Source organism: Lytechinus variegatus, chromosome 2 (genome assembly GCF_018143015.1).
Source record: "Lytechinus variegatus isolate NC3 chromosome 2, Lvar_3.0, whole genome shotgun sequence".
Classification (NCBI taxonomy): domain Eukaryota; kingdom Metazoa; phylum Echinodermata; class Echinoidea; order Temnopleuroida; family Toxopneustidae; genus Lytechinus; species Lytechinus variegatus.
In genome coordinates this window covers 77144337-77199014 of record NC_054741.1, presented here as the reverse complement: position 1 = coordinate 77199014, position 54678 = coordinate 77144337, and the positions used below count along the sequence as shown (strand labels likewise).

At 35.6% G+C, this 54678-nt stretch overlaps 3 protein-coding genes and 1 long non-coding RNA gene across 4 annotated transcripts in view; 3 read left to right on the top strand and 1 right to left on the bottom strand.

Annotated features, from left to right (window-relative positions):
- Positions 1–4037: 4037 nt before the first annotated feature.
- LOC121409113 lies at positions 4038–9714 on the top strand. Its single transcript, XM_041600938.1, has 4 exons — positions 4038–4685; positions 7115–7302; positions 8644–8724; positions 9183–9714. The coding sequence occupies exons 1-4, from the start codon at positions 4381–4383 to the stop codon at positions 9401–9403; spliced, it is 795 nt and encodes a 264-aa protein (XP_041456872.1). The 5' UTR covers positions 4038–4380; the 3' UTR covers positions 9404–9714.
- A 6944-nt stretch (positions 9715–16658) lies between these two features.
- LOC121409112 (inactive peptidyl-prolyl cis-trans isomerase FKBP6-like) lies at positions 16659–33090 on the top strand. The gene is made up of 13 exons (XM_041600936.1): positions 16659–16825; positions 20097–20199; positions 20751–20848; positions 21594–21717; positions 22392–22481; positions 23358–23489; positions 24826–24956; positions 26581–26640; positions 27696–27893; positions 29382–29559; positions 30495–30573; positions 31133–31259; positions 32088–33090. The coding sequence occupies exons 1-13, from the start codon at positions 16760–16762 to the stop codon at positions 32142–32144; spliced, it is 1443 nt and encodes a 480-aa protein (XP_041456870.1). The 5' UTR covers positions 16659–16759; the 3' UTR covers positions 32145–33090.
- An 8330-nt stretch (positions 33091–41420) lies between these two features.
- LOC121409110 (perlucin-like protein) overlaps positions 41421–54678 on the top strand; it is a 29111-nt gene continuing 15853 nt past the window's right edge. Inside the window, exon 1 of the mRNA XM_041600935.1 lies at positions 41421–41760. Within this exon, the coding sequence (XP_041456869.1) occupies positions 41664–41760 (97 nt within the window). The 5' untranslated portion in view covers positions 41421–41663. The remainder of the gene's footprint in view (positions 41761–54678) is intronic.
- On the bottom strand, positions 43537–44358 carry LOC121409111. Its single transcript, XR_005969119.1, has 2 exons — positions 44295–44358; positions 43537–43853 (listed from the first exon to the last, which is right to left on the bottom strand). It is a non-coding gene; the product is annotated as an uncharacterized LOC121409111 (long non-coding RNA).

Sequence of the window (54678 nt, the reverse complement as noted above, 5' to 3'; positions counted from 1 at the left end):
GCCAATGGTATACATGACAACGTTCTTACAGAAAAAAATGTCTGTCTGGCACGGTGCCAAACAAGATTTTTCTTCTACATGTATTGTCATATTGAAATGTTGAAAACACGAGACAATACAATGAAAATATTTTTTCGGACCTACGAGTACTGACGGCATGTCAGGGGAGGCACAAATTTCAATAAGGGTTGGTACGGGATTATCATCGGATATAAGACTTTTTTTTTCAAATCGAGTAATTAGAGTAGTATGAAATGGAATAACCCCCACACATCTCTCTTTTTGTCATCTTCCCTACTCTCCCCCTTTTCATAGAAAAAATCTTTGGAAATAATAGGCGCGCCCCGATGGTGAATTATGTTCATTGCAATATGTGTTCGTTTTCAGGACAGCCTAGCTACTCATTTTTTCTTGCCAAATGATTGGCACATAACAAATGCCTTTATGCCATTTGCAAAATAATTATTCTATTATTCTCACCCGCCCACTCCAACCAGGAGGGATCGCTTTTTAACAGCAATAAAACTAGGCATAAGATATAGGCCTATATGAAATAAAATGACATCGGCGTTTCTGGTACTAAAAGGCAAGCCCCCTCCACATGGAAAAAATGTGATTATTATCATTTTTCATAATGTATTGTTGGTTGATTTTTCGTCTTCAGTCATATTCAACAATAACCAAGTGCACAGAGCAGAGAGTCAGTGCCAAGGGATGATTCATATATGCAATAGTTTGTTGAACTCAACGATGAACTTTGAAAATTCCAAGTCACGGTTAACATTGTTAGCATTAAATGGTATCCATGACAACGCTCCTACTGAAAAGAACAACAACGTGCATATTACTATAGTTCGAAACGGAAGACTGTCTGGCGCGGTGCCAATCTGCTTTTTATTCTCTTTATATTGGAATGTTGAAAAAAATCATTTTGTATATATTAAGCGAACCAACGTGTTTTATAAAAGGGGATGCCCTACATTCCATTCAGGCTGTGTGTGTGTGTGTGTGTGGGTGAGGGAGGGGTGGGGTCTAATGTGATGTTTAAGTTTTTGTTCTAATTCATTAATTAGATTAAAATGATAACCCATATACACGGGTTTTTTTTTTCATTTTCGGTATCCATTTTGCCTTTCTCTCCCTTTTCATAAAAAAATTACTTAGAAATAATTGGCTCTCCTTGAAGGTAAATAAGTTGGTCGGTGCATACATGCCCTAACTTTATGTTCGATGTAATATTCGTTTTCATGAAGACTGCCTTACTCAAACTTGTATGTGAAATGATTGGCACAAGACAAATGCATTTATGCCATTTGGAGAATAGCAGCAATAAATTAGGCATATACTATCAGTATGTTTCTTGGACTACTAAATGCAACAAGCCCCCTCCACATTTTAGGAAAATTTGTGATTATTATTTTTTTTATTTTTCGTCTTTTAATCATATTCAAGTTCGGGTTCATTTACTTCTTTTCACTGATAACCAATAACCATACATTCATGCATGTACCAATGAGGTTTTAAGAAGAATTAGCAGGAAATGTTCACTTGGATTTAATGGGAAAAGGTGGTCTTTATAAAAGCAATTCTTATTGGTCACATTTTCTATATAACAAAAAAAAATGCAAACAGTATTAAAGGACAAGTCCATCCCAACAAAAAGTTGATTTGAATAGAACAGTTCGTAGTTACTTCATGGGCAATTTTGGTCAAATGACCTTTCATTTCTTTCATCATGATAGGCAGATTTCAAAGCAAGATATTACGTAAGCTTTCCTTACATAGCAGGATGAAGAAATTGAATAGACCAGGTGACTGAATAGCACACAAATGAATACTTAATGAAGGTGTTTGTTGCATTCCTACTTTGAATGCATATCTTAGCATGTTGCACAATGTACTTGACAAACTGTTAAATACCAGTCGTTCGTGGAAGCATTGTTTTTTTTTTGTGGATGTAAATGAAAACGACGATTCAAAAGAATATATGAATAATCAAGACATCAAAGTTGATGCTTATCTTATTAGATTTTTAAGCCACCATGTCACTTTAGTACAAATGACCTTCTGATCATGCGTAGAATCTTTTGATCATGCGCAGAAAGGAACTACGAACTGGCTTATAAAAAGAGAAAAATCCAACCACCATAACACTGAAAATTTCATCAAAATCGGGTATAAAATTAGAAAGTTATGATATTTTAAAATTTTGCTTTATTTCATTAAACAGTTACATGCACATCTTGGCTAGTATGCAAATGAGGAGACTATGACGTCATGCACTCACTTTTTTCTTTTGTGTTTTATTATATGAAATATTCGAATTTTCTCATTGTCAAGCGATACAACAAATAATTCCTCCCTGAACGTGGTTGGTTTACACTATATGGTTCAGTCAAGTTGGTCCTTAATGTCAAATCTATAAAAAAATGAAATATTGTTTAGTTCAAACAATAAACCCAAAAGAAATAGTGAGTAATGGACATCATCGAATGACTCGCCTTGTTGTGCATATCACTGTTTTGTGAAAAATAGGCGAAACTTTAAAATGTTATATTTTTCTTATTTTACATCCGATTTTGATGAAATTTTCAGCACTACGCTAGTTTGATTTTTCTCTATTTATTCAAGTCAGCATTTTCCTGGGATGAACTTGAACTTTAAATATAAAAGATGTATCAAAATCTGCATAAAAATGCAGATAAGAAGAGCTAGATAAAAGACAAATACTGTACATATTAAAAACACACACACACACAAGATTTAAGACAGAGGAAGGCGAGTACACACACATGTCCATAGAAGGGAGGGGGTGGGGATGTACTAAGTCCAATTGCCTCCAGTACTAGAAGAGTGAAATAAAATTGTCAAGAGAGTTCCAATATTTTGGTACAATATATGCAATTGAGTTAATTCTTAGCTGAGTTTTAATAGGATCCTTTGTTTGAAGTTAACTGATTGCGTGAACCACTTTTGATCATAACTTTGTTGACAAGGAAGTTTGATCAGAGAAGTAGGAGTTCAGAAACTCCCACTTCCCTGGTTTTAATCATGAAGGTATGTTTTATTGAACCGCAAGCACAGAACTCTTACCCCGGGGGGGCCACTTCCATTCACGAGTGGATACCATGCGCGACCATGGGGTCTCGAAAAGCACCCTAAACACGTAATTTCCATTTTCTGAAAATGCACCCCTTAACAAGTATTGGCGTTTGAAACCCTACCCTTTACAAGTATTGGAAACAAAACGATACTCTTGGCAAATGTTCCCTGAAATGAACCCCTAAACAAGTAAAGGAATGTTTTATTGTTACGGGTCCTTCGGTTATTCGGTTTAGAACGACCCCACCTTCGATCTACACCTCGCGCAGATCGGACCCTAAACACGAAGTGTTGGGGCAAAAAAGACATCCTTTATAAAACATTCTATCTTTGTTTTATCATCCCCGCAAATTCGACCCTAAACACGTAATTTTCCTTGCGAAATAGATACCCTTTTTTCATTATTTTTGTGTCTTTGACACCCTTATCACGTTACGTACGTAACGTGCCCTATCGTGAAAAAGACATCCTTTTTACGTGTTTTTTTGGTCGCGCATGGTATCCACTCGTCAATGTAAGTGGCCCCCCCCGGGACTCTTACAAAGGTAAATATCACGAGCAAGGTGACTTTCTCACAATTTTCTCGCTTTGTTGTTGGTCACGCCCATCTTTCGTAAAGCTAGTCTTGATACCAAATACTTATTAATTATGCTTTATCTAGTTGATATATGTAGAGTTTATGATCCAGTCTTCTCTCAAAACATCCTATTCTAGATATAGATGGTATCATAATTTTGTATCCAAAAAATTGAGATATTCATGAATCAGATTGCCCGAAAGCCTCGAATCATTTTATTTTTCTTCAGGGACTGTACACAGACTATATAATGGGTAGGGGAATCCCCGATGAGGTAGTGCGCTCGCTCACCGTACCCACCCACCCCAAATGAATGAAATTGTGCATGTGACTGCGCTGTCTGTGCATGTGTTCAGATGATATGATAGTACAAGGTATGTTGTTATCGGTAAAACAGAATTTGTTTACATCTTAGCAAGGAAGGTCGGCATTTTACTGGCAATCTTCTGCTTATCGTTGTACTACTTTACATTACGATCGTACCAGCTGAGTTGAAAACAGGTCATCTTACCATAACCAAACAAGTTTGCTGAATTAAATACTTTGAACTAAACTTAAAAATTATTCATGGAGGAATGAAGTCCCTATAGAAAGAGTGGTTCCTATAACGTATTTAGGCCTAAGTATTAGTTCCTACCAGCACAGGTCTATTAGTATTTGGCTCTTCCTCTTGTTGTAATTGGACTAGATAAAATCTAATCATGAAGCCAGCAGAAACTTGCCGAATCTTCATCGTATTCAGCATGTTGTCAGTTTCTTCTCCAGCTATCTTTCAACCTCCTGAGCCTGAGGACCCGGCAAAAGATGATTCAGGGAATCCCGATGCACCTTGGCATTCTGACTGGGCTGAAGTTGTTGGGTGCAAGAAAGGGGAGACGCAATCTCGTTTTCCCGACTGTTGGTGCGGTCAGTATGCCAAAATTGTGCGAGAAGACGAGGTGTCTTTGGAAGAATTGGAAGGTGAATCAGAATGGTATTATTCAAAGTTTCGCAAGAATAAAAAGATGTAAGTAGTAAGCACAAATGTTTTCTTTATTTTTCTTTAAAATAAGATTAAGGAGAAGTCCGGCATAGCCTTCAATTTTATTTTACCATGTTTACTGGGATAATACCCGGGGGATAATATTATTCAACTATAATATCAGTTTTAATGTCACAGTTGATGAGAATGAAAAACGAATTAAGCATTACAAAGCAAAATGTGCAAAGATTTTTTAATATCTATACTAGGGCCTTATTTTAATCAGGGCACCCAATGGCCCGAAGTCAGGTTTAACTTATACCATGGGCTAACTCTGTTCTAAAATTATGGAAATTAAGCAAAAAATGTCAAAATTTTGATTAAGTTGTATGTTTCTTATATTTCCTGTGCTCTTTTCTTATTCAATGGTGGAGACAATCATCTATATTTCCTAGACAATCATGAATTATTTGAGAGCCGAATTAGCTGAAATATGATATCTATGCTATCAGTGATATAGGCCTAGCTATGTAACAATTGGCTATCTGTACTTAAACAACAAGTTTAAACCCGAGTTTGATTTAAAGTGATTGGTTAACATTGGTTTGACTTTTAAAAAATCTGAGCTAGAAGGTCAAACTTGTCACTTGTGTCTGTGATATATTACAAAAATGAAGCCCAGAAAAAATTGCAAAAATAATTTCGAAAATAATTATATAGTGCTTCAAAAATTGAAGTATAAAGTGACCGGAAACACCTGCTTAATTTCATCCCATACACTTATGTGTACTATTTAGGCGTCTATAAGACACCTTTTTACAAAATCGGGGTTTGCCTTGTAGTTTTGGCTTTTCATTCTCAATAAATTGAATAATATGGTTGTTTTCAGGGTTTATTAGTTCTAATACATGCACTTGTACACATGTTTCATCTTGATTTGACAATTTTTTTTAAATCTGCTGCTCACAAAGTTAAACAATACCTTAATTTAAGTTAAACCCGTCTTCAGAATATGGGCCCATGTGTCCATTGCGCACTACTTCGATTACTAGTTTGTTGTGACTCGGGGTTACTCGAGCATGTCGCGTTCGCGCGGATGATAGTCACATGTTGGTTTCATGAATGGCAACTGCGTTGTCCAATAGGAAAGCTAGAATGTGTAGGTAATGTTGCGCACGGCACCTGTCAATGCAGGGATATGCAATATCCCTGGTCAATGGTTGGAATTTGCCTAATTAGTATACATCTCTATGGAATTTTCCCTGTCTACTCTTTATCAGCTCAGCTAGCAAGTTCCACGTGTTTTTGGCAAGTTGCCAGAATTTACACCACGCTTTGTTTGCATGATCAGGCGATCTGCACAAAATCTAAATTATTAATAACATAACCCCTATAACCAACGCAGGAACTAGAATTTGTACATATATATATTCAATGTGGGTATAAAGCCTATATACTAGACTCACTGTCACATGCCTTGAGTGACACAAATCCCATACCTATTTTTTAGGAAACAAAGTGCTCCCCTTTTATTTCTTGGCTCACACATTATCTACTGTACAACGTGGCCAACATATTTTTTTTTTCATTTGTGTGTGTGTGTGTATACTACTACTACTATTACTACTGCTGCTTCTTCGGTAGGCCTTATCTTGATTGCTCGTCGTGTCCCCGTCCCTCTTATCTACGATGACATAGCAAAATGTGAATACCTTCTGCGAGCCTTCGATACTGAGTCCTATTTTGTGTTCAACCCACGTGGGATGGGATGCAGATTGCGTAGTAGAATTGGAAGTTTGTTTTGACTGGGAGTTAGTCGAGCATATCAAGACAACGGGCATAGGTCACGATTTCGCAATTGCAGTGCGCTTGTAAATTTATCTTGCAGACTTGCACATGTCATATGGCGGTCATTATCGTTACAATTCCACTTGAAACAGCAGTGAGAAAGCGACCTTTGTTTTATATATTGGAGTTACCATTTTTATCATTAGGATTGTCATTATTTTCAATATCGTCATATAGTAGTAGTGTAGTAGCAGTAGTTGTAATGGTAGGCCTACTACTTACTAGTACTAGTAGTAGTAGTAGTAGTAGTAGTAGTAATAGTAGTAGTAGTAGTAGTAGTAGTAGTAGTTGTTGCAGTAATATTATCATTGTTATTATGGTCATCATCATAATTATCCGATCAACAACAATTATCGTTGAAATTTCTACAAATCTGAAAAATGACTTTTTCAATACAAAAACTAATTTTGGGAAATTGACATTTGTTCAGAATTATTTAGAAATTTTGTTCAGAAAAGATTCTCCGATTTTACTCCAATTTCTTTTTTTTCTTTCTTTTTTCTTTCTTTCTTTCTTTCTTTCTTGATCTTCCTTTCTTTCTCTCTGTAATCCCCCGCCGTACCGTTTGTACCTTACGCGCTTGGATTATTGGCTAGACTCTTGTGATTTTTTTTTTCAATATCTAGCTACTACATCTGTCTACCATGTTCGTCATGTCCGGATGGTGTACTAATGACGGGAAAATGCAGACAGGATAAGGACACAGCATGCAATCTAGACCGATGTGTTAATCCCAATCATTTCTTTGATCATGGTAAAAAGGCATGTGTTCCAAACCCCACTGAACCACCCGATATCTTGGAACAAACTAAAGGTATTGGAAAATAATATTACGTAGTTATTAGTTATTACGATCTTTATTCTGGGCTAGCTAGACATATATAGGGGACTTTCAAAGCAGTCACGGTGGCGGATCCAAGGGGTAGGGGCACATCAGGCCCGTGACCCCCCTTTTGAGAGTCAGAGAAAATATTTTTAATCGGAGTTTGCCATTTATATAAAAATAAGGAACTTCTTTTTTTTTTCCTCCAAGAAAGTGCCCCCTATGAAAAACACTGGATCTTCCTCTGTTCCAAAGGACTTACCCCGGTATAGCATTTATGCCCTAAATTCCTTGCGGGCTTGCCATGTACCCATTTACCACGTTTACCTCACCTGGGTTGATTTAAACCCATGCACGACCCTCTGTTTCAAAGTCATGAGACTGATCCACTAGGTCACAATGCTTCATTATTTCGTTTAAGCTAGGGGGCAGTTCCATAAAATAATCCACCTTTTTGTTCGTCCGACCCCCATTTTCTCAAGTTTTACTTTACTTCATAAACTGACCAAGTCATGGTCCTTTGATGACATTACAGAATGTCAAAAGAACCAGAAATCAGAGACAGGAAATTTCATGAAGATCCCACATTATAGGGAGTCGGACGTCCGGTCGGGGGTACATATTTTATGGAATTGCCCTAAAACACCTGAACCGAACCAGATGCGAATTTATTCGGGTGGTTTCAGGAGTATTCCGTTTTCTCTCCGCAAATGCGAGAAAATCCGGGAGGGATTCGGGAACATTCGAATCCACCTAAACCATCCGAATCAGGCCGTCACGGTATTCGGGCATAATCGGTCCGAATTTATTCGGGAGAATTCGGTTTTTTGTTCGATGTTCAGAAGCAGAACGATAAGAATAAGACACAAGTATTACATTCAGAAAGCAAGATGTTCCTGGCATTTTCCACTATTTGCCGGTTATTTTGAAACACAAACTCAATTCGTTGTATCTACCGTACCACATGGACAATCTGGCTTGACTTTTCAGAGGCTTTCCGTTTTATGGCTTCCTATAACCATGGACATATGCTATAACACGCTACCTAAAAATGATCTATTAACGGTTTTCAAAATATTGTCTGTAAGAAGTCTTCACCTGCTATTATTATAGGCCCTATCGATGATTTAGGGGTGGGGGATGTGGGTCTTTTATGACATGGAATTTATAGAGAAAATGTGTTTCTGTGTGTGTGTGGGGGGGGGGGGCTATAAGACCTAACCCCGTATAGTTATTACAATATTTTGAGTATAAACTGAAAATGTTAACCCATAAAAATGACAAAGGTAATTTTCGAGTAATGTTTTCTCTCTCTTTCACACGTACACACAGATTCTTCGAGTGACATTTTGAAGAAATCCACTAACAGATTAGATGAAGACAATTATTTCACCAGCCATCATACAGTGACAGGTAACCATAAATCTATTATCCACTTACAGGGCGGCTCCATCATGATGTCCCGTCCTCGGGCTTTTATTAGCTTCAATAGAAAAATACTATTATTATTCCTTGAGCATCATTAGCCCTCTCTGCCTATTAACCAATTTCTTTCTCCACTTTCCTTCAATCTTCCTCATAATATTTGTTATTAGTTACTTGAAAAAAGAACGCCCCCCCCCCCGATCCCTTTCCATTGTAATTGTAATCGTGACTGTGATTATAGCGTTCGTGATTCTAATCATGTTCTAGTTTGGTTTCACACATGCTAAATATTCGTCATTACCCTTATTTTTCACTGGAATCATCGTTCAAAATTCGATTTTTTTTCCCGTGTGAAAGGGCAACTACGGAATACAGAAATCACAATTGGTAATATAATATTGAGTATAAAATTATCTATTATCTATGTGCCTTATTTTTTATTTTAGATGAACCGAGGAGGGATGAGCTTCTCCAAGAAAGACTTTGGTATCAGCACCCCGTCGTCATCATCCTTGTCGCTTTTCTTGTCGCTTTTGTAGTAATTAATATCCTTTTTGTCACCTTTCATCGCAAACGAATAAGGTATCGAACCATGAGCCGTGTTCCAAGTAACTTATCCACATCCACGCAGACAGGTTGTACGTGTATGCACGAGACGTTTGTTTGATCATCATGGAGAAAGCCACCATACTCCGTGGATTCAATACAATTTCTAGGACAATGAATTTCATAATAATGCTGCCATCTCGAAATTTTTGGTATGATACTTTACATCATTGTGAAAATGGAATATATCATGATTATAGCACTTTAAAAATCTTGATTGTTTCTGTTTGTGGTAACTCCCGTAGGAACTCGGCAGGACAGCATTTTGCTGGTAAACGCCAAGCTGGTATATAACCAATTACCTATGAAACATTTCTACTTATCGATACTTCAGCTTTGAATGTTGGCTATGAAATAAGCATCAAAACTTCGTTAAAAAGTACAAAAGAAAAAAAAGAAGAAAGAATTAGATTCCCACTTCTTTTGTTTGATATGTTTAAATATTTATGTGATTTATTTATTACCGGTAGCAGCCATTTTGTATTATAATGTTTTCACGTAATTTATGATCGGGAGGGAGAGAGGTGGGGGGGGGGGGGTACTGGGTAGGAGGGAAGGTAGATTGATAGTATCACAAACTATTTTGGGGGTAAAAAAAAATATTATATTAGGTTGTTCAATGTATGTTTTATTGTGATCATGTCACTTTATACCGTTTGAACATTATAAACTCCGATTGGCGCAAAAAAAAACAAGGGGAAAGGAAAAGAAGAAAAGGGGAAAAGGAGAGGAGAAAAAAAATCAGGTCATTATATAAAACTAGAAATTTTGCTTGCGCTTCGCGCTTGCATTATCATGAATGAGATGACAATCTGATGAAAAAGATAACATAGGACCTAAAAATGTCAAAATCCCGTTTTCAAGTCAATGTGAATGAATCGTGAAGAATCTTCATCTTTTTAGAGAGGTACGTGTTGAAGAAAATTAAATGTTTGATGTCGTCTCCTCGTATTCACTTTTTGTATTGTTAAAGGCTTAATGTGAAATTGAACTAAAGTATATTCGAAAGCAGATTTTGTATACATTTTACTATAATACAGTGCGTATCAAAAAAAGGTTTACATTTTGAAAAATCCCTGGGAATTGAAAAAATATACAACATGTGGGTTAGTTTTTCACACATATTCTTAAGTTTGGGTCTCATCTATCCAATGGAAGTAAAAAGTTTTGACAGAATGTTACACTTGAGTGAGCACTGTTCATTTTTGTAAAGCTCGCAGAAATCTATTTGCGCAGAAATGCGGTTTTCTCGCTGTGTCAAGGGGAATGGGCATATCAAACTTACCCTACGAAACATTTCTCATACATCTCCCTTGCACTTTTAGTCAATAACGAATACATTCAAGCATTTTGTAAAAATTTTGCCACCCAAACTGAAATTTCAACACTTAGTAAGCACAACATTTACCCTTTTTTGTGCAAGCTGGAACTGAGGACATAACTGAATCTGAACAAAAGTTTATATCAGACATCTCCAGCCTTTTTTTCACTAAGTTTTTATCACTTAAAGTGGGTTTACATGTCTTTTCTATGTAATACTAGTTTTCTCCACACTTTTTCCAAGCTTGACAATGGTTGACAAAATGAAAATCAAGCCTAAGCCATTTCATGTAAATCACAGCTCAGTGTCAAGCAAATATCGTCACGATGGCCTCAGTGTGTGGGGGAGCGGGATAGGGCACATAATTCACTTTTCGAAGTGTTTTGAGCAAGGAAACAAGTTAAAAAGGTAAAAAGATATCTTAAAATCAATTTTACTAGCTAAATTACACGTGTTCTTCATGATTAAGGTCTACTTTCATTCGCATAATTATTTCAAAGTTCTGCGCAAATCATTTTTCACTAACTTCAAAAGTAAGTGGTGCTCACTCAAGCGGAAATATTTTTCGACAGTTATATCGTCATTTGCTTAAATCAAATGGACCTGTACCACTGTTAAAATGTGGAAAATCACCAGGATATTACCAATGTATAATTTTACAGGATTTTTTCTAAGTGTAAACTTTTTTTGATACGCACTGTATCGCTTTGTTACGCGTTTACAACACTGATGTCTCGTGCGAACTCTGTATTTTTGAATCACATATTTTGTGCATATAAATATCAAAATGACTATTTGTTTGACTGTATCATATCAAAGGAAACGAAATTAACACAACGATTATGACATTGCGGAGAAAGCGAAGAGAAGAGGGATAAAAGTAGAGCGTGGAGAAAATGAAAAGTATTGATTTCACTTTTTTCTTTATGAATTATGGCCTCTTACGAAATGATAACTTTAAAACAAATTATGCAAGTACCAAATTGGGTTTTTCACCGAACATATATATAAACTACTCATGATTACACATGCGGGGGAGGGGGTAAGCACACTCCGCAGCCACAGGCGTTAGGGAGTTGGGTGCTTTACATACATATTGTAAAAAGATCTTTTGTAAAGTATTCCTCACTCAGAAAAAATGATAATATCGTCTTATATAATAATATTATATATATATATGTATAAAATCGTCAACATTTTACACTGGCGTAAAGATAGTGGCTATAGGGGCCACCCCCCCCCCCCGAAAGGGGGGAACACGAAAGAAAAGGAAGGAAAATATAGTTTTGCGATAGATTTTGACATGACTTATATAAAGAATATCATTATATATACTTTTGACATCATATTTAAAGAATAATACTCTTTGAATATCGTGTCAACATCTATCACAACATTATATTTTACATCAAAAAGGTAAAAAAAATTGCTCGCTCGCAGCTTTTTAGAAATGTTGTCCCATGCGTCATGTCCCCCCACCTTCATTTTTTCTTTTGCTCATTCACCGCTTTTGTAGACAAACTGAGGTGACAATGATCTATTAGTATTTGCGTCAGTTCATGCAGGTTTCATGATATTTTTTCTTTCTTGCGTAACTGCTTGTCACGTTTGTATTCTTTGACTTACTTGTTCTGGATATATCCACGAATATTTGGCCTTTAGGCCTAATGTGACTACTATGCCTTTGATGTATTATTCAAAATATTATACTGGTCTATCATGATTATGCAATATTGTATGCAATGTATTATATCACTCTACGCTATATAAGCTTTAAGTAAATTTACATATTCATATGAGATATTGTATATTTTTGACAATAATTTACTTATTTTAGGTGTTAAAAATATAGTATCATGTATTTTCATGCATTTGATATTTATTGCAATTCATTATTATCATCCACTTTATAACTTTTCAGTTTCAGATGTTTCAGTTGTGTGAAATAATTTGTATAATGTGATTTTATTAAAAGAAAAAACCTCTCTCACACACACACACATACACACTTTTTTTTCAACATGTTTTTATTAAGGATTTCATTCAAATGAATTACATAAACTGCAGATAAAATATACAAACATAAAAATACAAATCTTCATTTCATATCAACAAGGATATGCAAAAAAAGTACATATATATTTACCAAGAACTGAAGCAAGTAAGGACGAAATGAAACTCCTTAAAATTATACTCTTATATCTGAAATAACACACACACACTGATGTTGGCAATTATCTGTTCGTAAAAGCAGCAACAGCACTAAAAGTTTTTGTACTAATTAAATCACCTCTCCAAGAATATAAGCGAATATGAGAGATGTTGAAAAAGAAAATGAGGGGAGGGGCGGGGGAGGCTGGAGAGGCTGGAGATAGAGAAGGGGATAGGGAATACATCTGTGAAAAGAAAAAGGCTTAGGCCCGTATTCTCGGGTTTAACTTAAACCGAGGTACTTCAGAATACGGGCCTTAGTGTCGGGCATATAGGAAGGGAGAGAGCCAGTGATGAGGACTCGGAGGCGAACAGTGGGCATAATGAGAATGAAAGATCTATATCGCACACTCCATTCATAGTAGGGTCCATGATTTTTTATAGGGGGGGGGGGCACTCTAAAAACAAGAAATCTTAACATTTGAAAGGTTGGAGGAGTGACAACATTTTCTAAATGTTGCATTTATTACCACTTTAAAGGACAAGTCCACCCCAACAAAAACTTGATTTGAATAAAAAGAGAAAAATTCAACAAGCATAACACTGAAAATTTCATCAAAATCGGATGTAAAATAAAGTTATGGCATTTTAAAGTTTCGCTTCATTTCACAAAACAGTTATATGCACATCTCGGTCGGTATGCAAATGAGAGAACTGATGACATTACTCACTCACTATTTCTTTTGTATTTCATTATATGAAATATTTTGATTTTCTTGTCATTGTCATGTGAAATAAAGTTTCATTCCTCCCTGAACACGTGGAATTCCATTAATTTAACATTTTGTGCTTCAGGCAAGGAGGTCCTAATCATCAAATTCGTAAAAATTGAAATATTGTATAATTCAAACAATAAAAAAAAAGAAAAAGTGAGTGAGTGACATCATCGACTCTCTCATTTGGATGTAACTGGCTCGTTCATATAGGCCCTAACTATTTCGTTAAAAAAGGGGGAACTTTGAAATGTCATAACTTTCTTATTTTACATCCGATTTTGATGAAATTTTCAGCATTGTGCTTGTCTGATTTTTCTTTATTGATTCAAATCAACATTTTTCTGAGGTGGACTTGACCTTAAATGGTTCTACCCAACTCTTAAAATGTTGGATTCAGCTTTATACGAGGTTGGATGTAACATTTGGAAAAGGTTGTCACTCCTCCAACCTTTCAAATGTTGATTTAACATTCGAATTTTTAGAGTGGGGGGGGGTGTAATTGGATCCAGGGGGGTCGGAGGGCAATAATTGTCCCCCAAAAGTTACTGAGAAAAAATGCCTCCTTTTCAATATGCCCTTGGTGAGGTTATTTTATTCAGTGGATTAATACTCTTTCATTTGTTGTGAGTTTACATTATTAAGCATTTCCCTTTTCAGTAATTCATTAATTATCCCTGCAAGGCCGGGCATATGTAAACAGTAGTAGTGCCGAAAGTAATTGCATGAATTATAACCAACAAACATCCCCTATGCCCTAAAATTTCATTAGCATCTTAATGCCTCCATGGGGTAGCAAATTAGATATTCTTCTTGTTTAATTGCCCTACCAAAACAGGAAAAAAAAAACTTCGGAGAAAAAAAGTGACTTCGGCTGTCGCGCAATTCCCACTTCCGAACTTAAAACGGAAGGTACGATAATACGCCAGTGGAAGATAGAAGAACTAACGCCCTTTAAAGATTAGCCCCTCCCCCGTCCCATGCAGGCCGGCCCACCTCGGCCTCATATACCGTACGCTGCCCAATCGTCGCTCAGTTTACGTATTTTTCTTTATGTTTCATTCAATTAGCTACGATACCCTTACTTCTATATGTCATCTGAAAGAAAAAATACTTTAAGATCGTTTCATAGGATAATAATTATATGTCTTCAAAGCACCGCTGTGTAATTCGCCGTTCTCGTCACCCCTTGCGCCTGCCCCATTGCCGCTCACCACTGCCCTAACTCCGCTCACTTAGCGCGCGCATTTATATATAAGGCCTGACTTATTCTTTTTTCTACCTTTTTTACTTGCACTTCTGAGTGAAAAAGTGTGTAATTTTGTTGTGATTGAATATATTATTGACAAGTTTTATAGTACAATACACTGTATGAAAAAATGTTCCTTTCACCAAGTGCAATTATTTTTACGGTTTTTGTTGCTTTTTGTTACTGATCTACGCCTATATCATTTTTTTATCCTTCAAACTTTATTCCGTATTTTTTTATGAAATATATTTTAAAGAACCTTTCCAGACAATTTTTTCACTGATTAAAAATTGTCTAATTATATGGATATGATTCTAATCTATTCATGAATTTTATGAGTGTATAATTATTATCTATCTATTTATTTCGGAAATGAAAAGTATATGAAATTCAGTGAAATTCAGGCTACAACATATCAGAGTATAGATTGAGCACCCACTGGACTGATAGGATCAAGTAAATTACTGTAGTCAATAAAGACCATTTGACCCTGTCCAGTTCTTACATAAATTCGGAAGCGGATAAAAAGAGTCAGCATGAACAAAAAGCTTTAAAGAACAATATATATAATAGAATATAGTCAAGTTAACTTATTATTGATAATTTACAACTTATAAATAAAACGCTATAAAGCTCTTTTAGCACATTCACCATTCAAAGAAATCAACTCGAGTCCCCGCCCCCTCCCCATTTCGTCCCTTCCGCTCATTGCCCCCTGATGCTATTTACCATTGATTTCCATTATTTTTTTTTACAATTAGAAATAATTATTTGCATTCTCCTTCAGGTTCTAATTCCAATTTGTTGCTTTTACACTGTCTTGACTCATTATTTACAAGTATGTATTCGTGTATCCACCTTTTTTGTTTAGTTTTCGTTTCCTCTTTTTTATAATTATTTCCATACTTTTTCTTGTGGTATTGATATTTTATGGGACTCTCACTGCATATTCTTAATTTGGAGCCTTCAACCAACTTGCTTTGCTTTTACGTTTAGCTCCCTCATATCCACAACTCTCATTTTCTTTCTTTGTCATTATTTTAGAACCAATAACAAGAATACATTTAGTACTTTTCTAATATTGTTGTATTCTATATTTTTACGATATTTTGCTTATCTATGAAAACTTTTATTGTATAATATTATTGTTTGTATTGAATTGTTGATTTTTTGAAAATGTGAAATGTTGATGTGAATAAACCTTGAACCTTGAACACTGAAGTCCGATAATAAATATATATATATATATTTTTTTTTTTTGGGGGGGGGGATTCCCTAATACTGACCTTCATTAAAAAAAGCTCATCTTGAAAAACAATAAATATTTTATTAACTCGCTGGTTTAAGTTCACATTCGAACTCCCGTCAATGTAGATAATCGGAGAGAGAAAAAGACACTCAAGAAACTATTCGATTTGTTTCAAAATATATTGGTCAATTTAAATTAAAAAAAGGAAATCTCCAGAAACATGACAAAGTTTCATCTATTCAAATCATTAAGGAAACTACTGACCGAGTTGGCTTCTATACTAGGCCTATTAGCGGGAAACTTTTTCTTATATTCATTTAAATTCTTTATTTTATGTATATGAATCAAATAGGCCTACAGATAATGGGCCAATAACATGAAATATACGTATCATTAGGCTCATAAGCTATCACAAAGGCCTAATTGCACATCTATTTGATGTGACGTGTATCAAATCCTTGTTTAATTCCAATTAAATTATCCCTAAATTTCATACTCAGAGTAAGTAATTATAATCATAATCATCAAAATATGAATAGGCCACATAAAAACAGCATAACGAAAGAGGGCGCGCGGGCAGCAATACTTTCTTTGATACGGTCGATCCGACACCATCCCACATCAAAGACGATTCGATTTAAAGAAAAATAAGAATCAATGAAGGAAGTGAAGTCATGGAAAGTGTTGAACTAGATTTACCAAAGCTTACAGAATACGACGACGATGATGACCTTGAAAAGGTAAGGAGAAAATTTAATCATGTCAAGTTTAACCATCAAGCGTGCACGCGCAAGGGTAACCAGGCCACGCGAGCTTCGCCCCCGCTAACCCAGGGAGCTCCGGGCCGCGAAGCGGGCGGGAGCGCAGGGGCCGATTGCACGAAAGGGTCTTTCCAAGGACCGTCTTTCGTGTCGCCCATCTTTTATGATTTTATCATACGCTATAAGCGGGGTGTTCCTGAAATTTATGATAAAGAATAAGATTCGTTAGCTTGCTTTTAAATCAAATTTTATACAATTTCATGATATATCACATTTTATAAACACATATTTTTTTTATCTTAACAGACGAATGAAATATGTTTGCAGATGATTTATCTAAAATGAGTTTCGCATGGCGCATCATATAAGATGGGCGACACGAAAGACGTCCTTGCAAAGACCCTTTCGTGCAATCGGCCCCAGGACTCATTTGTGTGATATGCAGACATGGGTATTCCCCACTTCAATGAACAAGGTTATGATATGAATACCGTTAAAGGAGAAATGTATTGATTATGTATGTGGTCTTATTACATATCAATGGAAAATGTGGGGATTATCAGTGGGTCATTCAAAAATAATGAAAATAATACATCGCCGATTAAATTGCCTCTCCGAAATATGCCTAGCATGGTCTGTGAATTGACTCGAATTTGATGATGTCACTGTCTGTACGAGAGGCGTGATTGGCTCTCCCACGTGAAGCTCCACTTGCATGCGAAACCTGTTGCGTGGCACTCATTCAATGAACAAGGTTATAATATAACCTTGTTCTCAGTTATATCTCCATGTGTGGCAAAATAAGGGTGGCAATGTTTGGATAATTTTCTCTTTTTGTTTGGGGCAAATGCTTGATGTTTTTACACTGACAGTTTCCATTACACCTATTATTCATACAACTTGGCTCTTATTTAAATTTGATACTTTAAATCATTTTTTTCTTAATTAAAAATAGAGATCAAAAAATGAAAATTTTCTTGCCATATTACTTTCCACCAATAGAGGGCGTACACAAAAATATGCCCAAGATTCAAGTTTTTGAGCGCTCTGGTGAATACAAAAATTATTCCCAAGTTACTAATGAAAAATAAATTGCAACTGTATGGAAATTAGTAATTTTGGTCACAAAAGTGATATTTTAATGAATTTTTAAAGTGTGTGCTCTGGACAACATTGGCATACCATAGTCCTACCTGTAGATTCCCCACAGGCAGGGTGGTAGCAGTGAACAAGTGTTGCGTGGGTACGTTTTCTCCACACTGTCACTGCATACTTCGATCCCGAAAAGGCGAAATGAAAGAAAACCCAGAATTTTATCTAGATTTGGATTTTCAAATTGATGATTTTGAAGATGAAGAGAATGATGATGAAGTGAACAACGAAGTGACGTAGTTGAAGGTAAATCGGGGGAATTACGCCGATGATGATGAGTCGGACAATTAACTTGCAACACGATCACATGCATTCGCTACCAACTCATTCAGCTGCTACAAGTGCCAGCTACACCGCGCGGGCCAAATTGAATTCATGAAATGAATGACCACATCCAGAATACCTCTTTCAAAATAAGGAAAATAATGATATAACTGTACTTACAAACAAGCGAATATAATCCGAACCTGAAGGCAAATCAACTCAACGAATAGCAGCAGACAATATGCACCGACGATAAACTTCATGTGGCTGGGATAGATTGTCACTCGTTCTGTTAAATGTAATTTTTATCTCATTAATTTGACAAAATTACGAAACTTGGGGAATTATTTATTTATATAACAATATAGTAACATCTCGTATTATTTTTTAAATTACAATAAAACCTATTTTGAAGGAAAACGTTGATGTAAATTAAAATTTGACGTAAAAGATCATCCCCAACATGCGTAGCTTGTATGTCATTGCAAACAAACCATCTCAAACACATGTACCGGTATTTCTTCCTTGCTCGCCTTGCTGATTGAGAGCTGTGCAACACGTGCATAGATCTACTCTCTCAGCCAAGTCGAGCAAGCTATACGGCATGTGTTGTGATGGTTTGTTTACGATCACATAATTATGCTACGCATGATGGGGATGATCTTTTACATTTAATTTAAAATTTTTAACTCATAACTCATATGGGAAGTGAGGGACTTGTTTTTACTTCCTTAACGTATCATTCTGACACTCTGTACTCCAGATTCAATAGAATATCAGTAATGGTTTGAAATGGTGCCGGGGGGGGGGGGGGGGCACCCTCACTATCTGCAGAAAATCAATATGAGTAAATCAAGCAGAGACATGTACCCAGACCTCATACTCATGTGATCAACTGTACCTAGTATAATGTATTTTCTTGTTAATTTAATAGAAAAAGTGGATGATTTGCAATTTTTAGTTTTTCACAAGTAAATTGTATTCACCCACATCTAGTTACCTGAATTTAGATTATATGTTTTAAATGAATTTATTTAAATGCATCTTATTGTAATGCTGGTTGAAATTTATGTTGTGTAACTTGTGTTATTCCCTAATCATTCATTGTTTTCTTACATGGATTTTACTTGAGATTGTTTGCTTTGTTTTTGTTAATTTGCTGCGTTTATTTTTCTTTCTTGCTATATTGTAAATATTATTTTACAGATCTTTCTACAAAACAGTTATAAGACTGCTGGCCTGGCCACCGTGTATAACTGTACAAAATAAACAGTGACTTGTCTGAGTGAGGCTTAGAGGCCATTCTTATTAGGCTTTCTACTGGAAACTGATTCAGGAATCCAATTTGGAAGATCGCTTTGCTAGCGTTCCTACTTAATCACACGAAAGTGGTTTTCAAAATCACTTCCAGTAAAGCGATCTTATTGCTATGGATCTGCTCTAAGTGGGGTGACACGTTTTGCGCGAAATTCGAAACCGCAGTGTAGGCATTCTACACCTGACGTGTGGAGTAGCGCACTCAAGATGTGCGAAGATAACTTCCCGAAGAACGATTGAGTCTTCACTTACAGTAAAACCAGTTTAACGAGGCAAAGCGATCTTGAAAACTACTTCGCGAGGTGGTTTTCCAAACTGGTTTTGTAAGATCGCTTCGACTGTTCTCACTACGTGTTAAGCTAGTTTCTACTTAACTAGTTCCCAGTAAACAAGTTTGAGGAATGTCGTGAGAACGGTTTCTAATTTAACAGGCCTTTTCATCTTTTTTTTTGTGATAAGATATTATCAATGAGTAGAAGGGTTTGAATGTACCATTTTTCTTACTTTTTCTTTTCAGTATGATGAGGTGAGAGTGGAGTTGAACAAAGGACTTGTCTTGAATGATTTAAAAACTGAAGATGGTGCTCACTTTGAAGTCAAACCTCCACCAGACTTACCAGGTGTGTATCCTTTCTCATATCAGCTAGATATTCTGTCAATCTTTTGATCAATTATAACTCCTTAATACACAATGTGTCATGGTCTTACAATTGATCATAGATTGATTGAATAAGGTACATTGGAGATGATTATCCTAGATTTGATGATCGTAATATCAATGATGATGATTATGGGGAAAATGATGATTATCATTATGATGACAATGGTGACGATGTCGCAGATCATGGAAGTGTTTCATCAATATTTTTTGTATTTGACAAGTTGTTAGATCTCTCATCTTTCCTTGATTCTGATTGGCTTAGAAGCACTGTTACCATGGTAACTGTTACATATACAGGACTTTTCAGGTAAAATGTCTGACAAGTCCTTTCATGAAATACTCCCCAGGATGTGTCTAATGATGATGATGGTGATGATGATGAAGACAATGATGCAATGATAGTACTAATGATAATTATATTTATGATTACAATGACAAATGTTGATGTTGATTGATAGTGATGATAATTTCCATGTCCTGTTGCTGTAACTTTTCTTCATCTCTTGACAGATCCAGACACAGATGCATACTTTGAAACTGAGGAAGTTTTCAAGCAGCTGAACAGAGAATGTCTTGGAGATGATGGCGACAATGATGATGACGGTCTGGTAAGCCTCAATGACAACAATTAAAAAAAGAAATGCTTAACTGTTGTCAAAACAAATTTACAAACATAGAGGGGTGGTCATACTCATAGAAATAATATTGCTTCTTATGATATAATTATTAATATAATTGCTGCTCATAATATTGTTCTTCTATCTGTGTGTAACCCGTGTGTGGATTATATAGAAACTATAAAGGATCGTTCATAAATTGAGTAATGGCCTATAGCCATGCCAAGATGTACTTTAAAATCATATGATCCAAAATGTGATATTTCCTCTATCATCTAATATCTTGATGGCAAAATTTCTGTAGTTGTAAGAGAGAGGTGAATAACTAAATACAATCTTCTACCTCATTTATCAAGAACAAATCAATTCATCATGCAATGGAAATATGTTGAAAATACATGTAATTTTGTTTTGAAATGAGAAGAATAAGATAATGGATACAACAAATTTAAATAAATGATTTGATGTATAATTGTGAGATGGAACCTAGGATTCCATAGAAGAGTGGATAAGATTTTAGAATTCTTGGTTTGTCTGGTTTGTTTCACAATATGTACGACCCCATGTGTGCCTGAAATCCAGCCCAAATATACTTGTATTTTAAATATATATGCATGAGCAATGTGCAAGTATTTATGTTTATGAATTTTTACATGAAGTATAATCATTGGGATTTTCCTCCTACATTCTTGTATTTCATGTACTTTCATGTATATTGTTGATTGTTGTTTTGTAGTCTCCTTTTGAGAAGATGGCAAAGAAAATGGAGGATATTACTCCTGAGAAGAACAGGAAAGTTCTCAAGAGTTGTATCAAGCAAGGAGCAGGGGCATTACCTATTCAAGGCATGACTCTAACTGGTAAATATTTTTTTATTCTTATTATTATTTTAACAACTTGGAAATATGAAATAAATGTACTTGAATGTACCTTTAGTTTTGATGTACACTTTTCGAAATATGCTCAAAATAGATTGTGCCAAGAATCAAATTAGAAAGTACAATGAAAGGTCCACAAAATAACAGGCCCCAATTGGCTTTGCAAAATATGAATTATGTAAATTAGGCAAAAGTTTAATCACCAGTCTGTTAATTGATTATGAAAAAAATCAGGAAATTGGAAGCATTTCCCAAAGTGTTTTTGCTCATGGCATGAGAGATACAAAATTGCCCATGTTTCTGTACATTGACTGCCATGAATAGCCTTCTGAAATCATTGATGCATGATTGCTCCTCACAAAGATAAATAGCAATGCAGTCATTGAATGCAGAGCAACTCACTCATTTCCCTCTGTCTTAATTAACAAAAGTCAAACAAAACATGCTCTTCCTGTTCTGATTCTTCAAACCAATGTGAAATTGAATTTTCATTGTTCAAATCACAAGTCTTGACAGTCTGGACATTGCTTCATAACACATTTTGTGCATATCTACTTGAAATATGTGTTCATTTTATGACCCATATATTTATTGGTTTTAGTCCACCAATTGTAGCGGAGCACCCTTCTTAGAATTGTATGTATTTTTTCCCCCAGTACATTATAATTGCTATGTGGAGTACAGTGATGAGCCGTATGATTCAACGCGTCTCAGGAACAGACCAGAGCGAATCAAACTTGGGAAAGGTAAGTTTAAAATCGGGGGGTGTAAAATTCTGGTGACATTACAGTTCTGTGAAGGAAAACAAAAAGAAAATTTTTGAGCACATACCATTTTTTATATCACAGGTTATATTAAAAAAGAATAAGAAATCAAATGTGCAGTAATTTTGATGATTTAGTTCAGTGCACTGTATGCCAATTAATAGAGTATAGACTTGAGATATTCAGTGCGTCCCACAAAAAATGAAACCGAGATTTATCGATGATTTATCATAACTTAATCACAAATAGACAAATGACCTACTATTGTAAAGCTTAGAATCTCCTCTTTCATCTGATACTACTTAGATTATTCCTCATTCACGCATGAGTGAGCAAAAACAATTCGAAGAAAGCTTTCTAAGCTTTACGTTGGTAGGTCATTTGTCTATTGTACTTATGATTAAGTTATGATAAATCATCGCTAAATCTCGGTTTCGTTTTTGTATGGGACGCACTGTACAGTGATTTTAAAGTTGCAGTGATAAAGAAAATCATTTGTTTGTTCAACACATGGATATTTAGACCATTCTAGTGAACATTGACCATTGTCTGTAATGCCAACCTGGTTCATACATTGAGTACCTTTTGATTGTGTGACATTGCTTTTGTAAAGATACCCCTTCCTTATTTCCCAGTAAATTTGTTATTGATAGATAGATTAAATATGAATTGAGTTGCCCTTTTGCCCTATTGTGATGAAGTTCAATATGATATAGTTCTTTTTTCTTGCTTGTCATTATTTTCCTTTTTTATGAGTGTGTATTACATACTACTGATATGAAAAATCCCCACTGTAATGCAATATTTATACCAAATTTCTTTTTGTCACTGCATATTGGCGTAATGTATCATATCTAGGTGATATTTTCCTTAGTGTGGAGTTGGCCCTAAGTTCAATGCGTAAAGGGGAGATATCCAGATTTTTAATCCATCCTGATTTGGCCTTCAAAGACCTTGGTGTTCCTCCTAGGATTCCAGCAAATGCTACAAGTAAGTGGAATGCAGATGTCTCTTGGTATTTCTTGGAATTGTAAGACATGTTCATACTTTATGTTTATGTATATCTTGTTAATTGTTATTGTGCTGTACGAGATATCCCACATTTCTCAAATTATAACAAAGTGGGAGTGAATTTATAAACCCTTATGTGTTTCAGAAAGAAATGAACTTTCACATTCTCCCCCTTTTTTTTCTCGCCTGAACGAAGTTCGGCAGAGACCTAGTGATCACTTTTCCGGTTTGTCCATTGGTCTGTTACAAAAATGTTAAAGAAAAATCCTCTCCAACAAAAAGGTGATTTGAATAAAAGAGGAAATCCAACCAGCATAAGAATTTCACAGAACAGTTATATTCACATCCTAGTTGGTATGCATATGAGGTGACTGATGATGTCACTCACCATTTCTTTTGTATTATATGAAATGAGAACTATTCTCATTTTCCCCTCATTGTCTTGTAAAAAAGTTTTATTCCTCCCAGATTTATGGTAATACCATTGTCAACACTTAATGGTTCAGGCAAGTTGGTCCTTATTATTATCAAATCTGTAAAACTTGAAATATTGTATAATTCAAACAATAAAAAAGACAAAATGTTAGTGAGGGACATCGACTCTTTCATTTACATGTCACTGAGTTGTGCATTTAACTGATTTGGAAAAATAAGCAAAACTTTGAGATGTCATGACTTTCTTATTTTACATCCAATTTTGATGAAATTTTCAGCATTATGCATGTTTGATATTTCTATATTGATTCAAATCAACATTTTTCTTGGATGGACTTGACCTCAAAGTTCACACTGGTACATATGATCCTTTGGTAATACCAAATGTGTGTTTATGAGGATGATGGGGTCAAAGGTTATTTAGAGATCAAAAGGACAAATGATATGAGGTCTTGTCCATCCTTTTTTATTTTATTTTTTCAACTTGCTCTCATTTCTTTAATTCTGCATCAATTTTGATCACACATGGTTCAAATGATCCTTTTATAATATCAAATATGTTTTGGTGAGGACGATGGGGTCAAAGGTCATCTAGGTGTCAAAAGGTTGTTCAACTTGCTATTTCCTAATTTCTTCATCAATTATGATCACATTTGGTACAAATGATCATTGGGCAATACAACATGTGTTCATTAGGGTGCAAAGGTCAACTAGGGAAATCAGGCGAGACTCATGGTTCATGAACCACCTCGTTTAACAAGAGATTTTTAATCTGAAAAGATCATATTTCACTTGAAGCTGATTTGAATGAAAATAAATCAGAAAGTCTTAATTTCACAATGCTACAAATATTTAAAAAACCCTTTCTAAATTTTCTCAGTTTTGATGGAGATTGAGGTACTGAACTGCACAGATCGTGCTGAGCTAGATGAGTTTAACAACATGAGTGAAGAAGAACGCAAAGAAATCACATTCAAGAGAAAGCTGAAAGTAGTGTATGAAGAAAGAACGGTAAGAGCTATATCATAATTGATTAAAATTACTTAAATTTTTTTTTCTATCACTTGGAAGGTCACCATCATTTCTATAGTAAACAAATCGAGAAAAGCATTTGCGAAGTTTAAAAACCCATTTCAGAATAAGAGATCCAGATTTTTTCTAATGTTATATTTTCTGATGTTGTGTGCAAGCAGCAGTCCCATAGGTCATGCAGTATTAATAAGCCACTTGGTGATTAGGTCAAGAGCTGCTTTTATACAAATGACCTTTACCTTTTTTTAAATCAGATACTCATTAAATTCTTTTTTTTTTAGAAATGAAATAAATGAAGTGTTTAATGATTATGCACATTTCTCTTTATTTTTACTTTTTTTTTGAAAAAAATAAAATGTTTTGAAATTTGTAAATGGTTCAGGCTCTCGCCTTGTAATGAGAGAGTCGTGTGTTTGAATTCCCCAATGGTGTCCTTTGGCAAGGTGTCAATCCACACTTTGCCACTCTCATAAGGCACCAGTGTTCAAAACTGGGGCCCAGGCTCGATTTCCGGCAGAGACATTTTTTCGGCATCACCAAATTTTTCCAAGGGCAGATATGTTCTGAGGATTTCTTTCACTGTTTATTTATATTTTTTGCTATTTAATGCCAACTTAACATCAGAGAGAAATTCCCCTTTGACTTTAAAGTTCTCTTTGATTATACTATTATTCAGCCTAAAATTAGTAAGGACCAGTTTCAGAGATATGACTCTGTGGCATAATATTCTTTAATATGTATGACAATTTATGATGAGTAGTAGGATTGCTGGAGAGGTGAAGAGGGAGATAATAGACAAAATTAAAAAGTTAGAACCAATGAATGGAAATTAATATTTTTATACTAAGGATTGTTTACTGACACATTTGATTTGCTTTGAGTTTCATTGTTAATGTTGTGAATGGTAAGCTATCAGAACTGAAACTGACTCAAATATTCTTATTTTTACTCATATCTCCTCCACCTTGGAGGAAGATTTCAATTATTCAGAGTCTAAGCCTTGCTTGAATGTTCCTAATCCAAAATGTTATTCATGAACAATAGATTAGAAATGATGAGAATGGATCTTCACATTTCAGAGATAAAAATTGAAACTTGGTTTTAAACATGCAAGATGTGGCCAAATATCCAAGAGTCACAGATTGAAAATTTCAGCTTTGGTAATTTAAGCCTTTAGGATTTATTTCTGTTCATTTGTTAACTTTTATTCAGTATTTGAAAATCAAAGATTTGGTTATGATTATATTGATGTTTGTGTAGTTATTTAATGATTCCTAGGTTAACTTTGAGAGCAAGAGGTAGTGATTTAATGCTCTGCTGAGCTGCTGCAGCTTGTACATTGTGGTGTTATATTGCATTACATGTGGTGAATTCCACAGTGTATTTTAATCCAAGTTGGGTTATTTGCACATGTATGCTCAAAATGTATTGTCTGCGAGATAATTTTATTTGGGTTTGGGTCAGTGTTTTTTCAAACTCAGTTACTATGATCAAAAGAAAGATAATAGTTAGATTTCACAGTTAAAAGTGTATTGATGAATTATAAAAACACATGTTTTATTCATTAACTGATGATATTTTCTGTTATCCTATTTGTTTGTAGGAAGGAAATGAACTCTTTAATGATAAGAAGTACAAACAGGCATTATCAAAGTATATGAGAGTAAGTATTAGGACAGCATACAAACATTGGGTTTGTAAATATCATAATATTGTTGTCATTCATAAGACTCATCAAATTTCATGTACATTGATAGTTTTACACAAATGTGGAATATTGGTAGAGATTAGTAAAGATTAAAGTAAACCTGTATGAAGGTAATTCAGGGTACCATGTAAACCCTGAGTATGTTTTTTCTTAAATCTTTGTACTTTTATTATTCATTAGAAATCCTCATATCCTGAACAGAGATTGCTTTTTCCTCTGTTAGCTGTCAAGTTTGGGACTCTTTCAAATATTCTTCGCCAATATGGTACACTTGGTGTTGTAATGGCATAATAATAGTTGCAATTGTGAGTTGCATGTATGTGCGTGTGTAAGCAACGCTTGATAGAAAGAGGGTGTGTTTACACTGATTCGATGCATTCTAAATGTGGATGACAAGTTGAGACATCACCAAATTTCTCTATGTATGCATTCTAAATGTAGATGACAAGTTGAGACATCACCAAATTTCTCTATGTATGCATTCTAAATGTAGATGACAAGACATCTCCTGATTTCCATAGTTATACATTCTGAATGTAGATTGACAAATTAAGTAGTTACTTGCTTTCCTTAGTTATGCATTATAAATGTACATGTAGATGATGAATAATGACATCACCTTATTTCTATTATGCATTCTAAATGTAGATGACAATTTAAGACATCACCGGATTTCCATAGTTAAACATTCTAAGTGTAGATTGACAAATTAAGACATTACTTGCTTTACATAGTTATGCATTTTAAATGTAGATGATGAATAATGACATCACCTGCTTTCCATAGTTATTAATTCTAAATGTAGATGGCAAATTAAGACGTTGCCTTATTTCTATAGTTAAGCATTCATGATATACGTGACAAATTGTGACATTGCCTTCTTGCTATTATGCATTTCTTACGTAAATTCATGGCATTATTAGCTTTCCATAGTGAAGATTGATTTGAATGCATTGCAACTCTGGTAATCATTCTACGCTGTATGACATGATTATCTGCTCTCTTCATAGTGTTTAAGGATTTTGGAAGGAGCTCACCTGAGGAATCAGGAGGAAGAGGATCATATGAGATCAATTCATACCAAGATCTGTCTTAACATTGCTCTCTGTAGTTCAAAGCTGAAAACACCAGAGAGAGTCATATCATATTGCAATCGGGTCTTGGCAGTGGATCCAAAAAATCCCAAAGCGCTCTACAGGAAAGGCATGGTAAGATATCCTAAGTTTAGTGTGGTATTGGGGGGGAGAAGAATGTTTGAGGTGGGTTGGTGACATCCCCTCTCCAAGCCTAAACCAAGTTGGGGTTGGGGTAAATTTACCCCTTTCCATGCAAATATCCTAACAGTAAGACAATCATTAGCCCCCAACAAACTGCACCTGTAGTCCTGCTACATGTAGAAGTTATGCTCTAATCAGAGGTCTGAGGTTCAAGACCTGGGTCATGTTTTTCAAATGATAATGTTAATTGTCTCTAGATGAAAATATTCATGTTGGATAAAAATCCAAATATGCACATAAAAACATGTTCCGGCACATTTTGATGGAACAAATTTGGTACTAAAATATTTAGAAAGTGCACCTATGCCTGACAGAATTTCTTTTCTCACCAAATTGTGCAGTTATATGTGATGTGCCTGCACATTTTGGTAACATAACTTAAAGAACAAATTTGAACAAGGTTGATTATTATGGTATTGGGTTAGAGAAAAAAAAAATCAGTGTTTTGTTTTCTTCGTTGTCATGGTAACTGTAAAATTTGAAAAAATTAAGGAATTTTTTTATGTCATTATATATGTTTCAAATAGAAGGAAATTCTCATTAGTGAGAATGAAGCCTCGTTTTATTGGGTAGTGTTCGTCTGTGTGTGTGGGTGATTCCCTCTACGTTCAATGCCATTTTGTATAATGACCATGTCTTCTAATGCTGTTCTGTCCAATAGAGTACCGAAATGTGACGTCAGTTTCTATGGTGTCATGGGGGGCTGATTCTGAAGAGAATCCTCGCTGATGATTGTATGTACACATTTGTATTTGCAAATGACTGGTCGCAAGCGATCAAATTACGATAGCAGCCATTTTTGTCTATCAGAAACACACGCTTTCATTTGGCGGTTCATTTGTTTAGAACCAGGCCACCATGACACCATGGCAACTGACGTCATCCCTTCTTTAATATATCATTTTATCCAATAACCAGTTAGTCTGAAAAGAGCCATTTGTCCAAAGCCACTTCCTGTATAAAATTCCACTTTAGACACTTCGTCCAATAGCTAGTTCATCTAGCTTCACTTGCCAGTTGGTCTAATTGGTTAATACCCACATGGACCAATTGGCAGTTGGTCCAATTCCCACTCGGTCCAACGTCCACTTGGTGGACAAAGTGGACATAAGCCTGCTAAATGGGACCATGTAGATCTTAGACCAACTGGTAGTATACAATATTAATGGTAAACTAAATGGGGATTAGCTGATGAGGTTTTAGAAAATCCAGACCCACTGATATGACCTTGTGGCATTTTTCATTTTTTAAATGCAATGAATGAGTACTACAGATAACTTAGCGAATGATCCCAGAAGCTACCTAAATGTACCATAAATGTCCTACATATATTGGTAAATTATTGTGCAGTTATGAGAATGAGTTGTAACATAGTTGGGCACATTTTGGTAATTCTTTCATGCTTTCTTTTTATAACAGGCCCAGATGGAGTTGCGTGATTTTCGAGGTGCCCATGTATTCCTGACCAAAGCCCAACAACAGGAACCATCTAATACTGCAATACTCAGTGGCCTCAGAGAACTTAACAAGGCATGGAAGCAGTGGAACTTAATGGAACGTACTTGTTATGGCAACATGTTCCCAGATTGGAAAAAAGGTAATTTAACCATTTAATGATGAACATTCCGTCTCCAATTATGTGTCGGTTGTATGTGAAGTAATGGTTCACATACTTGAATATTTGGGGCAGTGCTCAGTTAGCAACATGTGCAAGAATAGAACCAATATGAAACTGTTCATATGTTATGCAATTTATGATCCATGAAAGCACTGATTTAGGAAACAACTTTTTGAGAAACCTGTACTGGAAGTCTTGGTCCCATTTAGTTAATCTTCAAGTGGCTCTCCATAATGTTCTTTCTTCTATCTCTCCTCTCTTCAGCCATTACAATGGCTAAGAATAATAGATTTATTTATTGGCCTATTGTAACAGGTTTGGTGGTGTTTTGAGTCCAATATGAAGGGGGCTACAGTTTCATTTATGATGCATGAAAAATTGTGAACAGTAGAGAGGTAGCAAAAAAAAAAACATTCACCACTTTTTGTATTGATGTATACACCTCCTGACAGATTTTGCTTGAAAACTTATTCTAAAATAGTAGAATGTTTGCGAATAACATTTGAAATTAGGTCACAACGGCTAGAAGTATGTCAGTAAAAAAAACTTACAATTAAAAATATATGAAATATTCAATGATTCTTTTAAAAAATTCCCTTTTTGTTCTTTTCCGGGGGGGGGGGGGGATTTTACTGCCCCTGCCAGTATCCCAATGGTCATGATAAAATTATTGACGTTAGGCCTATGATTTTTTTTCATTTTTAGCTCTGCTTTAAAAGATGGTCAGCAAAACTGGATCCTTGTTGATCAGAATATGCATTAGTTGATTCTCTTGGGACAACAGAAGTCTGTTAGAAATTTGATTTGAAGAAGCATTTAATTATTTTCATAAGTTCCTTGATATATTTCATGGAGGAATGAAGATCAGTGTGATCCTGTGAATTATTTTGGTTGTTGATTTTTTTTTATTCCAGATGACCAGCTGAAAGAAGGTGAGAAGTCACAAAGGAAAATACCTGAAAACGTTCAGAAAAACATCAGAGAAAAGTTACGGTAAGCTATGTTTGCATCTTTCAAACTGAATGGATTTATTCCCTTTTGAAAAGGCAAAGGGGACATCTGTTATACTTCATATACCACTCTGTCCTTTTGATCCATACATATTTGCCTTCTTTTCTTTTTATTGACTTCATCTATGTATCCTCCCCTGATAAATAGTTTGGAAACAACTCTTATTTTGTTCTTAGATGTTGATGTCGATACAGGTTTCCATTTAACAAAAACAATATTAAACAAGTTTTTAGTGAAGAAATACTTGATTTTGATTGACTGAGAAACTGTCATAATTTGTTATGATAACAGATTTAATAAATTGGGTCATGGCTCATTCCATGGACATTGTGATTATCATTTACCCATTGACTTCTATTTTACAGGTTAGTTTCACAGTTTGAAAGTATGTTGATATCATCATGATAAATGTACTGTACTGAAAAACAAGTGTCCTTTATTGTTTGTTGTCCACTTTATCATATCTGTAGAATAATAAAAAGTCTATGCTGTTAGATAAATTTGTAAGTATCTAGTAATGCTTATTATGACTTTTAAAAAGGGATTTTCAAGAAGCCAAGAAGAAGAACGAAATGACATTCCAAGCCAAGACTATGACACCATCAGAAATCAACTTCCTGGAGACGGTTGCTAAGGAATTCAGCATGACGTTCCAGAAAAGAGAATATGTAAGTTCAAAGAAGTTAATAAGCCATTATTAAATGGAAGCCTGATTCATTTTTTTTATTCTAACAAAATCTTATGTTATAATAGTCTGGAGACTTAAAGAGGTGTTGAAAAGTTAGTGAATCCCACCAAAAAAATCATTCGTTCATGCTGAGTGTTGAACAGAGACAACAACACTACAATGTTCGCTGAGCTAAGAGAATTAAACTTTATTCAATGTAATATTTTATCACCTTATTTCACAATTAAATATCTATTACATGGCAAAACTTGAACATTTGAAATATTTTCATTTTCTAGTGGAGTTCATTAACTTTTTAGCACCACTGTATATAAACAAAGATTAATTATAATAAGGTAATTTAGATTTATGAAGATATGTAGAGTTATAACAAATGCATCAGTATGGAAATTTAAAAAGTAAATTGATTCTTGGATAACCAGTAATAACAATTGCTTAGCCTTAGGACATATTTCACTTCATGACTGTTATTAAGTCATTCTGCATGTAAAGGGAGTAACTAAGAAAATACGCTAAATTTTCTTTTTATGCAAATACATAAGCATAATGTTGTAATATACCTATGTATCTATCTTGCCATATTTGCTTTCAGTATCAACTTAAGAGAGGAAAGGCTGTAGGCCTATTAGGAAGGGCAAAAGAATAAAGAAATGTAGTAATGTGAAGAAATTCAGTAGCAGTAGTAGTAGTAGTAGTAGTAGCAGGAGGAGGAGCAGCAGCAGTAGTATAAGTAGCAAAAGCAGTAGTAGCAGCAGCAGTAGTAACAGCAAACTGATTTATCTATTTATTTGATTTTATCTCTTTACAGCAAGGCGAGCAGATTATCAAAATCATGAAGGAAGCTGCAGGTAAAGTTGAACAGTGAAAGAACTGTCTTATCAGAATGTTTGCAAGCTATGCCACCTTGTCAAATTACCATGAGATTGCCACAATACAATACGAGTTCATTTTCATCTGCTGCTTCAATACTACCATCATGTGCTGTAGGGTGAGATTTCTCTTTTGCATGACCTTTGAAAAAACACCAAGTATTTTTAACATTCATGCAGCCTGGAGAACCCCAAGCAAAAATGTACAGGAAAAACTGGAAACTCTGCAATGGCTAAATTAAGTTGAGTTGCACCAGATGGCAAAGTTCAAACCTTGCAGGAGGAAAAAGTGGAACTTCTACAGTGGATATGAAAATTTCTATGAGGGAATTCCAACTTGATCTTAGTAGCTTCTGTCAGTATTGTCATCCTTCATCACTCACTCACTCTAGGATGTGTGGAAGACAATGAAAACCCTTACATTAATGTGCTGTTCAACACTGGTACAATACGAACGTAAAAAGCATTGATAGTGAAGTCTCTTCTTTTTATATCATTTCGTTGCTGCTGGCAGGTGTGAGGAATATATACTAGTAGATAATTTTATTTTCTCACAAGGGATGGAAGTGAGGTTGCCAGAAGAAAGTTTCTCTCATAGACTTAGTACACATGTCTCTGATTGGGCTTTGTTCAAGGATGTCAAAATGTCGCCTTGAGGACAGTCTTTTCTACTGTCATATGATTTCTTGACGTATACGAGGTTAGAATGTGATTTAGCCGATTGTTCTTGGAAAACTGTTAAAAATAGCTTTAAATTTTTGAATGAGTGTTCTAATATCCTTGATCGCTTGGCACCAGAATCATACTTTATTTAAGCCATGATGGAATATCCATGAGTGTTACTCAAAGAGAGTAGCATCACTAGCATGGCACACATTATACATTGACAGATCATGGTCAAGGGATTGCATCATCGTCCTTGGGATTAATACCACATGCATATTAGCACTCATTCATGCTTTTAATGTTATACTTTTGGCTCATGGGTCTGTCACTTTTACTAGATTGTATGATTTTGAGTTTATTGTATTAGATAGGTCTACATGTATGCGTAATGCCAAATAACTAAATAAGGCCCTTAAAATGATTTTTTAAAAAAATCTTTGTTCACTCTTTTTATGATTCTGCTTGAATTAAATTTTAAAGATTGCAATACTGGGGTATCACAATTTCTTTCATGTATTTTATAGTTTCTAAATTTATGCATAATGCCAAATAACTAAATAAGGCCCTTAAAATGATTTTTAAAAAAAATCTTTGTTCACTCTTTTTATGATTCTGCTTGAATTTTAAAGATTGCAATACTGGGGTATCACAATTTCTTTCATGTATTTTATAGTTTTTGTCTCACCTGCGAAGCAGAGTGAGACTATAGGCGCCGCTTTTCCGACGGCGGCGGCGGCGTCAACATCAAATCTTAACCTGAGGTTAAGTTTTTGAAATGACATCATAACTTAGAAAGTATATGGACCTAGTTCATGAAACTTGGTCATAAGGTTGATCAAGTATTATTATAGAATGGATGAGAAAATCCCTGCAATCTGATTGGTTGAGAGCTATGCAAGTATTTTTACTGGGCTGCACGAACGATATCCCGATAATCAAAACGATATCCAGTGTAAACAAGCAATCGCCCGAAAAGGTCATTGTGATGTCATCGCGCATGTACTGTTACGCTTGTTTACATCAAAATTTTGAATTTTCGATCAAGGCAGAATGAATCAAATAAAGGATGCAAAATGATCTGTAAGTACAAATACGGTACCGTAATCGTCATTGGGATTAAAACTGCCCGCATACTTGTTAGTAGAGAAGTCCAGACATACGATCTAATGTTAGATCTACTCCCCGGAGCTGTGAACAGCCAAATTCTCCACTGCACTGCAGGGCCCCAGGCAGCTGCAAGCGCTGGCCCCCGGCGCGGCCCGGGCATACACACGCAGCTATTGGAGGTCGGAGGCTGCCTCAAGATCTTGTCAATGCAAAGCTGTATTTGGCATTTTGGGTATAATAATGCCTTTGTGCCAACATATTATGCAGTTAAGCCCATATTTATGTTGTCCAGGGTTATCAAAGTGTCTGCATTACATTTTGGAATTTTCATGCATCCGGTAAATAAATCATGCGTCCGGTAAAAAAAATCATGCGTCCGGTAAATTGAATTTACCGGACGCATGAAATTATCATGCATCCGGTAAATCATTAATTTTTGTATTTTATTCAATAATTTTTTTCCATTCTATAAAACAGATGATGCATGGGTTTCTTTCGTGGGTCAGTGGAACTGTGTGCACGCGGTAACTTTGGCATTATGGTCTAAACCCACTCGGCTGCGCCTCGTGGGTTAAACCATGCCAAAGTTACCTTGTGCACACAGTTCCTACTGACCCACTCTAACCCATGCATCATTTGTATACTGAACATCCTATTAAAGTTTCATGTCACATGACCAAGGTCAAAGGTCATTTAGGGTCAATGAACTTAGACCATGTTGGAGGAATCAACATTGAAATCTTAACCTGAGGTTAAGTTTTTGAAATGTCATCATAACTTAGAAAATATATGGACCTAGTTCATGAAACTTGGACATAAGGTTAATCAAGTATCACTGAACATCCTGCATGAGTTTCACGTCACATGACCAAGGTCAAAGGTCATTTAGGGTCAATGAACTTTGGCCGAATTGGGGATATCTGTTAAATTCCCGTCATAACTTTGAAAGTTTATGGATCTGATTCATGAAACTTGGACATAATAGTAATCAAGCATCACTGAATATTTTGTGCGAGTTTCAGGCCTAATGATTAAGGTCAAAGGTCATTTAGGGTCAATGAACTTTGGCTGAATCGGGGGTATCTGTTGAATTACCATCATAACTTTGAAAGTTTATTAGTTTAGTTCATTAAACTTGGACATATGAGTAATCAAATATCACTGAACATCCTGTGCGCATTTCAGGTCACATGACCAAGGTCAAAGGTCAATGAACTTTGGCCGAATTGGGTGTATCAGTTGAATTACCATCAAAACTTTGAAAGTTTATGGATCTAATTCATGAAACTTGTACATAAGAGTAATCAAGTATCACTGAACATCCTGTGCGAGTTTCAGGTCACATGATCAAGGTCAAAGGTCATGTAAGGTCAATGAACTTTGGCCATGTTGGGGTTTTTTGTTGAATAACCATCATATCTCTGTAAGTTTATTGGTCTAGTTCATAAAAAGTGGACATAAGAGTAACCATGTATCACTGAACATCTTGTGCGAGTTAGAGTAGTATTCAAAGTCAGCACTGCTGCTATATTGAACCACGTGATGCAGGTGAGACGGCCAGAGGCATTCCACTTGTCTAAATTTCTTGTGTATTTCTTTAGTGTATTTTCAATGAAAATTGTCTGCGACTTTATTACAAGATGAAATTACCGGTAATTGAATTCATGTTTTTGAGCAATTTGGGTCTGCATGCACTTTGAAATGTTGCGTAATTTCAGAACCACATACCCAGGGGCCGCAATTTTGGTGTCCAAAGTTGTGCGAGACTTGAAAGTAAAAGGTCAGAGAATGATGCGGTCAACAAATTTTTTTGCGTGGTGGATTTATTGTGAAAAATGTCGAAATATAATATGCATTATAACAAAGTGCCAAATTAACTCCTTTTAAAGTCTGTTACATATTCTATAAACTTTTTATCATGTGTGCATCATTTTGTTTTCAAGAATTATTATGTTTTTGCATCAGGGTTGGCCGATTTAAATTACGTTGATTTAAATTGCAATTTAAAATCACAATGATTTTTTTTAATCATTGATTTTAATCACTTTCATTGAAACATGTACAAATGATTGACAATTTTTTGTGGCAGTTTTATTTTTTTTTCACTCAGAAACGATTTTATCAACTTTTTATAATCAACACATTTTTCATATATACTCAGAGCAATTGAAATCAAGTCAATGAAATCAGGTTCAAGTTGTAAAACCAAAGATGTGCATGTAATCTATCCTATAAGCGGTTAACACTTGGACCCTACTCCACTTTTACAATGGACAAAATATTTCCTGTAAATATTTCTTTGTTGATAGTAATACAAAGTTCTTGTTTCTTGATGTCAAAATCCAAAAGTGTTTTTCCAGGACAGTTTTTAAGAAGATAAGAGAGTAAGTCAAGGGTTATTGGCAGATCTTCTATTCTAATCATTCACATTTACTACTACATATTGCATTCCAACACCAACAATTTGTTCATCCATAACACTTCAGAACAAAAACATGTTAAAATTGAAAAAGAGGAATTTAAAAAAGAAACCCTGAATTTGTGAGGCTGAAGTCCATCAGAAGTTTTTGCCAGGATGGGGTTGAACCAAGGCCTATTCAGACTTTCTGTATATGATTGTGCTTCATTCAGCTGGTACACTGAGAAAGGTTCAGTAATAAATTAAAAAATGTATGCATGCTCTTGGTAAAGGACACTAAATTATGGCAACAACCATAAATTTAGTGCCCTTTGCCAAAAGTGAGCATTTATTTTTGTACATTTCTCTGTGAATGTGTTGAATTGAGTGGAGTAATACATAAGATCTGCATTATCCCTGGTAACCTATAGTTCAACATTTCATTCTTTTACTTGTATTTAAAACATGCAATCTAGTAATGTTGCATTTCTAGAACCTGTTTTCTTATTTTTGGAAAAACTGCCAACAGCTGCCATATACTAATATTCAGGTTTATTTTAAAAGAAATTATTTAAATCAATTTTCAACTTTTTTTCCCAATCAGTCAGAGCTTTGCAAGTCAATGATTTGAAACAGTCAAAGAGTTCCAACTATGGCTTAAAGAACAAAGGAGGTTTTAACAAGCAAAAAAATAAATTCAGTTTTCTTCAAATTCATTCCTTGGTTTGAAAATTAAAGGGGAATGAAACCTTCGGAATATGTCTCTAGCTAGTCTTGAAAGTACAATATGCACAGTAAATCTTTTATTCAATGCAGGTAGTGCATTTTTATGTTTCCTTATTTCATTCAGAAAATGTTTTAATTTGTTACTTCTTATGTTGGATTGGAACAACAAATATATATATATATTTTTTATGAAATCAATGGGGAAAAAAGTGTCCAATCCCTAAAAGGTGCTTACAAGAGAGCAATGGTAGGTGGATTGGAAAAGGTTGGTCACCAGTGTAGTATACTGGGAGCTTAATGTGACAAATGCTTCCACTTATTAAACATTAAGTCTGATTATAATGTCTCTCAGGTGTATGTAGTTTTGTTTTGTGTTTTTTTTTCAGCTGAACTCTTATATTTTATTAAATATGTTTTCAAATAAAATGTTTTGAATAGTATCTTTATTGGTCTCCACAATTTTGTAAGAGAATTCAAACTGACAAATTTCTATGCAATTTATAGAAATTGACAATCTTAGCAGTATATTAGTGGAAGTTTAATGTTTTTTCCATTCTTATGAAGACTCAATAATGAAAAAGAAACAAAACATGCATTATATGATATACAGTGCGTATCAAAATTTTATGTATTTTATTTTAGTGTATGAAATAAGTATGAAATGTTAACACCCTTTAAATTACAAAACTTAACTTTATATCATTGGATCGATTAATCCTCAGATCAAGACGAAGCGCAAACAACTGAAAAGTTATATTAACCTTGGGTTAGAATGTTTATTTGGGTATGAATATGAATCAGAGTATGAATCAGTTGAGTATAATTAAAACATCTTTCTACTCTAACTTGAGAAATGAACATGCAATGAGGTTTCTTGCAACACTTCATAAGTTCTCACATCTTAGACTTAAAACAAAACAAAAATGAATATTCGTTTGTTTGACTAAATAAGTGATCATTTTAAATTTGTACCAAATAATGTGGAGACAGGCGTTTACTTCACAACATCTCAAGAAGGACATTGCCTATTACTGATCAATGACCATCCATCAAATAATTTATGGATATCAAAGATCAATTGAATCGATATTAACAGATTCCTTCATTTTAACTGATATTCTATGATTTTTTAAAACTATTTTTTGGAAAGCACTTATTAAAATTATCCTGGATGGCTCTCGCGCATAACAACAGCACCTTAAGCTGTCTTGTGGGAAAGGTTTCCTTAAAACTTTGTGGTGTTAGAACAGTTATAGCTTTGGAGAGCCTTAAACGTAGTCACTTCAATACACTTCTAAAATTAAATTATATAGGGTCATGATATTTGGAACATTTACATGTTGGTTGAAATATTTCGTGAAATTGATGTTAATTTCTCTTTTCTGCTCTATTCTATGCTTTTAGTGTAATAATTGATTAATAATTTTGTCCTGTTGTACACAGTTAAATTAAATTAAACTTTAGTTTTCCCCATTTATTGTTATTAACAACTAATTGGGTTTGATGATTGGTGATTGTGATTTTAACCTGATTGCTAAAAAGATTGTATGCAAACAACCAGAGAACCGACTCGTCGGTCGCGACAGCTTAAGGTCCTCACGGAGGGACAGTAGCATAGCTACGCCGGGTGGTACGTGCCTCCCCCTCCAATCGGCTTGGGAAAAATGGGGAGAGGAGAAAAAGAAAGAGAAACTTGGTTGGGAAGAAGAAAAAATATATTGTATTGAAAAATGTTGCAAAAAACAATAAGTGACGTAAATGAATGAAATTATATTACTTAAATATTTTTTCACAAGTTTATAAAACATAAACGTGTTCATCACTCCTGGTGCTCGCATTATACAGTGCGAGTCAGAAAAAAATGTTACATTTTTTAAGTTAAGTATATTTCAAGAAAATGTGGGATTCAGAGAGAAATTCTAGCATGTAAGGATTCCTTTTGTCACTTGGTAAAATTTTGTTTTAGTGTTGTTGTTATGGTTGAGTGCACAACAGCCATTGTTTGAAAAAGTGTCAAAACCCATTTGCGCCAAGTCAGGTGATTACATGTACCTGCTGAAACAGAGTCAAAAGCATTCTCACAAACAATAAGCGTAAAGTTTATGCGTATGTTTATTAATCAAGAAAAATAAACAAGAGAACCAGTAAATCAATAAATCATCTTCATTTAAAAGTTCTTTTTCATTGTCATTTCGGTCACAACTTGGACAAAGCTTCCCACCTTCAATCTTCCACATGTTGTCCACTTCTCTTGATGCACTTCTGAGCTCGATGGAGCATTGCTGCCATGGCCCTGCGAAGTGTCTAAATCAAAATCAGTCGACAAATAAAGAAGAAGCATTTTATGTGATTGAAGTCAAAAGTGTACAGCACCCCACCTGCAGATCTGGATGACTTGCAGCAGCGCATCATCAGAGCAACATGTGGAAGATTGAACATGTTGAAGGCGGAAAGCTTTATCCAAGTTGTGACCAAAATGACAATGAAAACTAACTTTTCAGTAAAGATCATCTATTGATTTACTGGCTCTCTTGTTTATTTTTCTTGATTAATAAACATACGCATAAACTTAACGCTTATTGTTTGTGTGAATGCTTTTGTCTCCGTTTCAGCGGGTACAGGTAATCACCTGACTTGGCGCAAATGGGTTTTGACACTTTTTCAAACAATGGCTGTTGTGCACTCAACCATAACAACAAAACTGAAACAAATTTACCAAGTGACAAAGGAATATCTACTCTATCCATACATGTTTAAAATTCTCTCTGAATCCCACATTTGCTTGAAAAATACTTAATTTAAAGGACAAGTCCACCCCAACAAAAACTTGATTTGAATAAAAAGAGAAAAATTCAACAAGCCTAAAACTTAAAATTTCATCAGAATCGGATGTAAAATAAGAAAGTTATGGCATTTTAAAGTTTCGCTTATTTTCAACAAAAGAGTTATATGAACGAGCCAGTTACATCCAAATGAGAGAGTTGATGACATCACTCACTCACTATTTCTTTGTATTTTGTAATATGAAATGAAATATTTTTATTTTCTCGTCATTGTCATGTGAAATGAAGTTTCATTCCTCCCTGAACACGTGGAATTCCATTATATTAAAATTTTGTGCTTCAGGCAAGGAGGTCCTAATCGTCAAATTCGTAAAAATTGAAATATTGTATAATTCAAACAATAAAAAACAAAAGAAATAGTGAGTGAGTGATATCATCGACTCTCTCATTTGGATGTAACTGGCTCGTTCATATAACTATTTTGTTGAAAATAAGCGAAACTTTGAAATGTCAAAACTTTCTTATTTTACATCTGATTTTGATGAAATTTTCAGCATTGTGCTTGTCTGATTTTTCTCTATTGATTCAAATCAACATTTTTCTGAGGTGGACTTGACCTTTAAAAAAGTCAATTTTTTTGACTCGCACTTTATGTTTAATGACTAAAATAATCCCGATCAAGGGGATTAAGTGGCACTAGAAACATTCCGTTTTCAAGTCAATATACACCTAATATATTTCCTTGTACTTTATATAGTGACGTAATGCTTCTTTTTCACGATTCCTTAAAGTGATTGCCCCCTGTTTAACGTCTGACTATAAACAATGTCCAGTCCGCGCTTACGTTCGCAGTAGGGAATTTTTGAGATAATTATGTCTGCTTCATGATTTCCCCCAAAACAGTTCTTAAAATGTCCCACTTTTCCTGGTCTGAATATAAAAATTTTCAGCCCACGCTTCACGCTCGCATTATTTTTATAGTTAAATACGTATGGTCTTAATGTATTTCTACAAAAAAGCCTTAGAATTCCACTCTTTAGGTCTGAATATGATAAAAACTCAATTTTTGATTAGCCTGAGATACGTATCATGATTACTGTGAATACAAAAAAGTTCTTCATGTGTTTAGGTGTAATTAAAAAAAATCATGAGATGACTATGATTAGATGTGTATGCTCTTCAGAATTCCTAAAAATATAGTCCTTAAATGTCCCCTTCTAGGTTCAATATAAAAAAAAGAGTCAGCTCGCGCTTGCATTGCTTTTTTAGTGAGACAGGAACGTATTATGGTAACATTAGTTCTTTATTGTGAATTTAGATAAGTGAGGGAGCTTTCATTATCATTCACAGGTACTTTCATGGTATTGTTCTAGTCTTGAACAATGCCATGATAGAACTTCGAGATGACAATACGGTCGATCATTGCTTATTAGTTATACGCTACCGATCTTAATTACTTACGATCCCTAATCAAAACCTAATTATGGATGAATCAGAAAGCGCTTGAACTCTTAACCATTCTTTTTTGCGCCTGAACTCGTAACCCTAACCATCATTAGGGAAGAAGCTTTGACAATGATTCAATTTCGATTGAGGTTAAAGAATATGTGATTACCATGCATTCTAATTATCTAGTAGTCGTTAGTCCACTGACAAGTAAAATTAAAGGAAAATTCATTCCCTTATGAAAAGCATGAATACAAAATCTCGCTCGGACGCAACTATCTGATAATATTTTGGAAACATTTTTCGCGGAAAGAATTACAATTTTTATCTTCCATCCAACACAACCAAAGACAAAGTTATATCATTATTTAACGAGAAGGGAAATAATAATGCCTACAATCAAATGTATACTCTCGATAACGAACGTCATTTTTGTTGCCTTTCTGACTCTGACTTTATGGACAACATCGCTACAGAGTGCTGATTGTGAGTACATTTTTCTTACTTTTATCATAAACTACTTGTGTTTTCTGGATATTTGTCGAGTCCCCACTCCAGGTGGGTGTTTCATAAAACTGTTCCTCAGTTACGAGAGACTATACGAACAAGTGTTGGAAAATGTCTTGTGGTAAATAACACCATATTTTCACAGATGTTGATTTATTTCCTAGGATAGGATCACCATGCTGTTCGTAACAGATCAGTGGTTACGAACGATTTTACGAACAGATCTATATGAAACACCCACCAACAAAGTTTGTCCCACTGATGTTTCTTTCTATCTCGTTATTTTTCCTTTTCTCTCTAATAATGTAACCCAAAATATACCAAAGATTTTTTTTTTACAATATTCATCATTAAACATAAAATTACTTGCCGAAGACATATTGCCATTGTTAGTAAAATGCTTCGGAATGTGGCAATCTGATAAGGTTCCAAGTCCATTATTTCAATTTGTAAAAATTGTGGTTAGATAGGAAGGTAGGTTATAGGTAGGTAGGTAGATAGATAGATAGATAGATAGGTAGGTAGGTAGGTAGGTAGGTAGATAGATAGGTAGGTAGGTAGGTAGATAGGTAGATAGATAGATAGGTAGGTAGGTAGGTAGGTAGATAGGTAGGTAGGTAGATAGGTAGGTAGGTAGATAGATAGATAGATAGATAGGTAGGTAGGTAGATAGATAGGTAGGTAGATAGATAGGTAGGTAGATAGATAGGTAGGTAGATAGATAGATAGGTAGGTAGATAGATAGGTAGGTAGGTAGGTAGGTAGATAGGTAGGTAGGTAGATAGGTAGGTAGATAGATAGGTAGGTAGGTAGGTAGGTAGATAGGTAGGTAGGTAGGTAGATAGGTAGATAGGTAGGTAGGTAGGTAGGTAGGTAGGTAGGTAGATAGGTAGGTAGGTAGGTAGATAGATAGATAGGTAGGTAGGTAGATAGGTAGGTAGGTAGGTAGATAGATAGGTAGGTAGGTAGATAGGTAGGTAGGTAGGTAGGTAGATAGATAGGTAGGTAGGTAGGTAGGTAGATAGATAGGTAGGTAGGTAGGTAGGTAGGTAGGTAGGTAGATAGATAGATAGGTAGGTAGGTAGGTAGATAGATAGATAGGTAGGTAGGTAGGTAGGTAGGTAGGTAGATAGGTAGGTAGGTAGATAGATAGATAGGTAGGTAGGTAGGTAGGTAGGTAGGTAGATAGATAGATAGGTAGGTAGGTAGGTAGGTAGGTAGGTAGATAGATAGATAGATAGGTAGGTAGGTAGGTAGGTAGATAGGTAGGTAGGTAGGTAGATAGATAGGTAGGTAGGTAGGTAGGTAGATAGGTAGATAGATAGATAGGTAGGTAGGTAGGTAGGTAGGTAGATAGGTAGGTAGGTATGTAGCACCCCTTTGGTGTACTACATAATATTTCCAGCTTATGTATGATTTCTTTATTTCAAACATATATTCTGTTTGCTCTGATATGAATTCTTGAATATCTTCATCATGTATTACTTATATGTTTCATTTCTTAAGAATATAAATATATATTCTTCCTTCAAACTTTTATCAAATTCACATACCTTCAGTGCATGTGTTATAAATCATAGAGCTTGCTGCTTGCAGATCCCATGATAACACTGTTTGTCTCTATATTAACCTGTCTGAGTTAAACAATGGATGCTCAGATTATTTCAAGTTTAATGGGCCTTTGTGCTCTAGATTCTAGACACCTTCTTTGTCTGAAGAAGAATTTCCCTCCAAATTCTGTTTTGCACTCACCCCTATAGTGGACTGAACTAGTCCATTATTGTATAGGTTAGTTTCAGATTTTAATATTATATGTTTATTTCATAAATTTTGACATATAATGAGATGTCTTATTTTATGTATTATGTTGTATGTTATATTGTTGCATGTACAAATACATAAGTATTTGTGGAGTTTAGTCAAGTAGAAATGACCATGGATCAACTCCTGGACTATTACATAATATCAAACACCCCCACAAGTTACAATATTGGAAGAGTCCGTTTTCTACTTCCAAGGGCGATGTTCCTGTCTCATCACATTTTGCTTTTAGAGATGGAGACAGAACAGACCTCCAAGAATTATCTCTCATAACTCTTGCATTTTCAATTCCTGCTTTTCAGGTAAGATCCAAAAGTCATTTTCTACATATTATATAATTTTAATATTTATTGTGTTTAATATTATTCATGAAATTAATGAATAATTGATTCTAGATGTGGTATTCCAGTTTCTTGTTTAAATTAATATTTGAACTAAAGTTTGTCTGAACTTGTATGAAAGTTCAACACTTATTGAATATTTATATTTTGGTATTCTTAATATGGCACAAACCTTCAACCAATTAAACTATATTGATATAGTTTACTTATTCCAATATCTCAACTATTTCATAACTATTATAATTGCTATTTTATTGATAGTCAAATATCCAAATATCGAAACGTATTAACAATATTTTAAAAGAGAATCATTTAAGACATTTTGCTTTTAGAGATGGAGACAGAACAGACCTCCAAGAATTATCTCTCATAACTCTTGCATTTTCAATTCCTGCTTTTCAGATTTCCATTGACATGAGTTGGTTTATAAGCCATCTCTCCATCTCATTGAGACCCTTATATATATAACTTTATTTTGTTTAGTTTTACATAGTTATTACTATATCTCATTATGGTTAGTTTATTTAACTAGAAACAAAATCATTATTCTAGTTGATATGAAGTTTACCACTCCATTTATATGGAGCTCATGATAATTGTACTAATCAATATGTGACAAGTCGTCCATATATATATATTGTATATAATGTAAATATGTTCTGTTAATAATAAAGGAATAATTATCTTTTTCCTTTAATCAAGTTAGTGAAGAAACTTTATTTGAATGTCTTTTATACTATAGTTAAGTAAGTAACATATTAACTGTTGAATGCTTATGACTGTGTGTATGATGTAATATGATTGTGTATGCATGTGCTAAGGTTTAATTATTTTGAGTAGTTTATTGATATAATATTAAGTTCAACACCTAGTAGACCAACAGGTAGGGAATAAATACCGATATAGATATACCTTCCCTCTATATCATCTGTATTTACTATTTAATTTAAAGTCTTCCGCTGCATGTTAGTTGTATTTAAAGATCCTCCCCCTACCCGAAAAATGTTGGTGCTACAATTGGTAGCAGAGCGAGGTTTTTATTTCTAATGCTTTGTTTCTACTTGATTTCTATTTTTCAAATTATGTTATATTAACCATTTGATTTGTTTGATCAATGATTGAAGTGTAACCCTTTGAAGTATCTTTTTATATAGCTGATATAAACCGGAGTAGGTATATTGGAATTATTATAGGTTTACTATAGATTTACCTATAATTTGTTTATGTCTATCGTGGGTATAGATTTGTTTGTCCTGAAATTTCCATTAATACCTTTCTCCGCACCACTCTTTTGATTTGTGGTTTGTTTGTTTGAAGATAAAAAGATAATTTTGATATAGGAAAAATAGTAGCTTAATGCACACTACTATTGAAGTTATACTTTCTTAATTGCTTCACTCCTCTCACTTTTTGGTTCATTGGTGTGGGTATAGCATATTTTGTATTTTTCTTGTCTTCGTGATTTGCTTTCACTGGAATATTTTCTTTGATGTTTCTTTTGGCTTTCGGATGATATAGTTTCTATTAGATTCATATATCTTTAATAAAAAAGGTTAACTTGTTGCTATCCAATCTGACATTGTTAAGTGACTTCTGAACATCTTTGTAACACTTATTTTTGCTTATCATATCCACCCCCTTTCTATTTGTTAGGATAATTGAATAGTATTCCTTTGGATAGTATTTGCTTTATAGTATAATCATGGCACAAAATAGTGATACTTCTCTTACATCCTCTCTTGAAGTGAAAGAAGATTCACCTTCTCCTGCCATGCCTACCACTGACACATTAAGTGCTTTCTTGAGTGAGTCTGGGTTAACTAGAGAACAGTTGAACCAGCTCATTCGGGGTCAATCAGGAAAAACAGTTCACAATACTGACTCCTCTCAATCTCGTCTGCCCCGACTTGGCCTGTTTTCTGGTAAGGAGCCAGTAAAGCAGGGTGAGGTGGATTGGGAGACATTCTATGATGTGGCGAAAGAGATTGCTGCTATGCCCAGCCTAGACGAGCAGTCTAAACGCCGCGAGATAGTTACTCGGCTTGTCCTGCCTGCCAAAGATTTTGCTAAGCAGGTTGCATCCACTGCAACCGCCCTAGATTTGCTCTCCTTCTTAGATAGCATATATGGGAGGGTGCAGAATAACAACCTGCTGTTGCAAGAGTTTATGGGCATGGTCCAGGACAAGCAGGAGAAATCCTCTGATTTCCTTAAGCGCCTTCAACTAAAGGCCAGTAGGCTCGTAGAAATTGGGGAGTTCTCTCCTGAGACTGCAGCCCAAAAGCTGCTTGATAAGTTTAAGTTAGGCTGCCACGATGAATATATTATCACCGTGACAAATTTGCATAATCAAATAATTGCACCCCCTTTTCCGAGGTTAATCAGTATAGTAAGAGAGGCCGAGGCAACAAGAAATGCCAAGATGGCCCAATATAAACCAAAGTCAGCACATAGTTATGTGCAACAATTTGAGAATATGAGTTTATTTCATCCAGGGAATCCAAAAGAGACCCCAGCTAAGAATAACAAATCACAGAAAGTTTCGAACAAACAAGCATCTGCCAATAAAACTAAATCTAATTCCACTAACCGTTCTAAATCAGCCCCTCGATGCCCAGTTCGGGTATTAGTGTGTTTCAAGTGTGGGGACTTCGACCACAAAGAATCTGATTGCACAAACCCTCCCAATGAGGAACGAAAAAATCGTAATCTAGCCCGTAGAAAAGAAATCATTGCTGCGTGGGAGTCAATGAACTCACACAAGGACTCCCCAAACGAATAGAGACCCCTGTTGTTGGGCGGCCGGGTGGTCGGGTTGATAGTAAACGTCCTAAGAATGTCCGTATGTTTTCTCATCAGGAATTATTTAGTGTACATAGTAATCTTCCTGCAGGCTTAGTTGGTGAGCCTTGTGAAACCAGTTGTGTAGTGGATAACATTCCTACCACTTGTCTTTTAGATAGTGGAAGTGTTGTCACCACTATCCAAAGGGGTTTCTATAACCAACATTTGAGAGATACTCATCCATTAGAGAAGCTTTCAAGCACCTCTCTATGTATTGAGGGTGCGAATGGACAGCCAGTCCTATATGACGGTTTTATATCTGTCCCAATCACCCTCCCAAAAGAGGTTGCTGGGATAGAAACTTCTGTAGATGTCTTAGCCATTATTGTTTCTAGTCAGACATCTTGCCCTTCCCCTATTATCATAGGTACCAATGTGTTCAAAGGCCTTGCCAAGGCCTGTAGAGCACATCTGGGTTCTCGGTTCTTATCCAGTTTGAATATCTCACCTACAGTATATGCTTGCTATCAAAAGGCGATTCATGAGGAGAAGATGGGTGATCCCGTCACTGGTCAAGTAGGTAAGGTGCGGTGTAGGTTGCCCCACCCTGTTACACTTGAGCCATCTCAGATGCTTGAGGTAAATGGTTTCCTTTATTCCTCTTTGCCTAAGGGCAAGCATGATGTTCTAATACATGAGGTGGAGGGTATACCAGGACTCCAGGTTGTGAATTCCATTCACAAGGTGCGAGGTAAGAAGGCCAAGGTGAGACTTACCGTCGGTAATAGTTCTCATGCACCTATCACAATCCATAATAAACAGACAATTGCTATTGCCTGTACATTTATGTGGAGTAGGCCAGTTACTCAGGTGTGCGATAATTTGAAGCAGATGTTTTCTGATAAGGCTGAATCTCAACCCAATGTGACTGTGCCTTGCTATTTCACATCATCACCTCAGAATGTAAATGATGATGATGATGAAGATAGCCCTTCTGATTATGACATTGCCCCAGATGTTCCACAAGAATTTGCAAATTCCCTGAGGCAGCAATTAGATCAATTAGATGGTCTGTTTTCTAAACATGACCTTGACTATGGTTGTGCCCAGGGCGTGGAGCACAGTATCAACCTATCTGACAAGACTCCATGGAATGCACGAGCACGCCCCATTCCACAGAGCATGTATGAAGAGGCAAGGCAACTCTTCCAAGATCTCCTGGATGCAGGATTGATCAGGCCATCCCAGAGTGCCTACAGCTCACCTGTATGTTTAGTACGCAAGAAATCTGGAAAGCTGAGGATGACGGTAGATTACCGTCAACCAAACAAGCGAGTCATTCCAGATGCGTACAGCATACCTAAAGTTGAAGAGCTGTTTAATTCTCTTCATGGGTCTAAATACTTCACTGTGGTGGATCTTAAAGGAGCTTTCTTTCAGATTCCCCTTCGTGAACAGGACATGAAATACAGTGCTTTCAATACTCCATTTGGGCTTTTTGAATTCAAGAGAATGCCACAAGGTTTGAAATCGAGTCCTGCCCAAATGCAGAGAGTAGTCGAGCGTTGCCTTGGTGACTGCTCTCTTAGGGAAGCAATTGCATACATTGATGACATTGTCATTCATGCCTCTTCCATTGAAGAGTGTATTGAGCGTACATCTCGAGTTCTTCGTAGAGTTAGAGACTTTGGGCTTACCCTAGAGAAATCCAAGTGTCACTTCCTTTACCAGACTATCTCTCATCTCGGTCATGAGGTAAGTGGCGAGGGAATCCGCCCATGTCCTTCCAAGATTCAAGATGTGATACACTGGAAGAGACCTGATAATGTTCAACAACTCCGACAGTGGTTAGGTTTTTGCGGGTACTATCGTAGATTCTGTAATAACTTCAGTAAGATTTGTAGACCTCTTAATGACCTACTAACTGGTTTGTCCATGCCTCGGAAAGACAGCAGTACCCCTTCTGAGCGCTCTAAGGTCAGAAAAGCACAACTTGAACCATTTCGTGAGAAATGGACCGATAAGTGTGAGAAGGCCTTTATTGAGCTCAAAGAGATGCTCACGTCAGCCCCTGTTCTTGGTTTTGCAGACCTTTCCAAACCCTTTGAACTCCACTGTGATGCTTCAGGTTTTGGGCTAGGTGCTGTATTATATCAGGAACAAGACGGCGTGAAGCGTGTTATATCTTACGCATCTCGTGGGTTGAGTCACTCAGAAAGGAATTATTGCGCTTGGAAGCGTGAATTTCTTTGTCTGAAGTGGGCTGTTACCGAGAAGTTTTCTGACTATCTTTATGGTACCAAGTTTTTGGTTATCACAGATAACAACCCCCTCACCTATGTCATGACATCAGCGAAGCTTGATGCCACTGGACAAAGGTGGGTCGCCAATCTATCGGTCTATGATTTTGAGATTAGATATTGTCCTGGCAAGAATTTGAACGATGCCGATTCGCTCAGCAGAAGACCCAATCTCATTCCCGACGACGAACAGGTTGTTGACGATGTGAGTAACCAAGTTGAGTTTCTTAGGTCGCGAGTGAAAACTGTTGATAATGCTGAGATACATGCAGTTTTCCAAGGCTATATTCACATTCGTCAGGACAAGACAGATGAGAGTTCGACATTTACTCTTCCAACCATTGCTTCGAACTTGGCTATGCAGCCTGCTGCCATACCTGATTCATATGTTGAAGGTGTGGAGGGGGACCCTGCATTGCCAGGAATTAATGATAATGAATGGCAACAGTACCAGAGTTTGGATTCAGATATTGAAGCGGTAAAGGAGTTTGTGGGATTGAGGTCACGCCCTTCCTTGAAAGATAGGAAGCAAGCGAGCCCAAGACTTAAACTGCTTTACCGTGATTTGAATAGGCTGGTTCTAAACAATGGTGTCTTATATAGGGAGACTAAAGATCCAATATCTGGTGAGACGAGACGCCAACTTGTGCTCCCAGATAGCCATGTCCATCAAGCCATTCATGGTATTCATGATGAATGTGGCCACCTTGGATTTGACAAATGTGTTTCCCTTGCTAGAGCTCGATTTTATTTCCCTTTCATGGCTTCTTCCATCAAAGCATGGATCGACAAATGCGATCGATGCATTAAGAGGAAAAAGAAACAAGAGAAGGCAGAAATGGACTCAATTGTAACAACCCAACCTCTAGAGCTCTTATGTATTGACTTCTTGAGTATTGAGCCTGATAATGGAGGTGTAGAGAATATACTGGTCATGACTGATCACTTTAGTAAATATGCGGTAGCAGTACCTACTAAAGACCAGCGTAGCAGTACAGTAGCAAAGGCATTGTGGGAAAACTTTATTGTCCATTATGGATGGCCCGCTAAAATCCTGTCTGATCAAGCGCAGGACTTCAATTCTCGTTTGATACAGGAGCTCTGTACTATGGCTGGTGTGGAAAAGGTAAGGACCACGCCTTACCATCCTCAGTCCAATCCAGTGGAGAGGTTCAACCGTGTCCTCCTGGACATGCTTGGATGCCTCTCTGATAAGCACAAGTCGGAATGGCGTCGTCATGTGAGCACCCTTGTACACGCTTATAATGTATGCGAACATGACACCACGCACTTCTCCCCTTACTATTTGATGTTTGGGAGGAATGCGCGTTTGCCGATTGACCTTGCCCTAGGGATTGACCCACAGTGGTCTGTTCATTCTGACAAGACATCATATGTCAAGGCACTGAGAGAGCAGCTTGCCGAGGCATATGAATTGGCCGGGAAGCACATGGCAGCCCGCAGTAGTGCTAACAAACGGCGCTATGATCAAAAGGCCACGGCACCTGTACTTCAAAAAGGTGACCATGTTCTTGTTAGGAATGTACATCTTAGAGGTAAACATAAGTTGGCTAACAAGTGGGGAGATGATGTATATGTGGTTCTATCCAAAATGGATGACTCGCCTGTCTATCGTGTTCAACGGGTGGGTACTGATCTTGCTCCCAAGGTCCTCCATAGGAATCTTCTATTGCCATATAATGGGCAACCAGAAGTAGAACCACAGGTGGGGGATGCACCTACCACTAACAGACTCATCACCCCAAAGAAAGCCAACTGTAAGTCTAGAGAGGCTAGCAACAGGAAAGAATGTTCATCAGCACCTATTGAGAGTGATGATGACGGAGATTCTAATGATTTGTTTGTCCCTGCTCCAGTCATTCCTATTCATGAAGATACTAATGTTAGTGGTACCGATACTAATTTAGGCGCTATCTCTTCCAACCCCGATACTGAATCAATAGCACCCCCAGAGACTGAAAATCCCCCTCCAAATCCCTTGGTAGTTGATATCCCTCCTAGTGATAGTGAAAGTAGTACTGAAGAAGTGGGTTCATTGAGCGGTAATAGGTGTGATATGGATAATGTTCAGAATGCTAATTCAGATAATTCAAACAATTCAGATAACTTCAATAACGACACTCCTGAAGTACCTAGAGTTGATAGTGAAATTGAGATAAATACAAATCAACCTCTACTTCCACAGAATGAACCAGAAGTGAGACGGTCCGTTAGGCAAAATAAAGGTGTAGCTCCTAAAAAGCTTAGTTATGAACGTCCAGGTGAACAGATAAATGTAGATTTTAAGTTAGCCCTTGTACAACAGATGAGAGCTTTCATGAACGATCTATTATAAATGTGTAATTAAATAACTGTTGCGTATACATAGAATAATTATGTATTCCTTCATTACAGTTTTAATTGTACATTTTTTTTTGTATGGTTTAGTTTTGTTGAAATGCTGATTAAGATTAGGTTTCATGCCTACCTTATAATGTCAGTAGAGTGTTTATTTATTTATTGTAAAATAGATTATGATATATATGTGAATATATACTCATTAACTGGTAGGGTATTGATAGGAGAGTTGTAACTTAATTAGATTATTAAGTTAGGATTGAGGGTTCTCAATTGAGTTTGGAGTTGATGCTCCATCCGCCACATCCGTAGATGAGGACTGGATCCATTGGGGTTCCGCCATCATAGGAGCTGTTTCCTACTCTCCAGATGCCCTATCGCCAACGTGAGGATAGATAAGATGACGACAGCGGAAAGAGCACTCATCGCTTTGCAGCTGATTAATGATGCCTGAAATAATCTTTTATGTCATTGGTAACATGGGTGAACTTACATAGCACGTTTGAAAATTATAAACTGCAACAATGCTTTTCATCAAGCCTGATAAAACTGTGAGCTGGGGACATTTGTCCATATCCCATGTTTATTTCTATGACTTCATCGAGCTGGTCCTGTTTCTCTTAATTAGAACTCGATGGGCATCTATATACTACTTGGCTGCGTCATGTGAACCACATTCGCATGAATAAGACTCTTGAGCAATATGGAGACCTAAGATGGATCTCAACATCTACAGATTGCAGCTGTTCGTCATATTCCTCAGAAGTTCCGAGAAGGAAAGCGTGGACTTTTTGATGGTGTTATTGAAACTTTGGAATGACATTTATATGTATATATTATACATACAATTTTTTTCCGCACGGTATCAATTTGTGTTCTTTTCATGGGACACTATTTTTTTTAAGTGGGGAAGAGTTGTAGCACCCCTTTGGTGTACTACATAATATTTCCAGCTTATGTATGATTTCTTTATTTCAAACATATATTCTGTTTGCTCTGATATGAATTCTTGAATATCTTCATCATGTATTACTTATATGTTTCATTTCTTAAGAATATAAATATATATTCTTCCTTCAAACTTTTATCAAATTCACATACCTTCAGTGCATGTGTTATAAATCATAGAGCTTGCTGCTTGCAGATCCCATGATAACACTGTTTGTCTCTATATTAACCTGTCTGAGTTAAACAATGGATGCTCAGATTATTTCAAGTTTAATGGGCCTTTGTGCTCTAGATTCTAGACACCTTCTTTGTCTGAAGAAGAATTTCCCTCCAAATTCTGTTTTGCACTCACCCCTATAGTGGACTGAACTAGTCCATTATTGTATAGGTTAGTTTCAGATTTTAATATTATATGTTTATTTCATAAATTTTGACATATAATGAGATGTCTTATTTTATGTATTATGTTGTATGTTATATTGTTGCATGTACAAATACATAAGTATTTGTGGAGTTTAGTCAAGTAGAAATGACCATGGATCAACTCCTGGACTATTACATAATATCAAACACCCCCACAAGTTACAATATTGGAAGAGTCCGTTTTCTACTTCCAAGGGCGATGTTCCTGTCTCATCACATTTTGCTTTTAGAGATGGAGACAGAACAGACCTCCAAGAATTATCTCTCATAACTCTTGCATTTTCAATTCCTGCTTTTCAGGTAAGATCCAAAAGTCATTTTCTACATATTATATAATTTTAATATTTATTGTGTTTAATATTATTCATGAAATTAATGAATAATTGATTCTAGATGTGGTATTCCAGTTTCTTGTTTAAATTAATATTTGAACTAAAGTTTGTCTGAACTTGTATGAAAGTTCAACACTTATTGAATATTTATATTTTGGTATTCTTAATATGGCACAAACCTTCAACCAATTAAACTATATTGATATAGTTTACTTATTCCAATATCTCAACTATTTCATAACTATTATAATTGCTATTTTATTGATAGTCAAATATCCAAATATCGAAACGTATTAACAATATTTTAAAAGAGAATCATTTAAGACATTTTGCTTTTAGAGATGGAGACAGAACAGACCTCCAAGAATTATCTCTCATAACTCTTGCATTTTCAATTCCTGCTTTTCAGATTTCCATTGACATGAGTTGGTTTATAAGCCATCTCTCCATCTCATTGAGACCCTTATATATATAACTTTATTTTGTTTAGTTTTACATAGTTATTACTATATCTCATTATGGTTAGTTTATTTAACTAGAAACAAAATCATTATTCTAGTTGATATGAAGTTTACCACTCCATTTATATGGAGCTCATGATAATTGTACTAATCAATATGTGACAAGTCGTCCATATATATATATTGTATATAATGTAAATATGTTCTGTTAATAATAAAGGAATAATTATCTTTTTCCTTTAATCAAGTTAGTGAAGAAACTTTATTTGAATGTCTTTTATACTATAGTTAAGTAAGTAACATATTAACTGTTGAATGCTTATGACTGTGTGTATGATGTAATATGATTGTGTATGCATGTGCTAAGGTTTAATTATTTTGAGTAGTTTATTGATATAATATTAAGTTCAACACCTAGTAGACCAACAGGTAGGGAATAAATACCGATATAGATATACCTTCCCTCTATATCATCTGTATTTACTATTTAATTTAAAGTCTTCCGCTGCATGTTAGTTGTATTTAAAGATCCTCCCCCTACCCGAAAAATGTTGGTGCTACAGGTAGGTAGGTAGATAGGTAGATAGATAGATAGGTAGGTAGGTAGATAGGTAGGTAGATAGGTAGGTAGGTAGGTAGGTAGGTAGATAGGTAGATAGGTAGGTAGGTAGATAGATAGGTAGGTAGGTAGGTAGATAGGTAGATAGGTAGGTAGATAGGTAGGTAGGTAGGTAGGTAGGTAGGTAGATAGATAGATAGGTAGGTAGGTAGATAGATAGGTAGGTAGGTAGGTAGGTAGGTAGATAGGTAGGTAGGTAGGTAGATAGGTAGGTAGGTAGGTAGGTAGATAGGTAGGTAGGTAGGTAGATAGATAGATAGATAGATAGGTAGGTAGGTAGGTAGGTAGATAGGTAGGTAGGTAGGTAGGTAGATAGGTAGGTAGGTAGGTAGATAGGTAGGTAGGTAGGTAGGTAGATAGGTAGGTAGGTAGGTAGATAGATAGATAGATAGATAGATAGGTAGGTAGGTAGGTAGATAGGTAGGTAGGTAGGTAGGTAGGTAGATAGGTAGATAGGTAGGTAGATAGGTAGGTAGGTAGGTAGGTAGGTAGGTAGATAGATAGATAGAT

Coding starts and splice junctions, on each gene's coding strand:
- LOC121409113 (XM_041600938.1), top strand. CDS start 4,381: ATGAAGCCAGCAGAAACTTGCCGAATCTTCATCGTATTCAGCATGTTG. Junction 4,686..7,114: donor TTTCGCAAGAATAAAAAGAT/GTAAGTAGTAAG, acceptor TTCAATATCTAG/CTACTACATCTGTCTACCAT. Junction 8,725..9,182: donor CAGCCATCATACAGTGACAG/GTAACCATAAAT, acceptor TTTTTATTTTAG/ATGAACCGAGGAGGGATGAG.
- LOC121409112 (XM_041600936.1), top strand. CDS start 16,760: ATGGAAAGTGTTGAACTAGATTTACCAAAGCTTACAGAATACGACGAC. Junction 22,482..23,357: donor GCGAATCAAACTTGGGAAAG/GTAAGTTTAAAA, acceptor TATCATATCTAG/GTGATATTTTCCTTAGTGTG. Junction 27,894..29,381: donor CGCTCTACAGGAAAGGCATG/GTAAGATATCCT, acceptor TTTTTATAACAG/GCCCAGATGGAGTTGCGTGA.